The sequence below is a fragment of the Amyelois transitella genome, chromosome W (genome assembly GCF_032362555.1).
Source record: "Amyelois transitella isolate CPQ chromosome W, ilAmyTran1.1, whole genome shotgun sequence".
Classification (NCBI taxonomy): domain Eukaryota; kingdom Metazoa; phylum Arthropoda; class Insecta; order Lepidoptera; family Pyralidae; genus Amyelois; species Amyelois transitella.
The window spans coordinates 2,007,478-2,079,566 of NC_083536.1; the positions used below are offsets into that span (position 1 = coordinate 2,007,478).

At 38.6% G+C, this 72,089-nt stretch overlaps 4 protein-coding genes across 4 annotated transcripts; 3 read left to right on the forward strand and 1 right to left on the reverse strand.

Moving 5' to 3' along the window:
• The first annotated feature begins 17,418 nt into the window (after positions 1–17,418).
• LOC132904030 (protein GVQW3-like) lies at positions 17,419–18,682 on the forward strand. Its single transcript, XM_060953957.1, has 2 exons — positions 17,419–18,222; positions 18,607–18,682. The coding sequence occupies exons 1-2, from the start codon at positions 17,577–17,579 to the stop codon at positions 18,648–18,650; spliced, it is 690 nt and encodes a 229-aa protein (XP_060809940.1). The 5' UTR covers positions 17,419–17,576; the 3' UTR covers positions 18,651–18,682.
• Positions 18,683–37,684: 19,002 nt separating this feature from the next.
• Positions 37,685–39,661, forward strand: LOC132904257 (uncharacterized). Its single transcript, XM_060954184.1, has 2 exons — positions 37,685–38,038; positions 38,921–39,661. Exons 1-2 carry the CDS (start codon positions 37,685–37,687, stop codon positions 39,509–39,511), a joined length of 945 nt encoding a protein of 314 aa, XP_060810167.1. The 3' UTR covers positions 39,512–39,661.
• On the reverse strand, positions 37,990–40,100 carry LOC132904256 (uncharacterized). The gene is made up of 2 exons (XM_060954183.1): positions 39,657–40,100; positions 37,990–38,828 (listed from the first exon to the last, which is right to left on the reverse strand). The coding sequence occupies exons 1-2, from the start codon at positions 40,098–40,100 to the stop codon at positions 38,097–38,099; spliced, it is 1,176 nt and encodes a 391-aa protein (XP_060810166.1). The 3' UTR covers positions 37,990–38,096.
• A 9,468-nt stretch (positions 40,101–49,568) lies between these two features.
• Positions 49,569–50,474, forward strand: LOC132904045 (uncharacterized). The gene has a single exon (XM_060953973.1). The coding sequence runs from the start codon at positions 49,569–49,571 to the stop codon at positions 50,472–50,474; it is 906 nt and encodes a 301-aa protein (XP_060809956.1).
• The last annotated feature ends 21,615 nt before the right edge of the window (positions 50,475–72,089 follow it).

Consider the following 72,089-nt stretch of genomic DNA (forward strand, 5'->3'; position numbering starts at 1 on the left):
ATCTATAACCTCTTGCATTCTTAAGTTAGCTTTTGCTGCTAACAAATCCAGCCATGCTTTCTTCTTTAATCGCACAAGTTCTTGCACATCTTTACTCATCCACGCATTTTTGTGATTTTTTCCTTTCCTTCTTCTACTTACACCACACACTTCAACAGCTACTTTCACAATTCTTTCTTTAAATTCCTTCCATCCATCTTCAATATCGCTCATTTCATCTAAATCTTCAAATTCATCCTTCAGTCTATTAATATACTTCTTACCTACATCCATATCTTGCAAATTTTCTACTTTTACTCTTTCCAAAGCGCTGGTTTGCTCCCTTACCCTGTGCCGCCAGCGATTGAAGATACCCCTTATCCGGGATATCACCAGTAAATGGTCCGAGTCAATGCCAGCACCGCGATATGCACGGGTATCCAGCACTTTGTTCTTCAATCTTTCATCTACAATCACAAAGTCTATCATACTTTTTAAAATACCTTCCACTCTTGTGTAGGTGTGGATCTCTTTATGTTGAAACATTGAGTTCGACACAAAAAGATCCCACTCTAGACAAATTTCTAATACACTTCTTCCATTATCATTCACCTTTTCGTCACCAAACGCACCAAGCACCTTTTCATATCCATCACGCTTTACACCCACCCATCCATTAAAATCACCTAACATAATAATCTTCTCATTTGGCTTGGTAACTTTCAATACTTCTCTTACACTATTCCAGAACTCCTCGTTTTCGCTTTTTGCTGATGTTGTACCCCTCGAACCCACATCCCAAGGTGCATTATTTACCCGCAAATTCTTGTTAGTGGAAGTAATGCAGCTATATACGAATTTCATCTTAAAAGTTCGATCCAAACAATTTACTCGATAAAATCGACAATGTCTTTGTTGCTTCTTCTTTTACTTGTCGGGCACATGAAGTACATAAATATCTTTCTATTCATGGAAAATCTTTACATATACTATAGCAAAATATACGCAGCTTGTCGGCTAACTTCTCTTAGAAGTTCTTTTAACCAATTTTATCTGAACTGAATGTCACTTATCCAACAACCCATTCATTCATTTCAAGTCATTCTCACTCTTAATGATATTTCGTTTGCTGCCTCCAGTAACCCAGTAAACAAAAATGATGTAGTTGTATTTTATTACAAGACCAGTTTATATGGTGTGACGATAGAAGAACCAAATTTTTTGGATGCTAGTGCACTATTAATCAAGCCTAATCGAGACACAGACACAGAAACTGTGATTCCGATGCCGAAGATTATCTCGATATAATAACTAGTAATGGTCTCTTTACTACTCATAATTTTCCTATGCGATTCCCCACCGCAACTTGTCTTGACCGCATTATGCTTAAATCACCTATTCGGCACTAGCTCTTGTTATCAAATCTTCTTTAACAGATCATAGCTCAATTTTCCTGTCTCTTGACACAACAAAAAATTTCCAGTCTCCCCTTTTAGTCCCCGACTAAAAAGTTGAATCATCATAAATTCAAATTCAAAATTTTTATGCATTATTATAGGATACTTCATATTGCTTAATAATTGTCAAATTTTGAAATTTTGATTTCACAACATTGGTCGACGTCAAATAAATTACTAAAAACTAAGTTTACTGCCGCGTCCAAGGCGACAGTGCAGAAGAAGCGGTAACAAACTGCACTGCAGCATTTTCTTCAACAACGTCAACTTCACAAATATCCAAACTAAGAATAGAATGTGGACGAGAGAATACATTGTTCAGATTAATTTATTTATGAGATTTTTATGGATTGCCAATTTTAAATAGATTTATGTACAGAGTGTACTGAATTTTGATTTAGGTTCAAATGAAACTTCAATTCATTACGAGGTTCCTGTGCCAAGCTCAAGCCAGATAGATGTTTTTATCTATAATAAGCCTTCTCATAAAGTACCTTCTTTACTCGTACAAACTTTTTGAATTTTTGATTAGGCATATCTAGAACAGACTCCGGACACCTATTATAAAATTGTATACGGTTACCCATAAATAATTTACTGACTTAGCTAAGCCTATGGATACGGCATGACTAATTTATGTTTATTACGTAAATTTCTATCAGTTGTGGCACTAACTTTGTGAAAAAAAAAAGAGGTATTTTTCCTAACATACATTATAAGATCAAATATGTACTGGGACGCTACTGTAAGTATATTTATTTCCTTAAAGAGTTGTCTTTACGAGTCTCTTGGTCCTAAACCGTAAATTGCGCGAACGGCCCTTTTCTGAATTTTAAAAAAGTTTGTATATCAGCCGCGCTACCCATAAAAGTAAACCATAAGATAACAAGCTATGAAAATAGCTGAAATAAACAAGCCTAGTTGTAAATACATCTGTTAGTTGTCGGATACTCCTAACAGCAAAAGCGGCAGAGCTAAGTCTATTGAAAAGTTTAGAAATATGAGCACCCCACTGTAGTTTTGCATTTATTATTATTCCTAATAACTTTCAAAAAAATCTAATTTCTGGTATTCCAATATTATGTCAGTATTGGCCTGCCTTACGTTTGGAAGGGTAAATTTAATGCATTGGGTCTTATTAGCATTTAAAAGAAGATTGTTGGTTGAGAACCAGATAGATATGGCCGGCAGTATATTATTAACCGAACTTACATTTTCGCTATGGTGATCTTATTTAAATATTAAAGAAGTGTCATCGGCAAACAGCACTATACCAGCCTGTGTTTCCACCAAAACAGGCAGGTCATTGACATATACCAAGAAGAGGAATGGTCCTAAAATTTAGCTCTGAGGAACACCCATTGTGACGCTTGATCCGCTCGACTTTACTCCATTAATATCTACAGTTTGAAGTCTATCAGTCAAATAGGATGCTATTAGTTCAGTTGATTTGTGGTCAAACCCATTTTGACGAAGTTTGCGCAAAAGTGTCTGATGATCTACGCAATCAAATGCTTTAGAGAGATCGCAAAAGACTCCAATAGAATCCTGTGAACTCTCTCACGCGTCATAGATTTGAGTAACAAGTGCTACTCCCGCATCAGTGGTGGACTTTCCCGCAGTAAACCCATATTGTTGGGAATGGAACATGTTATTGATTTTACTATTGCATTTGATATATTATTAAGTAGGGCTTCAGCGCGCAATGGACAAGAATCAACGTCAGAAGTTAGCTCCACAGGGATTTTTGCAAATAAATTATCAAAAGCATTTACTATGTCCTGAGTTTCAGAAATATTTTTGTTACCGGATGCTATTTGTTTAATACTGTCTCTATTTTTGATTTTGCCAGATTCTTTATTAATAACGTTCCATGTTTCTTGAATTTAATTTGTTTGTTTTGCTGGCGAAACTAAATCAATGAATAAAAGAAGTTTTAATTATATAATTAATTAAAAATTTTGACTTGAATTAACACACTCTCCATGTATATCTGCTTAGTCAACCTGTTTTCATTCATCCTCTCCACATGACCGAACCATCTCAACATACCCTTTTCTATTACTGTAACTACATCTTCTTTCACATCACAACATTCCCTTATCACGCTGTTCCTTATCCGGTTACTCAATTTCACACCCAACATACTCCTTAACGATCTCATTTCCACTGCATTTATTTTGCTTTCGTGCTTCTTTTGCCATACCCAACTTTCACTTACATACATTAATGTCGGGACCAACACACCCCTATGCACAGCCAGTCGAGCCTCTTTGGATAGTTTCTGACTGCTCATAAAGGCATGCAAAGCTCCATTCACCATGTTCCCCGCGTTCACTCTCCTTTCAATATCACTATCACACTTACCATCTGATGTAAACTTTGATCCTAGATATACAAACTCTTTCACTTGCCCAACTTTTTCTCCTCCAATCAAAATATTACATGCTGTCATTTCTTTCTCCATTTCAAAAACCAGTGTTTTAGTTTTACTTACGTTCACTTTCATTCCTTTCTCTTTTAAAGCTTCATGCATACAGTTTACCATCTACTGTAACTCCTCCGCTGATGACGCCAGTATAACCTGATCGTCGGTATAGAGCAGACATTTGACGAGTAACTCATTCATCCTTAATCCACTTTCAGACTCTTTCAAATCTGTCAAACAACTATCCATAAATAGGTTGAACAGCCACGGTGACGCAACACATCCTTGCCTAACGCCTTTCTCAATCTTAAACCATTCAGTGTACGCTCCGTTTATCCTGACACAAGCACTCGAATCCTCATATAAGGATTTCAGTGCTCGTATTAAGAGACTGCTCACCCCATGTATAGAAAGTGCTGACCACAATTCATTCCTCTCAACTCTGTCATAGGCCTTTTCCAAATCTTCGAATGTGCAATAGACTTTTTGACTCTTGGCCAAAAACTTTTCGGCTATGCACCGCAAAGAAAAGACCTGATCAGTACATCCCATTCCCTTTCGAAATCCCGCTTGAGCATCCCATATTTTGTCATCAGTTTCATTCCTGACTCTTCAATACCTTAGCATACAATTTGCCGACGATGCTAAGCAGGCTTATACCACGATAATTTTTGCAGTCCAGTTGTGACCCTTTTCCTTTGTAAAGTGGCACGATAACAGCCTTACACCAATCTTTTGGTACTCGGCCGCTTCTCCAACACAAATTGAAAAGGCAGTACAACTGTCTAGCTACGACGCCTTTTCCTGGTTTTAGCATCTCGACCGACACTCTTTCATACCCAGCTGCCTTACTCGCTTTCATACTCTTAAGTGCTTCCACAATTTCGAACATTTCAATTTCGCCTTCCATCTCATTCTCTTTTTCTTCGCTATAGCAGAACTCTTTCTTATTTTCTTCCTTTTTTTCAAATTAAACTCTCAAAATAGTCCTTCCATATCTTTAGCACACATTCTTCTCCTTTCACAACGCTACCATCCTGGCATCTAATCCTAGTCAGCTCTCTGGTTATAGTTTTTCCTCGGGCTGACCTTACGGATTTCCAGAATACTTTCAGATTTGACTGAAAGTCTTCTGATAACCTTTTATCAAATTCCTCTTTATACTCTTCTTTCTTTCTAATCACAGCTTTCTTAACCAAATCTTTCATTTTTTTATATTCCTTACGTGCTTCATTCACATCTTCATCTATAACCTCTTGCATTCTTAAGTTAGCTTTTGCTGCTAACAAATCCAGCCATGCTTTCTTCTTTAATCGCACAAGTTCTTGCACATCTTTACTCATCCACGCATTTTTGTGATTTTTCCCTTTCCTTCTTCTACTTACACCACACACTTCAACAGCTACTTTCACAATTCTTTCTTTAAATTCCTTCCATCCATCTTCAATATCGCTCCTCTCATCTAAATCTTTAAATTCATCCTTCAGTTTATTAAAATACTTCTTACCTACATCCATATCTTGCAAATTTTCTACTTTCACTCTTTCCAAAGCGCTGGTTTGCTTCCTAACTCTGTGCCGCCAGCGATTGAAGATACCCCTTATCCGGGATATCACCAGTAAATGGTCCAAGTCAATGCCAGCACCTACAAACATAAAACGTCCACATTTAATTCTTTTAACACAAGTTCTACTTCTAATTCTTTGCCGGAAAGACCTTGTTTATTTTGATGGATAATTCTTAACCCTTGAGGGTTTTCCGTTGTCTGAGTGTGCAGTTTAACCCTTAATTGCATGATTTTTCCTATTGTTTTAAAATAAATCAGGTTGATGTAATTAATGCTCTAGATTAAAGGAAAAATATTTAAAAAATCCTAGTATAAATAAGAATTTGAATTATTTAAAAAACAGTGATGAAAATTTACATCATTATGCATTGTTACATATATAGCTCAGTACTAAATAAGTCAAAAGATATTGTTTACTTATTCTCCTATATTCTAAATGATAATTTAAAAAACAATTATTATTTTATTCAAGCACAAATTAACTCCACATTGATTACACGAAATTGTGGAATAGCCTTTACATTTGGGAAATATACACCGAAGTGACCTTTCTTTTTTTTTATTGTGATTCTTCTTCCAGTAGACTGGTACTAGGGTTTTGTTGTACGCAATAGTCATTTATAAAGTTGCCAGGAACAACAAATTTAAAGTTTACAGTTTTTGAGTACCTTTTTTTCTTCACTAAATGTTATGATTGAAATTTCCATCATCATGCAAAGAAGGGTTAAATCAACTGTCGAGTATACAGAGTAACCATTACATAGAGTTGGCAGTTCTGTAGACAACTTATAACTAATATTTTGTTTACAATGTAAACTCGTCCAATAATTTAAATTTCTAGGTACCAATGTAGCAATTGTGTTCTTATAGTATCTGGATAGAAATATTCCATCTATCTCAGTCTTAAAACAATCACCTATGAAATTATTTGTGTCAAAAAATACAAATTTGTCACTGTGACGACATGTCAACGAATGCATCAAATTATTGAGTTGGTGAATGTTTTTGTTATGTTTTGGAGACTGGCAACTCATATATGGAATGGCATACAAAATTATTTGGATTACTTTTAATTTTGATGAGATTGACTTTAGATCTTTCATGTAAAGATTTCACCCCAGTGCTCAACTCGAAGGACCCGGAAGTAGCAACAAATATTTTCATAGAAATCCTTCAGTCTAGTATATCTTCTAACTCTAATGCAGTTATTCCTTCTCATCGTCGAAGAACAACTAAACCCTGGATTTCACCCGGACTTTTGCGATTTATGAATAATAGGGGCAACATGCATAATAAGTTAACCCGGCGTTCGTCGCTAGACAAATATGAACACAAACGGTCGTAACTGGGTAAAAATTACCACATTATTTATAGGTATATAATTCATCAAATATCATTATCATTATATATAAAAAACTATGAAATTTAAGTGAAGTAGTGGCGCCATCTGTTGTGGAGTAGTTGAACTCCATTCAGAACAACGATTATTTGAGTTGCGTTTCGAAAGGCGCTGCGAGCAATTACAGCATATGTAGCAATGGCGCAAAATTTAAAATTCCAATTTCAACAAAGTCTTAAATTACAATTGTTTCTTTAATAAAGTTATTAAATTTTGTGTATTTATACAGCACTAGCTTTTGCCCGCCGCTTCGCCCGCGCAAATGTATTTTAGATTATAAGGATATGCCATAAAATTTCACCCATTTTTTAAATCCCGTATCGTGCGGGACTGTTTTAAGTTAATATTTGATTAAAATTCATAATGGCTTCTCCCGTCTTGTCCCGTCTCTTCTCGTTCTGTTCCGTCCCGTCCCAACCTGTTGTGTCTCGTCCTGCCCCGTCTAGTCCTATCCTGTCCCATCCCATCCTATTTAGTGCCATCCTGCTTTCCGCAACTGATACGTATTTTTTACTCACCAATATTTAAGACTTCTCGCACTTCGACACCCATCAAAAAACGAAGTTTCATACAAACTTCCAACCCTCATTTTACGCCCTTGAGATGCAGTTTTCAAAATTCAATGTTTTAATGATTATTTCATACTAACCAAAATTTAATTCTAAAATTTCATGTGCCCAACGTTAAAATTGTCGAAATTCCGCGATAGGAACGCAATTTTTTAAATCTTATTACTGTATTCGAATTTTTTAATAAACAAATTTTACATTTCATGTGTCCAACATTAAAAATGACAAAGTTTCATACAAACTTACTACCCCTATAGGAATGCAATTTTCAAAATCCAATAAATGAATCAATATTTTAATCTAACCGTGAATTTAAATCAAATTAATAATTCAAAAAAAAATCTACTAGACCAAATATTATAGAACTTAACCTACTTCTAAACCTATAATACTACAGAATTGCAGATCTAAACCCTAAACATGAATAGGTACCTCTAATCCTATAAATAAGTACTATATAAATACAGGCTCAAACAAATAAAAATAAACAAATTCAAATTAATATTTAATTAAACCAACCAAAACAACAACTCAAAATCAACCATTGAACATATTTCAATTTTCAATACAAATGAACAAAACACAACGAAACGTCTTCAAGCATGAATACGAAACGACTAACAACTTATTAACTAAGGTTGAAAATGCAATCTTTTTTTTTTTTTTTTTTTTTTTTTTTTTTATGTAATAACTCGTTGTTGCCTGAAGGGCTTAACAACTTAACCGGACTTTTTGTGGCGGGGCCTGAAGGGCCTCCTGCCGACGCAGTGGCTGCTCAAAGGGTTCCCAGAGTGGGACGGACCTCGGCTTTGGCGCCACCCGTGTAGGTTGAACCTAGTGTTCAACTGCCATAAGGGCTGACTAAGTGGCGGATCCACCGGGTGCCGCCGCGGGGCGGTACCTAGTGAACCGGCCACTAGTCCTACTTCTCCGCGTTCGCCGGCGAACGCGGTGTATATACGCGACTATGTCGGCACGGTGCCTCTGTTGGGAAGGTAGGGGGTCTGAGGGGGGGACGGCGGCCGTAATTGGGTCGTCCGGATCGGAGAGGATATCCCTAGGTCTTCTGTACCTTGCGTTGGGTGCGGGGGCATAATTGGCAGCTTGCACTACCAGTGGGTTCGGGTGGGAGGACGCTCGCTCAAAGAAACGTTGGGACGTTTCTTTGAAGTAACGAATTATCGATGGGATTTCCAGTTCCCTGTGGAGATCACTCATTCTGGTGTACCGGGGGGCCCCGGTAGCCTTCCGGAGGAATCTATTTTGTATGCGTTGAAGCAATACAATGTTGGATTTTGCCGCATGCGCAAAACACACGCTGGCAAAAGAGAGGACGGGGCGGATGCACAACTTGTATAATGTCAGTTTATTTCTAAACGACATTTTTGGGTTGACGATCATGGGGCTGAGCTTGTAGAGGTACAAGGCAGCTCTGTTCTTGACGCGTTTGATATGAGGACCAAACGTCATGCGACTGTCTAGGGTGACTCCTAAATATTTGGCTTGTTTGGCCCAGGGAATGGGCCTGCCATAAATCTGTAGGGTGCCAACGATCGGCGTTGAGCCTCCCCGGCGGGGTCTCGTGGTGATGTTGGGGTCCCTTGAAAAGTACACTGCTGTACTCTTCGTGGGGTTTACCTCGATCCTCCATAGACGGAACCACTCCTCCAGAGCCCTGATGGCCTGTTGGAGTCGTTTCACTATGGTGGTCGATTGTTTGTGGGAGGAGTAGAGTGCCGTATCGTCAGCGTAGAGCGCTACTTCCACATTCGGGGTTCGCGGAAAGTCGCTAGTGTATAGCGAGTATAGGGTCGGGGATAGCACGGATCCTTGCGGGACTCCGGCTCGGATGGGGCGGGGCGACGAGAGACAGCCCTCCAGACGGTAGCGGAACGAGCGGTTTGACAAAAAGTCTCGTAAGATGCGCACGAGAGAGGATGGCAGCCCCATGCGAACAAGTTTGAAAATCAAACCTTGGTGCCATACTTTGTCAAACGCCGTGGCCACGTCGAAGAAGACCGATCCCGTTTTCCAGCCCTTGTTTTTGTTAAAGAGAATGTGCTCCGTGAGGCGGTGCACTTGTTGGACGCACGAGTGTTTGGCCCTAAAGCCAAATTGCTCGTCGGGGATGAGGCTTTTAGACTCTATATAGTCTTTCAGCCGAGCGAGTATAATTCGCTCGAAGATCTTGCCCATGGTGTTGAGCAAGCTGATGGGTCGGTAGGAGGAGGGGTTAGCCGGGTCCTTACCCGGCTTGGGGATACCAATGACTGTTGCACTTTTCCATGCGTTAGGAAAAGTGCAGTTTTCCAAAGCAGCATTGAAGATGCATACTAGGAGAATCAAGAGAGATTGGGGAAGGCGTTTGAGAACGTTATTAGAGATGCCGTCGGCTCCGGGGGCCTTTCGGGGTCTGTATGATTTGATGATTTCCTCGACTTCGTCTTCGTCGACGACGTCGACGTCGACTTCGAGGGTGGTGGGGCGGAGGGGTGTGTCCGGGAGGGACTCGTCAGAGTTAGCGGGAGTGAGAGTTTCCGCAACGTTGTTGACCTCTGCGAGATGGCCCGGGTCTACCGGCTCGAGACTCGGGGAGCATTGCTGCTCCAGGTTGACTGCTAGGCATTCAGCCTTTTCCTCGTCTTCGAAGGCGATCGACCCGTCGGGTCTGTTGAGTGGGGGAGCTGGCTCGATTCTGTTTGAACGCAGAGCTCGGGTCAGATTCCAGAATGTGGTGTGGGATGGTTGGAACTGTGATAAGGTGTTATCCCATCGTTCGTTTCTCAGTTCTCGGATTTTCTCCCTCACTTGACGTTGAAGGGAGCGTAATTCGAGTCTGGCGTCCTCGGTGGGGTATGCGTCATAATGTCTCGTTGCCGCATTCTTACGTCTCATCAAATCGCGTACGTCATCGGGCAACTCCCATCGATGGGTGGGATCCATCGATGCGACTCGCCTGGTGCAGCCTATTACAGCTGATTGTAGGTGATTTGTGAGGCGGAGAATAGCGTGGTCTGTCTCGTCAGGGGTGGTGATCCTATCGGGGATGTCATCTAGATCGGGAGACGGCCGGTCGAGAGCTGCAGAGAGCTTCTTCCAGTCGGTCACCGTTCTATGATGAACAGGTTGCCCGTTGTCAACTGGACCGAGTTGCAAGAGCACCGGGCGATGGTCGGATTCGAGTTCGGCGTGTACCTCCAGAGCCACCACCTCGAGGGCGATGTTCTTGATGAGGGCCATGTCGATCACACTCGGGGTGTGGGAGACTATGCGGGGATAGTGAGTAGGGGCTACGGGAGCGACAACTTCAAAGTCCAACTCGTCCATGAGACGTTGAAGGGCTAATCCATTGGAGCTATCCGTGGCAGAATTGAATAGGATGCTCTTGCTGTTGAAATCGCCGGCTAGAATAGTGGCGTTTCCTAGATCGAATAGTGATTTAAGGTCACTTTCGAGAAGTCTCTTTGCGGGAGGGAGATAGCAGGAGGCGATGTTGACCGACTGATGGCCGGTCATGCTCAACCTGAGTATGGAACATTCGATGTTCTCGAGAGTCGGGGGAGGGAGAGGAATGCAATGTAAGCATCTTTTGTAATAGATGAGAGTGCCGCCTTTAGGGCCGACTCTATCATTACGAATTACGTTGTAATTAGCAATTCGCGGGGAGCGATTTGCGGGTTTGAGGAAAGTTTCTTCCACCAAGAGAATGTCGACTTGATGGTCGACGAGGTACTTACTGACTTCCTCTCTTTGTTCAGAGAGGCCATCAGCGTTGAAGAACGCCAAGGTCAGGGAGACTAAAATGCAATCAAAATCATAGAAGTCTTATTGATTGTCGAACGACAAACGATAGCGACTTTTACATTACATGGTGGCGCCATCTATTGCTACATTATCAAACAAATTGTTCATTGAAGGAATAAATTTTCTAATCTTTTGCATATCAAAAATTAACACTTATTAGGATTCCGTCGTACCTTAAGGGTAAAAATGAGACCCTATTACTCGACTTCGGTGTTCGGCTGTCTAACAGTTCGTCTGTCCGCTCACCCATCCTCCTGTCACCAGGCGTGTCTCATGATCCGTATTAGCTAGACAGGTGACATTTTCACAGATTATAAATTTCTGTTTATTTATTTATTTATTTATTTATTTAAACTTTATTGCACAAAAACAAAAAAATGTACAAAAGGCGGACTTAATGCCGCTTGGCATTCTCTACCAGTCAACCAGTTGACCAAACAGAAAAAACTTTAAGTTGGTGGTGCGATAAAGTGCACATGCATACTGACAAAATACATACATTACAAAAAGAAAATGCGTAAATACATACAATATATATATACATAATATACACTATAAATACATATTATTATACATACATAAAATATATAATTAGGATATATAATTAGGATGACCCATCATTAATCTGCCGAAGAAAGAACCCCTTCACAGCATGTTTGAACGCAGAGCGACTAGGAGCTCTCCTAATCATTTCAGGAAGAGCATTCCAGAGCCTTACAGCCTGAACCTGGAAAGATTTCTCCAAAAAAGTAGACCGGAACAGAGGAGTACGCAGAGTCAGGTTGTCTGAAGAGCGAAGAGAACGGGAATGGGTGGAACTCAGAAGCGGGAATTTAGATTTTAAGTAAAGAGGAGAGTGAGCATCATTGAGTAGAGAGTACAAAAAACAAAGAATTCTGGCTTTACGACGTTCAGGAATAGGAAGCCATGATAACTGCGAACGAAAAGAAGAAATATGATCGTATTTACGGATATTAAAAATAAAGCGAATACAGTTGTTGGCTAATCTGTCGAGTTTAATGAGAAGGACTTGAGTAAGATCGCAGTAACACACGTCGGCATAATCAATAGTAGGAATGACTAAAGATTGGACGAGGGAGATTTTGGTTCTCAGAGGAAGGAAGTTCTTTAGTCTATAAAGAGAACGAAGCATACCAGTTACTTTACGGCAGACCTCAGTGACGTGAGGAACCCAGCTAAAAGTTGAATCGATCTGCAGTCCAAGGTCTTTTACGCTGGGGCAGTAAGGGATCGTAACATTATTAAATTTAACGGGATTGATAGCCTCGAAATTAATATTACAAATTTGCCGGGAGCTTCCTATAATTATAGCCTGGCATTTACCCGGGTTTACAACTACTCCGTACTTAGTCGACCAGTCTGCAATAATGCTAAGATCCCTGTTAATGAGCGCAACCGAGGAGTCAATACCCTCACAATCGCATGAGTGGTAGAGTTGCAGGTCGTCTGCATAAAGATGAAAAGAGGAAGAAAGGAGTAAAGTAAGAGAGTGGATGAAGATAGAGAACAGGAGAGGGGACAATATGCCACCTTGGGGAACGCCAGAAACAAGGTCACGCCAACTTGAGATATTTTGCTCAACACGGACTGCTTGCTGTCGGCCACGAAGATAAGAGGCGAACCAATCGAGGACCACTGGAGAGAGATTAAGGCGAGCAAGTAAAGCAAGGAGAACATCGTAATCTACCGTATTAAAAGCATTGGAGAAATCAATAAGTACAAGGATGGTCACCCTGCCGTGCTCCATGCCATTTCTGATGTCCTCAGTCACCTTCAACAACGCAGTACCCGTGCTGTGTCCCGGGCGGAATCCCGATTGAAATTCACTGAGCAGTCCATTAGAAAGAACAAGAGAGGATAGTTGGGAATACACTGCTGCTTCAAGAATTTTAGAGAAAAATGGAAGAATAGATATAGGACGATAATGATTTAAGCTGCCAGGATTGTTAGTTTTAGGTAGAGGAATCACAAATGCCTTCCGCCATAAGGAAGGGAATACACCTGAACTAAGGGAATAGTTAATGATGTGAGTGAGAGCCGGAAGAATGAAGTCCAAAAGAAGAAGAATCATGCGGAGATTAATTCCATCGATCCCCATGGCTTTTGTTTTTATGGAAAGGACAATTTTTTTAACGTCTTCAATGGTCACTGTAGAAAAGGAAAACGTGTCAGGTAGCAAACAAGGTAAGGAGTTTAAATATGAAATAGTTTGCAACCTAGATGAAGGATCCAGAGAAGTAGTGGAAGTAAAATGATCATTTATCTCATCTAGAGAAAAGGAGGAATTGAATACCTTGGAATTACCCTTACCTACACCTTGGCTTTTGAGGAACTTCCACACATCAGCAGGAGAAGAATTCGATATGCTTTCATGGAAATACCGACGTTTCGCGGACCTCACCATACGATTACAAAGATTTCGTGCCCTCTTAAATATATCCCAATTGTCATCAGAACGATCACGTTTAAATTTTAAGAATGCTCGATTACGTTTTGCCATGGCCATGCGCACTCCCCTGGTCATCCACGGACAAGGAGGTCGTTTAATTTTTACACGACGGAATGGAGCATGACGATCAAAAAGAGAAACAATTGAGCTATTAAGAAGGCCAACCTTGGATTCCACGGTATCAGCAGCTAATATGGCATCCCAGTCAGTGCCAGCAGCATCAGTACGCAGCGCTTCAATATCCAGCCCAGCAAAGTTGCGCATTAAAACTGACTTTGCCTTAATCTTAGTGGTGTGAATCCTGTAAGAAGCGTAGATAAGGTCATGTCGAGAAAATGCTGGAGCAGGATGCTGACCATGAAGCATGATATTATCGAGTGATGAGGTAAATATGTGGTCAAGCCAGGTGTCAGGGGAGTCCTTATTGACGTGAGTGGCATTAAAAGGAAGAACCGAAAGATTGAAGGAGTCAACAATATCACGAAGTTTACAAGAAGAAGAGGTTCTGTTGACGTTCAAATAAAAATACTAAAACTGTATACATACCAAATTTCATCAAAATCGGTCTAGATAGGCCGTAAAAGCGGAACGATGATTCACCCCCCCCCTTCAGGCGTGAAAGCCGAACGATGATTTCCATACAAACTTTCACCCCCCCCCCATTTGACTATTTTGGAGGTCGATTTTCGAAAAAAAAAGTAGCCTATGTTTGAACGCGATTCTTAAACTATATACATATCAAATTTCATTAAAATCGGTTCAGCGGTTCAGGCGTGAAAGCGGAACGATGATTTTCATACAAACTTTCACTCCCCCACCATTTGACTACTTTGGGGGTTGATTTTTGAAAAAAAAATAGCTTATGTTTGAATGCGGGTCTTAAAATATTAGTACATACCTTTCATCAAAATCGGTTCAGCGGGTCAGGCGTGAAAGCGGAACGATGATTTTCATACAAACTTTCACCCCATTTGAGTATTTTGGGGGTCGATTTTTGAAAAAAAAAACGTAGCCTATGTTTGAACGCGGCTTTTAAACTATATACATACCAAATTTCATCAAAATCGGTTCAGCGGTTCAGGCGTGAATATACATCTATACTATCCACTCAAGTCATCGTCCTCATCATCAGTTAGATTGTCGTTGCTGGCAGCATTTTCTGTAAAAATAAAATCATAAACAATTAAAAAATAGAATGACAAATATAATAAATTACAAGCCAAAAGTCAAAGTACGGTACCTGGTTCATGAAGTGATTCGCTAACGAATCCGGGTAATTGGTCACCATCAAACCAATGAAAACGGTACTGGTTATCTTCTAACGTCCATCCATTATTTTCCGGAGTAAAATAGATTTAATAAATGATGAAAATTCAAATGATTATTTTGATGATGAAGATGATTAAGAGACAATAAAATAATAATTCAATTGATTAATCATAATTAATTATTTTCTTATTGAAATTATTATAATAGATATATTTTTGAAAGGCTATTGCTACAAAAAAATTCATTTTCCCCTATTTATATGCAATATATTATATTATTTTAAAAATGATTACTTATTATTTTAATTATAAATTTCATCGTATTTGAATAGATATGCAAAAATATGAAATTGAAAACAGTAAGTACTTTTCAAATATTAGATATTTTACTCTGACGCGCATGCGCATTGTGCTATCGCGCTCATACTCGAGGCTGAGTAATTCTTGTGTTTAAGGGGTGTTTGGTCATTACAAACTGTCTGACTGATTTAATACAACTTTGTAATAGTTATCTGAATAACATATATAAAAGTCAGACATTTAAAAATAAATTAAGTTATTTTTTTTTTTTGATAGAGCTTCAAAGCGTCTGACAAAAGTTCTGGCGCATGGAAAGCGTCTGACTTCTCTGATATGACTTCAGAGTAATATTCTATAAAATATATATAAAAATCAGTCATAAAAATTTAAGTTAAGTAACTGTGATTTTTAGTTACCTTTCTCGCCTGGTACCTGCGCAGGTGTCACCGGGCAAGTCTCACAAACATGCAGGTATTAAAAGTACATGAAAGACTATATTATTAGATCGCAAAATTAGAAACAATATTTTCCGGGTATCAAAACCTCGTGCGAGAAAGAACTTTATCCCCTTTGTGGATCTTGAATAGCGTTCAGATCGTTACAAAACACCTATTTACTTCCCTTTTAGCGCTTGAAAATATAATTAACGCCTTTGTATCTCTACTGTACCGCTTAAGGAGTCAGTTGACGTCTACCTGTTGCCCGCTTAGCACCCATAGAGGTAGTATAAAACCATTTTACCGCTAACAGAGTTAATTTTCGCTTATTTACCACTCTTGTATCGCTAACAGATCCTGTTACCGCTATTTTAACTTTCTTATAGCATTGATTGTACCTCTTAGCCAATTACCATAACTCTTGTATACCATCATTATACAACCTTAAGTAATATAAAAATTGTGCCTAATTCGGGGGTAAAGTAGGGTTAGAGCGCGCTCTAACACTAATTTGAAACACCCATAAACCACTTTAGAATCTAGTTAGCGCTTTTATAGACTTATTATAAATCTTACTTTAGCGCCTAATTGTTACTTGGGTACTGAGAATCGAAAGATCCATTCTTTAGAAAATAAGTTGTGTCTTACGGCTCTGGGATCTTGGACTATATTAGACTTAAAAAAATGTAACATGAAACATTATATTTTCATTATTATATGGCACATAAGTTAATTAGATGGTCAGTCATTTTTAACTTGATTGGCACTTAAGATAAATGGCTGGGTACTATTAATTTTGGGCTATATCACTTCATGCTTTTTGGTTCACTCTGAAAATTAACTGCATAATCACTTAAATCTTTCTTCCATACTCTGAAAAATAAGAGCTTAGTGCCATTTGTATTAAGCGACATATATCTTTAAATATATAAATATATACAGGTCAAATTACACAGATTGAGTTAGCCTCGAAGTATGTTCGAGACTTGTGTTACGAGATACCTACTAACTCAACGATACTTTATTTTATTAATAAATACTTATATAGATAAACATCCAAGACCCAGGCCAATCAGACAAAGTTCTTTTCTCATCTTTGCGATTAAAGCTCCGTTTTATTTGGTAGTAGCATCACTAATTCAATTGATTTAATTAAATTTCAATTAAGTTTACCCCATTAAAATAGTTCAAGAAGATTTTTTGTTATGAATTTTTTTCCCAAAATTGGAACTTTAAATAGGTCTCCTGTACTGTTGCAAAAATGTCGCTTAAACCAAATAGCCTTTCACCCCTCGATATAATGTTAAGAAAACGGAGTATATGATCTTTGGGGCTGACAGTAAATGTTTAGAAGCAACTCCCAAAATCGTGTTAAATGAGGTGAACCTAAATAGAGTGAACACGTTTAAATATCTGGGACATTTTCTCACTGATGGCCTCAGAGATGATATGGATATTGAGAGGGAGCGCAGGGCTTTGGCGGTACGAGGAAATATGTTGGCCAGGAGATTTACCCGTTGTACTAAAATTGTTAAAATCACGCTCTTCAAAGCGTACTGTCAGAGCATGTACACGAGTCCTCTTTCGTCGTCCCCGTACAGGATGTAGAATTAATGGTGTTAGTATTAATAAGATCAGTTATGCTCCACAAATGAAATGTTGCGTTTTTGTGAGGCGTACGCTAAGGAGCATGGTCTTATATACATTCAGTCAGAAAAGTATCGGGAATGGATTATTTATTTATGGTTCCAAATTCAAATTTTTGTTTTTTTTGTTGTTGTTAGATTGGCACAACTGTTTTCCATTTTGGCGTGGAGTTTGAGTTGCATCTGTTGTTTACATTAAATACAGTGCTATTTTTAGTTATATCATATCTAGTGTGTATTGCTAATTTCATAATGGATAAAAACATCGAACAAAGAGTTTGTCTTAAATTTTGCATTGCCAATGGAATATCGTGTTCGGAGTCACTGAAAATGTTACAGAAGGCTTACGGTGAATCGACTTTATCAAAAACTCGTGCTTATGAGTGGTACAAAGCGTTCAAAAGCGGTCGAGATGTGATGGAAGATTTGCCTCGCTCTGGTAGGCCATCAACGTCCGCAACTGAAGTTAACATCGCAAAAGTGAAGGAAATAGTGACTGAAAATCCTCATTCAACTTTGAGAGAGATAGCCACCGAACTTTCTGTATCTCACGAGTCGATCCGTACCATTTTAACTAATAATTTGGGTATGAAACATGTTGCCGCTCGGCTAGTCCCAAAAGACCTGAATTTTTTTCAAAAACTCAATCGCATGAGAGTCGCTGAGGACATGCTAGAACGAGTCAATTCCGACCCAACATTCATGAAACGCATTGTTACTGGTGACGAGACGTGGGTTTACGAGTTTGACATGCAAACTAGTCAACAAGCTTCGGAGTGGCGCCTTCCAACTGAACCGAAACCAAAAAAACCACGCCAAAGTCGTTCAAAAGTCAAAGTCATGTTGACTGTTTTCTTTGACTATCGCGGTGTTGTGCACTCGGAATTCTTGCCGGAAGGTCAAACGGTAAATAAGGAATATTATTTGAGTGTTATGCGGCGTTTAAGAGAGCAAATCCGACGAAAAAGGCCAGATTTGTGGAAAGAAAATTCTTGGATTTTGCACCATGATAATGCACCTTCGCACAAGGCCATCATTGTGAACGAATTTTTAACCAAACACTCAACAAATACCATCGAGCAACCACCATATTCACCAGATATGGCTCCAGCCGACTTTTTTCTTTTTCCTAAACTCAAATTACCACTTCGTGGCACCCGTTTTCAATCGGTAGAAGACATAAAAGAGAATTCGCGGCGAGAACTGACCTCAATTCCGGAAACAGCGTTTAAAAAATGTTTTGATGATTGAATTATTCGTTGGCGTAAGTGTATCGTTTCTAAAGGAGCATATTTTGAAGGTGATAAAATAAATTTGGATGAATAACAAACAGTTTGTGTATTATTGATCTTTTCCTGCTACTTTCTTGACAGAGTAGTATAATGTTAAGAAAACGGAGTATATGATCTTTGGGGCTGACAGTAAATGTTTAGAAGCAACTCCCAAAATCGTGTTAAATGAGGTGAACCTAAATATGTAGAGTGAACAGGATTAAATATCTGGGCCATTTTCTCACTGATGGCCTCAGAGATGATATGGATATTGAGAGGGAGCGCAGGGCTTTGGCGGTACGAGGAAATATGTTGGCCAGGAGATTTACCCGTTGTACTAAAATTGTTAAAATCACGCTCTTCAAAGCGTACTGTCAGAGCATGTACACGAGTCCTCTTTGGCTACACTACAACAAGTCATCGCTAAACACCCTGCGAGTCCAATACAAGTATATTTTCAGAATGCTGTTGAATCTTCCTAAGCATTGTAGTGCCTCCGGTATGTTTGCCGAAAACCGGACTGATGGCTTCAATGCTATTATTCGGAAGAAAGCGACATCACTACTGAGAAGAGTGCGGGAAAGTGAAAACAAAGGGAAATCACGAGGATGATGAATGCAACGGAATGCTACCATTCATCGGTTTTGTCGTCCTCCTGATTTCTCTGGCAGCTATCAAATAATTTAAGTTAGATATTAAGTTAGTGTAAGTACTAACATAATTATTTTAAGTCTCTTGTACTAACATTTTTATGGATCATAGTTATCTGAAAATAAAGAAATAAAAATAATTTTAACCCGCGAGCACTCGCGCTATGAGCATTTTGTTCACAGAAACTTGAAACACGCGCCATTTGTCAAAATTATTCGTACGAGCATCGTTCTTTCGGTAGCTGAGTTTTAACCCTACTCCCGCCCCCGGATACAGTTCGCTTTTCGCCAGTGTGTGCAAGTCGCTCAGACGAGGAGGTTTATTGCGCCGTCACATCATGCGGCGTTTTGCTCATCGCGCGAGTGTCGACGTAAGTACTTTTCTTCTCATGACTTATTTTGTTTTCATCATATTGATAGATTTACTGCTACTTTTATGTAATATTATAGTTTTAAATTACCGTCATAGAACACTATATCTATACACTATATATATATATATATATATATATATACTATATTGTCTCCAAAAGCAGAAGCTTACCAGACTTAAGGGGTTACGGTATACAAAGATTACAGGACATGGAGAACTCTAATAAAGACCTTGAAAAAAAGCTAGCATCAGCGCATCAGGAAATAGATACTATAAATACTGAAAATACAAAACTCAAGAAAATTATGTCAAGTAAGGATCAGAAACTTTCACAACTACTGAATATCTGCGGATCAACAAAGAAACCAGCAAAGCAAAAATCTTGTAAACCAATATTATTGAACCATAGTTGTACTCATCTCGGTAAGTCGCCCAGAGATGGAGCTAGTAGCACCGACGACGGCAGGGAAAGTAATGAAGACTCCAAGGATGACAGTGGTAGACAGCAAAAAGAGCAAGTAGTGTTGAATGTTGATAAACAAAATTTTATTTATTTATTTATTTATTAACAATAACCAACCCTATCATTACAGTGTTACCCAATGCGATAGAGTAGCTAATTAAATTACAATTATATTAAGCAAAATATTTGTGTACTTATGAGGATAATTCATATAACATAGATCTTGTGAACTCAGTCAAAGTACAGTTGAACAAGTCTATGCTATTAGCGACCCCGTTCATAGCTTTTATTGCCCTTGTGATCGGCGCTTGTTTTAACAATTCCGTTTGTGCTTGCGGAGTTGCGAACAGAGGAGGTTGCCGTCGCCGCCACACGTACCGGTCTGGCACGTTCAAGGCCAGCCACTGTAGCACCACCTGGTTGCTGATCCGACCCCGAAGCAGTTCGAACAGATACGTCGCTAGGCTCATTTGTCGTCTAACCTCAAGTGAGTTGTACCCCACCATCCCGAGTACAAACAGCGTTGGGTACCTCAGTGGATAAAACGGATATACTCCATACATTTTCAGATACAGATATCTTATAAATTTATTTTGTATTCTTTCCAACATTAACACGTATTTTGTTTCATAAGGTGACCAAACACATGCATTGCTCTCGAGATGGCTTCGCACTATTGCATCGTATAAAGCGCGCACTGCTCCGAGGTTCGTGAATCCTTTGGATTGGCGTAATACGAACCCCAAGTTTCGGAACGCCTTTTTGCACGCTTGTACGATGTGTTCCCGGAAATTTAGATTATGCGTGAAGTGAACCCCCAAGTCTTTTGTTTCCTTCACTCTTTGCATCGGGACCTTATCGACACAGTATTGCCACATTATGGGTTGTCGTACTCGCGTGAATGACATAACTAAGCACTTTGAGACATTAAACTGTAGCCTATTTCTATGGCACCATTCTACTACCCTCTCTATGTCTTTCTGCAGTTTCTCACAGTCTGCTTGATTTCTTATTTCTAACACCAATTTCAGATCGTCTGCGAATAGAAGACATGTTGCTTCTTTTACGACGTCGGGTAGATCATTGATCATCAGATTGAACTCGAGGGGTCCTAGATTGCTTCCTTGATTTACCCCCGACCTTGTGAAATATGGTTCTGACTGCTGCCCTGCCCAGTCTACATATTGTCGTCTGTCTTTCAGATAGCTAGCAAAGAAACGTAAGGTCATTGGCGTAAATCCAGCGTCTGCTAGTTTCTCAATAAGGACGTCATTGTCCACCGTATCAAATGCCTTTTGAAAATCAAAGTACGCCACATCCACCTGTATCCCCGCATCCACCGCTGGAACCACCCGTGTCATCAGTTGCAGCAGATTACTTGTTGTGCTTCTTTTGGGACGAAATCCATGCTGTGCCTCTGAAAGCTGACTGCTAACTTGTATGCGGATGGAATGATCCACGGTGGACTCAAAGATCTTAGCTGGTGTACTCAGAATAGCCGCCGGCCTGTAATTACTAGCTTCCGTACCCCCTCGGCCCTTTGGAACTGGTACCACCCTTGTCAGTTTCCACCTGTCTGGAAAAGTTCCATATTTCAGGCACAGGTTATATATATGCCATAAGGGCGTCACAAGAACCTCCCTACAGTCTCTAAATATGAACGGGGGTATACCATCTGGTCCCACGGAGTGCTTAGGTTTAAGCTTTATCATGGCTCGTCTGACTTCCTCCTTTTGTAACTCATGCACCTGCACTCGTGCCGCCGTGGCCGATGAGAGTGCACTGGCCGCTTCCACATCCAACTTGGCCTGCTCTTGGCTATAGACAGAGCAGAAGTAATCAGCAAATTCTTTCACGCTTTCTCCTTCCGTAAGAACAATCTCGTCTTTTATTAACAATTGTTTATTATTATTTTTTCTTTTTGTTTTGACAAAATTCCAAAATGATTTCGGATCTTTAGTTAAATTTTGTTGCAAGCATTTCATGTGACTATTATGTGCCAATTCCACCTCTTCCTTTACCTTTTTTCTACATTGTGAGAATGCCGCATAGTCTCTCGGCGCCTTCGTCTTTTTGTACTGCTTATGCAGGCGATATTTTTTCTGGATCAGCAAAATAATGTCTTTCGTAAACCACTCCGGATATGTAAATTTAGATTTTGCTTTTCCCGTTATTTTAGCTGGCACGCACTCATTTATTGCGTTATATATATTGTTATAAAAATACTCTACTGTTTCCTCAGCGTTCTTTATAGTGTACAATTCGTTCCAATCTATATTAGAAATATACCCGTACAGGAGATGCATGTTTGCTTTTCGGAAATTCCATCTGTTCCTATTGATGTCAGGTTTTATTTGTTCCTCCTGTCTTGTTTCCACGTCTTTTTCGCCTGAAGATATGGCATCTTTCCATGTTATGGTGATCGCAAGTGGCGGATGATGTGGATCTTCTGGCTGCAACCCCTCCGTTTTAACAACGTTTATTACTCCACGGACCCCATTTCCATTTAGTACTAAATCTAATTGTCTATTATTACAATTTAGCTCAAAATTATTTTGACTGAATTCACAAAAAGATAACAAATACTCATAATAATTACGAGTTTCTACACTCGCAGAATGCAAGTTGAAGTCTCCCATAACAAGAACATTACTGTGGTACTTACTACAAATTTTCTCAATTACATTAAACATTATTATATATTCATTATTTTTAGTACTAGGCGGTATATATACAACAACACACACAAATAGTAGTCTGTTTCTCAAATGAACTGATGCTAATACCATTTCAAAAGAATGCATATCTATATTAATATTGTCTGGTGGTCGAATTTGCCGTAGTTCATACTTGGACGTTGCCACTATACACGCTCCCCCTTGTTTGCGACCATCTGTCCTGTCGCATCGCAGTATCTGGTACCCTGCTGGAACAAGCTCTGCGTCATGTATGGATCCATCACATCCTGACTCAGTTATGGCCATTAAATCCGCTCCTACCGAATATATGAAGGACTGGAACCTTGTAATTTTGGTTCGTAACCCTTTGACGTTCTGGTAGAATATTTCTATGCTCCATTTGGATGTGTTTCTTCGTTTCCTACATGTATCTCTCCCTTCATATTCACTCGCAGTTATTGAATCGTAACGATTATTTGGGCTTATCCGACTCTCCTCCACTCCTCCGAAAGCTCTGCCTCCATGGTTTTATACATATATCTGCCGCCCAGTTACTTGGGTCCATAATTGCAGAAGCCAATCTCGATGGGGTTCCTATTTTGAAAGAAGCGTACTTACCTCGCGATTTGAGTCCCTCAACCGTGCATATCTCTTCCTGCGTGATGGTTCTCAGATGTTCGAGCACTTGTTCGGGCTTTGTTCCCTGTTTAACATAAAACAAATGGAGGTATTTCCATCTCTCTGAAGCTTCCAGTACCGTCGCTCCTGGCTTTGCTGTACCACGTAACATTGTTGCCATTGATGTTCTTTGGCGTTTTCTCTTCACTTCCGTCCACTCACTCTCTTCTTTGGAATTTTCAACCCCTTCTGGTTTTGACTGTATCATGCCTGATAATGGTAGTTGTTTGATATTTTGTTGCATCTGTATTACGCTCGGTAGTGGTGTGGATTTTTTAGGGCCTATTTGAGATTCTTGTTTTGATAAACGTTTCGGTACATTTGTTTCAGGATGCGATGTATTTATTAACTTTGTTTGGGTATCTTGTTTCTTAGTGACGTTTTCGTCCCGAGATTCGCTGTCCTTAGCCCCCTCACTTCTGCTCATCAAAGTGTCAATTTTCTTTTCAACAACTTCCAGTTTTTTAGCTAACTGGTTATTGCATCTGCAGCCATTGCTGGCAATTTCAGATTTCTCTTAGGTGAATGCTAAATACTTCATATAATTTTTCGGTTATTCGAATTTCGTTCTCTTCTTGTAATTTTTTAATTTCCTGAATCATGGTGTTACGCATCTTATTCAGAGCTTTCTCCAGTACATCGCTTTGCAGAGTCGCCGGCGCTACCCGTGGCCCGCGTACTGTTACGTTATCCATTCCACAAATTGACACCTCTGGACAGTCGCTCGCGATACTCATATCCATGTCGTGCTCCGTATACTCTTGTCGCCGAACTGGTGTATTTGTATTGTCCCTTTTGGGCTTTTTACTGCAACATTCTACGCATATCCAAATTTTCTTATCCTCCATCGACAGGTTGGAGCAGGTGTTTTGATTGAAATTAGCACACAAGATGTCAAATGTTTGCTTACACCTATTACATTTCATATAATCACTGCCGTATTCTATTACTCCCCTACATCCCGCGCAGTTCGCCTTCGATGTCGACATACTGACACTCTTCTAGCAATGTGTCTTGGTATCGGGAACGATATTCGTGCGACACAGCTATCGCTCTTCGTTGTTGTATCGTGGTACGTGGTTGTGAGTCGCCTGTTGTCGCTTGCCCGCCGGCCGCTTTGATGACTCACCGTCAGTGGAGCTGTCGCGGGTTGTCGTAGGTCAGTAACACTCAACGGTTTTATAGATTTTTTGAAATGTTTGATTTTTTGCTTATTTCTTCACTATTTAAACACTCTTTGAGACACTTGTTTCACTATTTAGATGCTCAAGGTCTTATTTTTCAAAATGTTGTATTTTGGTATTTAAACAGCCGGTTTTATAGCACTTTACGAATAAAAATTTGCGCAGCAATTCACAATAGATGTTTCACCATTCGATCGTTCGGCCGATAATTAAAATACATGATCTCCGTTTTATAACAGCAGCAGAACTATCTCTTGATATCCTGGCTGTAAAAACAAATAATTTAAGTAATTCATTATTTATAGAAAATATAAGTGGAAGGAAATCACAGCCACACCGAGTAATGATTTTGTCGGATGAGAGAGGAAAAGGTATGCGAAATATATTACAAAGTCTTCTAGGGCCTAAGTAATTATTTTGTTACGTGTATCATGAAACCATATGCTGCAACTGATCAGATTATAGCGGGCAACATTGTAGGCTCTTCCGGGGAGACATCGCGTCACTCTCCGCGCCCCCCTCGTCCATACCACGCCGTTCCCAGCGCCCACGTCGAGGACTCGCTCGCCCCGCTATAAGATTTTATATTCTTGTTAAATGTTCTCTAATAACTACACCAAGAATGATTACATAATCAAATTAACAGGCGCTCATGATAAAAACTCTCTGAAATTACAATCTTATTTATACTGCAATTTACACCAACTTTTAAACACAAATATTTTGGTGGGTGAGGTTTCTCAAAATAATTATTTAAATGTGTTTTCTTTTAATAACATGATAAAAACAACGTGTAATAGCTTTGATAATGTATACTTATTTGACACATTTTGTAACTATGAGGGAAAGTTGTACTTTGATAAAGTAGGGGCATGTAGAATAATTTTGAGACAAATATTACAAATATATTATAGGAAAAAATCTTTTGATTATAAAAATAGTAGTAAGTATGTACCGGTACTTAAAGTCATTCAAAAGAAATCAGCAAAGTATAAACACGGATGTAAGATTCTCAACTACATCTCAGGATGTTTCCACACAAACTGATAAAATTTGAGCCAGTAATGATGATTTTTTTCGTGAATAATTTGGACAATGAAAGTGAATCTTGTATACGTTTAAATATCTTTCACCATTTATGTGGAATAAATAGCAAAAAGTATGAGTTAGAACTATACCTGGACTCACTTGATATGGAGATACATTACACTTGTGTCACCGAACATTTTCTTAAAATCAATACTGTCTCAGTATTTGCTATGGACGGCTACAATATGGCAACATATACTGTTATACCCAAGAAATCTAGAGGGGGTTCGCTCATATTAAAATTAGGAAATAAAAATTGCAAATAAATACCTATCTGTAAAAAATTATATAAATGTGAATATTTTGAATTATGTGGTGTGAGAGATATTGAAACCAATCTTAATATACTTTGTTAGTATAGAAATCCAATTGACAAAAACTTTAAAGATTTTATAAGTTGTTTGGAAAAATTATTGGACTACAGTTTTAATAGAAAATGCATAATTTGCGTAGACTTTAACGTCGATATTCTCATTAATGACCAACAGAAGCATTTTTAAACTTATTAAATAGTTATGGTATTAGAGTCCTTATAGACAAAGAATACACTTTTAAGCGCGGTTTATCATGTCTTGACAACTTTATAACAAACTTACCAGAGCAACATATTATTGGCATAGAAGTTGATCACAATAATTTAGCAGATGACCATGCTGCATTAATTTGTAAATTATCAATTGATAAAAATTCTGATTTTATAAGTAAAGGGCAGCATGTCATTATAGAGAGGAGATTATTTAATGACAGGAATAATAAATTATTTCGTGAGAAGCTTAAACAGTATCATTGGACACAAATGGGGATTAACGGGTTTTTAAAGAAAATTAAGGAGATTTACTGTACATGCTTCAAAAGAAAGAAACGACGCATACATACATACATATGGTCACGTCTATATCCCTTGCGGGGTAGACAGAGCCAACAGTCTTGCAAAGACTGAATGGCCACGTTCAGCCATTTGGCTTAATGATAGAATTGCGATTCAAATAGTGACAGGTTGCTAACCCATCGCCTAAAAAAAGAATCCCAAGTTTGTAAGCCTATCCCTTAGTCGCCTTTTACGACATCTATGGGAAAGAGATGGAGTGGTCCTATTCTTTTTTTTTTTATGGTGCCGGAAACCACACGGCACTCGAATGGTTCCGGAAACCACACGGCACAAGAAACGACGCATTTATTATAATAAAAGAAAAACAACATGGGTTACAAAAGGCATTAAGGTAGCTAGTAAAATGTTGCGTTTTCTGTGTAATTAAGTTAAATCAGAAACCAATGAAATAGTTAAATTATATAGGTCGTCTTACATTAGAATTTATAAAAGGGTATTAAAATGTGCCAAAAAGAATGCAGTAGATTTAGAAATAAGGGAGTCAAAAAACCTGTTAAAGTAGTTAATAAATATAGATTGAAATCGAGTAAAATAAATAAAAATGATTCAATTGTCTTAGAAGGGAACAATAAAATCATGATAAGAGACCAACAAGAGGTGGCAGATTTATTTTGTAACCAAATTCCCGGAACAACTGAAAATCGCACGGGTAATTCCGATCCATAAGAAGGGTTCTAAAAGAGATCCAAAAAACTTCAGACCAGTATCCGTGCTATCAGTATTTCCCAAAATGTTCGGTAGGCTTATAAAGGCGCGGTTATTGGAACACCTAAATACTAATAATATACTGGGTGATGAACAATATGGGTACAGAAGTACAAAAGATGCTATTGACGCACTGGTTAATAAAATAGGCGCAAAAATAAATGACAAACAGAGGGTTGCCAGCATTTTTCTAGATCTCAGTTCCACATTTGATTCAGTTGACCATGACATCTTAATACAGAAGCTGGAACACTATGAAATACGCGGAGACTTACTTTTATTATTATCTTACTTAGAAAACCGAAAACAATTTGTGGAGCTTAAAGAGGTGCGGGATGATAATTAAATACAATAAAATCTAAACTCCTAGCGGTTAGGAGAGGGGTTCTACAAGGATCTAAATTAGGGCCTATTCTCTTTTTTATATTTGTAAATGACGTAATCAAATTCATTTTAAGTAGACATTCTGATATAAAAATTGTTTTATTTGCTGATGATACTAACGTTGTCATATCAGATAACAATATCGCTGATTTGAACGATAAGGTTAATTTAATTTTAAGTGCTTTTAACATATGGTTTAGAAATAATAATTTAAAACTGAATGACGCTAAGACTAAGGTAATATTATTTAAATCTTGACATTAATCTTAATGGAAATATAGTAGCAGCTGTAAGCAGTACAACATTTTTGGGTGTACATATAGACGAATTTCTTAATTGGAAAAAAGAACTTGGAGCCCTAGAGGCTGCGATATCATCGGCATGTTATATAATTAGACGAGCAACGAGATAAAATTAGTCCACCTAAAGAAAGTTTTTTTTTTTTGTTTTTAACGGGACAAATTACACTGATTGAGTTAGCCTCGAAGTTAGTTCTTTGAAACTTGTGTTATGAGATATTAACTCAAAGATACTGTATTTTATAATAAATACTTATATAGATAAACATCCAAGACCCAGGCCAATCAGAAAAAGTTATTTTCTCATCATGCCCTGGCCGGGATTCGAACCTGGGACCTCCGATGTCATAGACAAGCGTATTACCGCTGCGCCACAGAGGCCGTAAAATTTTGCATTAGTAGAGTCTAAATTAAGATATAGTATTAAGTTATGGGGCAATAGCTACCAGTACAATCAAGATAGAGCTATTGTATTGCAAAAGCGGGCCATCCGAGCAATGGTAGGTATACCGCCATGCGAGTCCTGCGAGAAACATTTTAAAAGTTTAGGTATATTGACAGTTCCTAGTTTGTACCTTTTAGTCCTATTGGTAGAGTTAAAAAAGCGATTGCCTACTTTGGAGTCTGATGAGAAAACGGCTGCCCCATTTCAAAACCTAGTAAGTATTTTCGACAAAATTTTATAGGAGAGCAAAAAAACATGTTTTGTGTTAGCCGTTGTGAACTACTAAGTATCTTACCAGAAATTAATATGCAGGACAAAGAGAGGTATCATACCATTCTTCTTACTTCTTACCCTTCTCTTCATATAAATTACTTTTCCTCTTTTGAGCTTCTTTTGTCGGATTATCGTAGTCGTTTCGAACACATTATTATAATGGGGGATTTTAATACTTGTCTTATTAAAAATGATTCAAGATCAAGATCTCTTCTTTCTCTTCTTCATTCTTTAAATTTACACTGCCTTCCTCTTAGCGCTACACATTTTCCACATAATGGTCCGCCTTCTTTTCTTGATCTTATTATCACTTCTTCCCCGGATCTTGTGTCAGTTCATGGCCAATTTAATGCAGTGTGTTTTTCTGCTCATGACCTTCTTTATGCGTCTTTTAAGTTGCGTTCTCCTAAGCGTAGACACAAAGTTATTTTCCGTCGTGATTTCACGGCAATTAATGAACAGTTATTTTTAACTGATTTTAATAATGCGGACTGGAGCACTGTTTTAATGGCTCCAGACGTAGATTCAAAGGTCTCTAAATTCAACGAAATCTTATTATCACTTTTCGATAAACATGCTCCTCTTCATCCTGTTCGCATTAAACATAACCCTGCTCCTTGGCTCACACCCGAGATCAGGAAGTGCATGGCCAGAAGAGATAAAGCTAAACTAAAATTACGTCAGTGCCCATCTGCTGAGAACCATTCTGCTTATGTTTTTCTTCGTAATTTTTGCAATAAAAAATGTAGGGATGCTAAGCGCAAATATATTCATTCTAATGTGGAAAACTGTCCCCCTGGTAAATTGTGGAAGTTTTTGAAGGGTTTGGGTTTTGGAAAGCAAGGGCCTGAGGAGAGTTTTGATATGGACGTAAATGAATTAAATAGGCACTTTTGTTCTTCTTCTAAGAATTGTTCGTCATTTACGAAACAGGCAACGCTTGCTAGTCTGGCTGTTCAACCTTCTTGTGATTTCCCCTCTTTCTGTATAAATGTGATTACCATTGACGATGCAATAAAATTAATTAAGTCCATTAATTCAAGGGCAGTAGGTGATGACGCTATATCCCTTGATATGATTAAACCGATAGCGGAATTGATTGCCCCTTATATTGTAAACATCTTAAACTGTTCCATTTCGTCGGGCATCTTTCCCACTAATTGGAAACTCGCTCACATAATTCCTCTTCCTAAAAGAAATTCGCCTTCAAGTCCTTCTCATTTGCGTCCTATTTCAATTCTGTCTGTGCTGTCAAAAATCTTGGAATATCATGTCCATCAACAATTAAGTGCACACTTATCTCGCTATAATATTTTAAGTTCTTTTCAATCAGGTTTTAAATGTGGCCATAGTACTACGACAGCTCTTGTAAAAATTACGGATGACATCCGTTTTAATATTGATAATAAAAAGCTTACCGTACTTGTTCTTCTTGATTTCACAAGTGCTTTTAATACTGTCGATTTCGATATTTTGGTTGAAATTTTACGTACTTTAAATTTTTCCTCAAATGCCCTCTGTTGGTTTTCATCTTACCTTACTGGTCGTAAACAACGTATAAAATTGAATGATTGCTTCTCAGATTGGTGTGATCTAGTAGCTGGTGTTCCGCAGGGTGGCATTCTTTCTCCGGTTCTGTTCTCAATATTCGTTGATGGTATTACTGCATCTCTTTCCTCTAATTTTCATCTTTATGCCGATGACTTACAGATCTATGCGTCTGCTAGTTTGGATGATATTAATGATGCTTTTAGTACCATTAATTCGGATTTGGAGAGGATTGCAGATTGGTCAAGCCGTTTTGGTCTTTTAGTTAATGCTGCCAAGTCACAGGCCATTGTTATTGGTAGTCCGCATTATATTTCGAAATTGGAAAATGTGATGGTTCCTAGCCTAGTTCTGAATAACAATATTATTCCTTTATCTCCCAAAGTGACTAATCTGGGTATCATCATTGACCAGACTCTCTCGTGGATTCCCTATATTAATGAAATCAGCCGTAAGATGTATGTGTCGTTACACTCACTTCGCCGAATGCAAAAATTTTTACCCGTCGTCACTAAAGTTGTGCTTGTTCAGTCGCTTCTCTTTCCTCTTCTAGATTATTCCGATGTTGCTTGTTTGAACATTACTGAGGAATTGCTTGACAAGTTAGAGCGTTTACAAAACCAGGGCATTCGCTTTGTTTTCGGTCTTCGTAAGTTCGATCATGTTTCAGAGTTTCGTCGCCAATTGAATTGGCTCCCAATTCGCCTTAGACGTAATGTTCACACACTATCTCTCTTGTTTAATGTCCTTTTTAATCCTTCTTTCCCCCACTATCTTCATGATAATTTCTCATTCCGTGAGACGGATAGTCGTTTGCGGTCTCATAACGATCCCAAATTACTTATTCCTCCTTATTCCTCTCGAACTTATGGTTTATCTTTTAGTGTACGTTCTGCTCAGCTTTGGAATGATCTTCCCCAAGATACGAGATCTGCCCCTAACCTAAGTTCTTTTAAAACACTAATCAAAAGACTGTATTCTGATGCATCTAACATTTGAGTGTACTTATATTTATGTATGTTTATATATATTTTATTTATGTATGTTTATCATTAATTAGTTTGTAATTTATTGATTATTGTAACGCATCCTCAATGCTTTTAACTGCGCTGCCTCTTTGACTTTGATTTTCCTTTTTATTTTGGTTGACTGGAAGAAATCCCGATTGGGATAAGTCCGCCATTGTACATATTCTTTTATATTCAATGACTGTTCTGATTTTGTTATATTTATTTTTATGTGCAATAAAGAGTTTACAAACAAACAAACAAACAAACCATTCATTGTATAAGCGTTTTTCTTTTTAAAGTTTTATATTACATGTTTTATAAAAAAAAACATCTTGAGACAAAAACAAGAATTACATTCTAGACCATAAAAACTATATCAAAACCTAGTAACAGCCCAGGTTTTAGATGGTAAGGTTTTAGTGATAACCCGAATTTTGGGGTACATGTCTTTCGATTCGTGTCTTCCAGCATGAGACTCGATTTCGTGACAGATGGCATGAAGGTAGTTGTTGTGGTCTCGTCTACATGCTGCTTGGACTTCAGCAGACAGTTTGTTAATAGTCCTCATGTCTGCTCCCTGAGCTTTCTTCCGACGTCTCTCTTCAACAAGAGCAAGAGTACCTTCGGTCATCCAGTGTTGCCGCTTGTGGGCCTTTGATTGCGTTTTAGACTCTGTTGCTGCCTGCTGGATATGCTGTTTGGCGTTTTCCCACATGACGTTTGGGTTTGGCGTACCGTGTTTTGTTTCTAGCCATTCCGTCCACTTATTCTCGATGGTGAAAGTGAATTTCTCTATATCTGTGACTTCAATCCTTTTTTGTTTACAAGGAGTTCTGGCAGATTTGAGTTTTAATCGCATTTTCATGATCAAAAGTTCATGATCCGAGCCGCAGCAGGCACCGGGCATTGAGGACGGATGTGCGCCAACGCGATTGGATAAGGATGTAGTCTATCTGATTGCGATGTCCAGTAGGCGATGTCCAAGTATACAATCTACGAGGATGGTGCTGGAATAGATTGTTGGCCACTACCAGGTTATTTTCATCTGCGAACTGCTTAAATCTCTCATCTCTCTCATTTCTCATACCAAGTCCAAAATTCCCTACTGAGTCACTGTGTTGTCGGGCGTTAGCACCAATTTTTGCATTAAAATCACCCAAAATAATAAGTAGCTCTCTGTTGGGTATTTTTTCAATGGTAATCTGCAACTGAGTATAGAACCTCTCAATATCTTGCTCTGTAGATCGGCTAGTAGGGGCATATATTTGGACGATGTTCAAGTTGACAGGTAGAGCTTTGAGTTTCATAGAGATTATGCGATCGCTTACCGGTTCGTATCCAAGTACGCAAGCAAAACAAGGCTTTAGCTCCATTAGCTGCATATTTGGCTCCAACAGCTGCCCGACGCTTCGTAGGACCTGCAGGCAAGGCTCTTTTGGCCATCAACAAAGGTCTTCAAAGGTTTTCTCCATTAGCAGATCCCCTGATCCAAGGTAATGCGTTGGGTGGTTCCGGCTGGTGTATCTTTGTATACAACATTGGAGCTGATACCGAGGAGAGTGTGCTGTGGCAGCTTTTTGGCCCTTTTGGTGCCGTCCAAAGTGTTATTATAAGAGATTAAGAATTAAAAATAATATGGCGCCTGCCGGCAGCGGGGGAGAGAAGAGGTCGGGTCGAAAGTAGCGAACAGAGAATAGATATTTTAGAAACAAAAATATTGACGAAGTTCATTCTAAGTAAAAAGCCTCTTTATTATTCTAGTAACACAAGTCTTTTATGTCTTACTAATTAATTATTAATAATTCTTGTCCCTATTGGCCATTTCAGAACCTAGTATGTATATTTAACCATTTCAATAAACTAGTAAGTCTGTCCACTTACTAAGTTTTTGGAATGGTTTTGCGACTTACTATGTTTTGAAGTGGTTAATCGCATAAAGTTGATGCTCTTACTAGGTTTGAGACACCTTGAAACTTTTTATTGAAGCGTGCTATCGATACAGGTGTTTTTGCAATATATTGAGCCTTACTAGGTTATCGCATTAGGCTAAAAAACGAAATTTACCTTTTTTGAAGACTTACTAGGTTTTGAAATGGGGCAGCCGAAAAGACAAGCACGTGAGAGAACTCGCAGAAGAACTCTAGAGCAAAACATAGTGCCTCATTTATGTGTAGCAAAACACCGTGCCCAATATCAAGCTCGTAAAGCTTTTAACAATTTGCCTAATGAAATAAAGGATATAAGAAGTCTTGGACTATTTAAGATAAAAATGACATTATATTTACTACTAGCGACCCGCCCCGGCTTCGCACGGATGCACAGCCGATACTAAATATATCTATTAGAACTAACTAAAGGACCGCCCGCAAAGCGGCTAAGTCTTGCTCACTTCGCAACGGGCCGTGCAGCAGAAATCGTACTATTTTAATTTCACCACAACTTCAAAACCAAACGTCCAATCTTAATCATTCAAAGACCAAATATTATCTACATAAACTGTACTTATTGATGAAATTATTAATTTTGATAAGGATTAATAGTATGAGTAAAAAAAACGCGTTTAAATGTAGACCAAAAAACAATCAAGATATTTAAATAAAAATGTGGTTGTTGTGCCTCACTCGACATATGTAGATAGGTATAGTGTGTCGCGGACTTTGTTGTAGATATTAATAAGATCTACAATTAATTAAAACATTTTATGGTTCTATCTTTTGTAATTTAGGCAGCGTACGCAAAATAAGTAACTTTTTGGTTGATTTTTTTCAGATTGTGTCCGAAAAATCCAAATATATTACGGAACCCTATTTTTTTCCAAAATAAAATATAGTCTATGTTACTCGTGAATAATGTAGCTTTCGAATGGTGAAAGAATTTTTAAAATCGGTCCAGTAGTTTTTGAGCCTATTCATTACAACCAAACAAACAAAGTTTTCCTCTTTATAATATTAGTGTAGACAAAAAAAAATTTATTCAGTGCATGGCTATTTTAAATGAAATTCGCGGTTATGCATTTTATATTAAATTAATTGGTTTTATTTTTTTATTTTTATTTTTTCTTTTGACGTTCTTAAATTTAAATTGTAAGTATATTTTGTATCACCCGTGTTTAGTTATAAGTAAGTACTTCAATTCAAACACAATGTAAAAATTGTAAGTGAATAAATAAATACACTATTATGTATTTTTATTATAGATGGATCGAAGAGATCAAAGAATTTTGGCGTGGTTAATGGAAGAAGATTTAGAGGAAGACATTGAGGACCCGTCTTTTAGGGCCGATGATATTGAAAGCGATCGAGGCAGTGAACACAGTCATAATTTCACTGACACCGAACAATCTTCATCCGAATTAGAAGGTGAGGTTTCTTCAATTTTATTGGAGAATCAGCTGTGTTACGCAGGCAAAGATGGGTGTACAAAGTGGAGCTATAGTCCGACTCGTTCTAATGTAAGGACAAGAGCTCACAAAATTGTCGAAAAACAACCTGGGGTAAAACCAGTGGCTAAAATTATTAACACTATACTGGAATGTTTTAACCTATTTGTGAGTGAGGAAATGCTGAATGATATAGTTGGCTTTACAAATACACACATTAGGAAAATTAAGGATCAATTTTCATCAAACAAAGACCAAAACCTAGTAGTATTTTTGGTTTTCACGAGGGCAAGGTTTTGGTATCTTACGTTCCAAACAAAAAGAATAAAAAAATGTTCTTATGATAAGTAAACTTCACAACGATGACCGAATCGATTCAAGTACTGGCGTTACAGCAAAACCCGATATTATCACTTACTATAATCAAACAAAAGGAGGTGTTGATGTTGAAGATCGACTAAAAGAATAATATTCTGTTGCAAGAGTAGCATGTAGATGGCCACTGAGATTATTTTTCACGATCCTCAACATAGCCGGAATCAACAGTCAAATCGTTTACAAGGAAAACACGAATATAATCATAACTCAAAATTCAAATTCAAAATTTTTATTCATTACTATAGGATACTATATATCGCTTAATAATTGTCAAAACGTATGGTTTTACAACATTGGTTGACGTCAAATAAATTACTTAAAAACTAAGTTTACTGCCGCTTCCAAGGCGTCAGTGCAGAAGAAGCGGTAACAAACTGCACTGCAGCATTTTCTTCAACAACGTCAACTTCACAATATTAATTAAACTTAGAATAGAATGTGGACGAGAGAATACATTGTTCAGATTAATATATTTATGAGATTTAATGTTGAAAAAAGAAATATATATATATATACAACGTGTAACGGAAAGGGGGTTATCATATCGAGTACACCAAACGAGTCACCGGTAACAAACAGCCTGGTGCCACGCAAAACCCTAAAAGTAAATTTTTTATTTTGAAATTTTTATTTTTTGCAGCCGATTTTATTTTATGTTATTTTATTAAAACTTGCACAACACTACAGCAGTAAACAGCTGTGAGGTCAATAGCATCTTAACGATCACACGCATTGGCCCGCTGGCCTAATGTCGACGCCACCCGTCTTTACTCCTGGTACTTTTAAATAGTATTTTAGAGCCAGGGTTCCGGATATCTTTCTTTTTTGTTTTTCTTAACTAAGTGTTCCTGCTTTTTTCTTTACTTTTTACTATTTAGCTGACGAGTCCCACCTGCGAAACTTGATTTTTTACTTTATCTCATTAAAATTACAACTTTACACTGAAGGCTGAATATCAGTGTTTCATATGACTCTTCAATCTCATGGCAAAAAAGAAAACTGACTAACAGTTTCTCATCAATTATTTTAGCAGATTAATTGTAGCAACTAAAATACCGGACTGGCGTTTTTACAGTAATAAAGTAAAAGTAAAACAACGAACTAAGCGTACTGAATAATATCAATGTAGTATTTACCAGAACGTGTTTGTAACATTATGAAAAACTTAAATATGAAAGAAATAATTTTTAAAGAAATAATCAAACTATTATTGAATCACAAATTCCGAGCAAACTATTGTTGTTGGTTTTAAATAAAATTTTCCAAATGAACCCTGAAATCGGTGTGACTTTTCTTTGCAAGGAGCAAAGAGCAAGGTCGATTAATAATGTATTAAAATGGGTTCCCGATATTTTAAGAAATTTTCTATTACGAACGAAATTCTTTTTCATATTTTAAGAAGCCGATAAACGAATATCGTCATAAATTAATAAAACTATTACTAATGATCTAGTACTTAACCCTTCATTGCATGATTTTTCCAATTTTTTTGAAATAAATCAGGTTGATGTAATTAATGCTCTAGATTAAAGGAAAAATATTTAAAAAAATCCTAGTATAAATAAGAATTTGAATTATTTAAAAAACTGTGATGAAAATTTACATCATTATGCATTGTTACATATATAGCTGAGTACTAAATAAGTCAAAAGATGTTGTTTACTTATTCTCCTTTATTCTAAATGATAATTTAAAAAACAATTATTATTTTTATTCAAGCACAAATTAACTCCACATTGATTACTCGAAATTGTGGAATAGCCTTTACATTTAAGAAATTTACACCGAAGTGACCTTTCTTTTTTTTATTGTAATTCTTCTTCTAGTAGACTGGTACTAGGGTTTTGTTGTACGCAATAGTCATTTATAAAGTTGCCAGCAACAACAAATTTAAAGTTTACTGTTTTTGAGTACCTTTTTTTCTTCTCTAAATGTTATGATTGAAATTTCCATCATCATGCAAAGAAGGGTTAAATGACGTTTACATAGGTTGTTAAAAGTCCGGGAAGAAAGAAATGTTCGTGAAGGGAAACATGTTTTCTTTTAAGTCTCTGATCCTTGCGGACGTCAGACGGCAGTCTCTCTGCGTCATCTGCATCAACAACACTGCTCTTTTATCATGGGTAAAAACATCTCCGAATAAAATAAAGGAATTTATCAATTAGCTACCAGGATTTCATGGATACGCAAGAGGTTTAATTTATCTACTTAAAAATAAATCAAAACGGGCCCCTAATTTACCAAAACGAGAAGGCAAGACTAGAAAGAGTACTTGTCTCTCGTTCTTAAATTCGACTAATTCAAGGTCAATATTCAAATTTGAGGGTGTGTGTGTGCGCAGTCAATGAGTTCACTGTTCTAGTACACTAAGCGCCGCCCAATGGCGCTACGCCGCGAGACATGTGATGTACACGTATCCTTTCTTCCGCTTGATGGCGCATTTACATTAGTCGGTTAGACCGTATTCGGCTGCAGGCCGTATTCGGTCACCGACTAATATAAACAGGTATTCGTTTGGCCGTATTCGGTTTGGCCGTATTCGGTCGAGCCCGTTGTCGGTGTCGAGTGCGCCGTGCCCCGCCCGTCGCCCGCCGCCCGCCGCCCGCAGCTCAGTTCGAAGAGCGTGAGCCAGTCCGCCGCACGCGCACGATTGTGCATATTAAAATGGCCTCTCGAAAATTAAGTGACTCGGAAATGACGCACTTGGTAGAACTGTATCGGGAAAACGAAGTTCTATGGAAAGTTACACATAAGTCGTACAGAAGTCGAGATGCAAGAGATAACGCCTATGCAAGAATCAGAGACTCGTTGAATACGCCATCACTTTCATTGCAAGACATAAGCAAGAAAATAAAAAATTTACGGTCTACCTACATAAAAGAAAGAAAAAAAATTGACGCTAGCTTCCGATCCGGTGCCAGTACACAATCTGTTTATAAACCAAAGATGCCGTGGTTTGAAATAGCTGATGGATTTTTGAGGACATATACATGTAAAAGACATACAAATACAAATATGGTAAGCAAGTTTATTCACTTAAATTAACACAGTAATTACATATTATTTATTTATTTATTTATTGAAGACAATTTGTTTGCCAAGAAACAGCGCCAGTATCACTGTTAAAAAAATCACGTAAAGCATTTCGTTTTTGTCTTGCTTCACTACAGTCCATATTGTTTTCTTCAACAAATGATAGAAAATTAGATCTCCAGGTATTTGAATATGCAAAGTGTGCATGTGCAGGGGATGTTTTACGCAGCCAATTATGAAGACAGCAGCATGTTTTCACGACTTTCTCCGTATTTCCAATATGTAAATTGATATGTTTTCCAAATATTTGAAATCGCGAAGCCAATATGCCAAAGGCGTTTTCGACAATCCCCCGAGCCCTCGATAGTCGATAGTTGTATATTTTTTCAGCAACAGTAAGATCATGACCCGGGTAAGGTTTCATTAAGTAATTTTTGAGTGGGAATGCAGCATCAGCTACGAACACGTATCTTTCAGGAATATTAAGAGCATTGTTATCAATTGCCGTTTTCAAGGGAGAATGATCAAAAACACCGCCGTCTGAATCTCTGCCTTTTGCACCAATGTCAATATACGTAAAACAATAATCGTGATCTACACAAGCTAATAATATTATACTGTAATTTTTTTTATAATTAAAGAAATCTGACCCAGTGTTTGGTGGCGCCTTAATCACAATATGTTTACCATCAAGTGTTCCAATACAAATTGGGAAATTCCATTTCAATTCGAAACCTTTAGCGATTTTAAGCCAATCTTCTTCTGTTTTCGGGATCTGAAATGAAAAAAATATAAATTACCTATTTTGACTTACCTATTTAACAACCATGATGATCCAGTACCTAATTTAAATGTTTTATATTTCAGGATGAAAATTTTGATTGTGCTTCAACAATCAGCGATACAGGCAGTGATGTCACGCAAACTCCCACATTAACGGAAGATACCTTTTTAAGTACATCGCAACATACAACTGATTTTTCTGATGATTCTCGAAACTTACCTCAAAAACCTAAACGCAAAAGAAACCATGTGGTGGGAAATAAAGGTAACGAGAACTCTGAAGACGTGATTGCTGTGGCATTGGAGAAATTGGACAACTTAAGAAAAGAAGTTGGAACTATGAAGGAAGATGAATATGATATATTTGGCAAATACATTGCGTCTTTGTTGCGACAAATGCCGAAAAAACACTTTATTTCAGCAAAATCAATAATCCAACAAACTATTACAGAAATTGAGTTGAGGATTTTATCTGAGGAATGTACAACATCACATACTACAAGTAATTATCCAGTACATGAATATTTCACACCCAATTATACTACGAGTACTACTATGAGTACTAGTAGCCAAAGTAACATAGCAGTTGAAAACATAGAGCTAAATACAAGCAACGATTCTATCTCAAATGTGATTGGTGTTCTTTCGAACCTAGAAGAATCTCAAAATGCATGATCAATTAGCTTTAAGATCATTTCTGGAAACGATCCAACATTCATAATACCTATGTTTCGTAATTTTGAAATTATATTGATTGTAAAAATTTTATTGTTTTACTTACATTACCTACATTAAACTAATTACTACATAAACCACTTACCTCGATAAATGACTTTAACGTCTCAGAAATGGCATCGCATACTTCTGGAATAAATAAACTTATAGCACTGTCAGAAACTCTAAAAAAGAACTCAAGACTTTTGTAAGAATCGCCTGTTGCTAAAAAACGTAAAGTTATTTGTAGTTTTATTTTAGCGTTTAAACACTCTCTGAATGTACTGTTTTGTTTTTCTATAATCGGAGATATTTCATTCAGTAACCATTCGAATTGGTTTTTATCTATTCTAAAAAATAATAAAAAATCATCGTCAGTTTTGAATTCATTACACAACAACACTGACGCTCCTAACAAAGACCGTTGACTTAATAGAGGTGTTATCCACACTCTCTTTCTCTTTGTACTCCTATTTTTCAATTTTTTCCTCAAAACTTCTTGTATTACATCGCACACAGTTAAAAATCCTTCTAACACAAGACTGTTCATGACGATGCTTGCAACCCGACTGTTCAATATACAATCGCCGCATCAATCAAGTCGCCGAATTCGGTTAACCGACCAATGTAAACAACTCAATTTAGTTAAGCGTTTCAGTTAAACCGAATGCGGCCGCCGCCTTCGGTGACCGACCTGTGACCGACCTAATGTAAATGCGCCTTTAGGGTAAGTTAGGGTAAAATGATGATCCCACTTGATTATTTACGTTTGTGATTAGTAAACTTTTACTTTGTTTAATTTTATCGCTGCATTCATAAAAAAGTTGTCAACATTTAGTCAACCTAGGAAACACGTTTTGTACATGCCACTTTTTCCTATTGGTAAGAGTGGTAGTAAGTATGGTAAAATTTTGAAATCAAATAATACTGTTTTTAACCCGTTTATTATGGTAAAATTAATAAGATATTGAATGAAAGGGACTGAACATATTTGTATTAAAATAATTTTATTTCACCTTTGTTTACAAAAATATGCCGGTTAACGTGACCGTGGTCGACTTTGCCCATGTCTCCCCTGTACTAGGATGCCAGAATCGGGAAGCGGAAATGTACAATTATTTGAGAAGTCAATCAGTCGTTCGCTATCGGTTTGCGTGACAACCAGTGCTGCCATTTTAGCGCTTTGGGCGCTAGATCTAGCGCTTTTTTTATGTGTTTGGTGCGCTTTACAGAATTATGGCACCTAGCGGATAATCTGGTGTTTTTTTTAAATTTACATCATGACATATTAAAAAACTCTATGGCTCTATCAGCATCAGTTATTTTAAAACCCAAAAGAGTGTTTTTTTGTTTGTTTGCTTTATTTAATTCAAGAAAAATTGTTCTTTTAGCGTGATATCTAGCTTTTTTAAAGCACAATTTCCGAGAAATCGAGCGCTTTTTTACATCTTACAGCGCTCAATCGGATTTTTGGTCTGGCAGCACTGGTGACAACATTGTTTGTGTTTGTGTTTTGACTTTTTCGTACACGTGTTCTCTTTCGTGATTTCTTTAAGTAATTGAGAATATTACGACTATAATGAACATTATTGGTCGCATACCTACCTACCAATCCACATGTTTTTACGGAGTCATCTTTCCAGCACCAGTGGCGGATAAATGTGTGGGCTGGATGCTGGAATACTCGGAGATGTTGTCGTTGGACCATATTTTTTGCCTAACAGTCTAAATTTCCTAGAAAATTACTTAAATGAGGAATTGACAGTAATGCCAGTGAGAAGATACGTGGATCTCGTGATGGAAAACAACCTAATATTCCAACATGGTGGCGCTCCAGCTCACTTCGCTCGTGATGTGCGCAGCCACCTCAATGCCCGGTTCCCGGAATGGATTGGACGAGGAGGACGTATCGCATTGCCTCCGCGGTCCCCAGAACTCACACCACTTGACTTTTTGTGGGGATACATTAAAAATAAGGTGTATGCGTCGGATTCCCCTTCGAGCAAAGAAATGGTTGCCCGCATCAAACCGCATGTGATACTGTAACGCCAGGAATGCTTCGCAATGTCTGGGTTTCCATTTACCGGAGAGCTGACTTCTGCATCCAAGGAGGTCGACGTTTTGAACCCTTTCTTTGAAAGGTATGTAGGTTTTCAATCTTTCTTTGACTTAGTTACCAATTTATTTCATGGTCTGTGCCGTCGGCTTGACCATGTGAGATTACATCCTTCGATCTTCTCGCGAACACACGTGCCAATGGCCCCCCCGCGCCGTCCAGCCCCGCCCCGCACTCCCCGCGCCTACGGGGGGAGCGATGTGCGAGCGGCGCTCAGTGCGTGGTCTTGTCAGTACGCTTTCGATTACGTTACGCGTGATACGCGTGCCATTTGTACAAAAATTTAACGACGAGTGTTCGTTCGAATATAACACCCTTAATCGATATTGAGTGTTCGACGGTGTTATTGATTTTGTGTTGTTTAATACGGATTGTCACAATGGTAAGTGTTTTTTTTTTGAATGCTTGTTTTCTAGATATCTAGTTGGAGATAATTTTTTGTATGTAACAATAGACGATCCGTCATAGATCGTTGTATTCTAATGATACATACATACATACATACATAAAATCACGCCTCTTTCCCGGAGGGGTAGGCAGAGACTACCTCTTTCCACTTGCCACGATCTCTGCATACTTCTTTCGCTTCGTCCACATTCATAACTCTCTTCATACAAGCTCGGCGGTTTCGGGTACTTTTGACCTGACCCTTTACCAGGACGTCCTTAATTTGATCAAGATACGTTCGTCTAGGTCTTCCCACTCCGACCTTTCCCTCCACACTCTCCTTGTATATCTGCTTAGTCAACCTGCTTTCATTCATCCTCTCCACATGACCGAACCATCTTAACATACCCTTTTCTATTCCTGTAACTACATCTTCTTTCACATCACAACATTCCCTTATCACGCTGTTCCTTATCCTGTCACTCAATTTCACACCCAACATACTCCTTAACGCTCTCATTTCCACTGCATTTATTCTGCTTTCATGCTTCTTTTGCCATACCCAACTTTCACTCCCATACATTAATGTCGGGACCAACACGCCCCTGTGCACAGCCAGTCGATTCTAATGATACTTTATTTTATTCTTTACACCATGAATGAATGAACAAAGTAGGTATCCCACCATACTTTTGATTCATTCCTGTCCGCGTGCCATTCAGCCCGGATGTTATTGAACTGAGTAGCTCAATAGTCACACCCCTGCATGAGCCATAGTTCATCCATACGAGCCGTACGGGTCCTGCCTACGAGCCGTACGGATCATCCCTACGAGCCGTACGGATCATTCCTACGAGTCGTACGGGTCATCCCTACGAGCCGTACGGATCATTCCGACGAGCCGTACGGGTCATTCCTACGAGCCGCACGGGTCAATCCTACGAGCCGTACGGGTCATTCCTACGAGCCGCACGGGTCAATCCTACGAGCCGTACGGGTCATTCCTACGAGCCGCACGGGTCAATCCTACGAGCCGTACGGGTCATTCCTACGAGCCGCACGGGTCAATCCTATAAGCCGTACGTACCACCACCGCGAATTGTACGGGCTATCCCTGCAAACCGCACGGGTGACCCTTTCGATACGGGTACCTTGGGGTGGTTGACATACCAATCCTACACTGACGTGATACCACAAAGTGTTAGGATCTCACTAACAATATATTTTCTTTCTTGTTATAGGCATCCTCTTCGCCTGAAATGGCGACCCTTCGGTCATTACTCACTTGGGAGGCAGACGACCCTGACGACAACGTGATTCTGCACCGGATAATTCGGCTTGTTAAAGACCAACTGCCAAGTGGATGGTTGGAGTGGAAGATTAGAATCTTGACCAAAGAGGACCTATTAGGGGGCGAATTGGACCCCCAGGTTTTGAATAAGATCAGGTTTGCAATCCCCACTGTCGGGCTAGCCAGAGCCTTCTTACCTGACCGCACTTCCTTATCAGAAAGATCCTTTAGAGATATTAAGGTGAAACTTTTGGAGTGGCCTTTATGCGTTGGATTAATCATTCACCCGATGTGTCTCGCTGCACGAATAAGAGGCTCAGCTGTCCAGAATGAGCTTGTGACAGCTGCAATCACAAATATGAAGCCCCTTCTAATAAGCAGAGAGGCGGCTAATAGAGAACTCTCCGATCAGTCTGAAGACGAGGTTTCTTTGCCTTCTGCCAGATCTTCAGCGAAGAGCAGGAAGATAAGTCGCCTAGAAAAGGTTGAGAAGGACCAACAAGAGATGAAAGTCATGATGGAACAGTTCGTTCAAAGTTTCCAGCCTACTCATACGGAATCATATTCAGATGACGATAGCGTATCTCAATATCTATCAGAAGAGGAAGTAGATATTTCTCAACAGGCTGCTCCTTCCCCAAAACCATGAGTCCCTCCTACAGCCGACGAAGAGGAAGAGTTTGGTTGGTCAGCAACCACTAAGCAACAGGATCCGTCTATCCCAGCTCCTAAGCCAAACATTGCTGCACAGGGTTCCGAATGTCAGCGCTTGGGAGATATCACTTTCAATCAGATAAGATATGCTGAAGTTCAGAAGAAACTACATGCTTGCCCGGTTTTCGCTCCTTTGAAAATCAATCCTATCCTAACAACCTATGTGTCATCTGCTGGACATGAGAATTTGGTGCGTACAGATTACGCTTTAGGTACTATAACGCATGGGTTACTACTCCAAAGAGAGGCTCTGTCTAACACTTTAAAAGAGCTAGCAACTAAACACCCAGCCATGAAAGAAGACCTAAAGAAAGTCTTAGGGGCGGAGTCACCCTTAAAGTCAGTTTCAGATGATCTGTTACAATATGTTTGTGGCAGAAGATCGGAAGTCATTGAACAGAGACGGAATGCGCTTCTCCCAAAGGATGAGTATCAATCATCTCTACTTAATGCAATTCCACCTTCCACAACCCATTTATTCTGCGAAAAACAACTAGCGGAATTGCTGAAACAGCCATCACACCAAACCTTTTTTCGGACCCCTTACAAGCGGCCACTCTAGCCTAAACATAATGGTTTCCGATCGTCAGCGCGACAAGCCAGGCCAACAGAGAAGGGACCGAAAACGTCAAGCGCCAAGTTCAATCGTCCACGAAGGACATTTGACAAAGAAAATGAAAACTCCAAGAAGCGCGACAGAAGTCAACCGACCTCTCGAAGGAAGGCATCAAAAGAAAACCCCGCTAAGGGACATTCATCCAAAAAGCATAAGAGCTTCTGAAAGTTTCAGTGGGGGGCGGCTTCAAAATTTTTTTAGAAGTTTGGAAGAGGGGGGGGGGGCGCCATCAAGCATCCTAAATATAATCAAGGGTTACCTCATTCCCTTCGTGAAACGACCCCCACTCATACCTTTCCATTCAAGAATCCTGAAGAAATTCACTACAAGATCATTGGATTTGGAAATTCATTCGCTTCTCCATCAGAAAGTTCTAGAGGAGACCACGTTCGAGTCTGGCTACCTGTCAACCATGTTCCCAGTTCCAAAGCCCAACAACAAAATTCGTCCTATAATCAACCTCAGAGGCCTAAACGAATATTTGACACCCAAGAAGTTTCGTCTTATAAACCATTTCAAAGTACCTCTGTTTCTACAAAAAGAAGATTACCTGTCAAAAATAGATCTACATCAAGCTTACTTTCACGTTCCTGTAGCCGCCCGTCACCGAAGATTCCTCTCAATAGTCCATCAAGACAGAGTTCTACAGTTTACATGTCTCCCGTTTGGCCTATCGACAGCGCCTTTAACCTTCGCAAGAATATCGAACTGGCTAGCATCGTGCCTGCGGCGGATGGGTATCAGAGTCATTGTTTACCTCGACGACTTCTTGCTCGCCAACCAAGATCCAGTAAAACTGCAAAACGATGTGATCTCAGCAACACAATTCTTGATAAGGTTAGGGTGGTTAATCAATACAGACAAGTCTGTAACCAACCCGTCTCAGTCCATAGAATTCCTGGGGATAGAATGGGACACCAAGCACAACACGAAGTCACTTCCAGAGAAAAAGACAACTTCCCTAGAAAGGGATTTGAACGAAGTTCTGAAAACTCAGTCATGGAGTTGGCAATCAGCAAAAAGCTTGCTAGGCAAGCTAAATTTTGCTTCGTTCATAGTGCCACTCGGCAGGCTTCACTCCAGAGAAATTCAGAGAGCAGCCAATTTGTTACCCGACGATCTCCGCAAAAAGAAGTTCCCAATTCCGTCAAAAGCACTTCAACAATGCCATTGGTGGCTCCAGAACATCAGAGAAAAAAGCAGCATCTTCAAAGAAAACGAGACAATTTATATAACAACAGACGCTTCGGACAAGGAATGGGGAGCTCAGATAAACGGCAAACTGATCAGCGGACTCTGGGAGAGTCATCAATTCAGCTGGCACATCAACAGGAAAGAGCTGTTTGCTGTAATACAAGCCTTTTCTCACGCGAAGAGATTAATAAGGAACAAGAGAGTAATAATACAATCGGACAATCGTACTGTTGTAGCATATGTGAAAAACCAAGGCGGGACAAGATCAAAACAGCTGACGCTGCTTGTCAGTCAATTGTTGATTCTGGCTCAGAAGTTACATGTGGAATTAGTTCCCCAGTTCATACCCGGAGTTTACAACGATGTAGCGGACAGCCTGTCCCGCCAGAGACATCTTGCGGATTGGCATCTCTCAGACAAGGTGTGCAGCCTCATATTTCGGAAGTGGGGAGTCCCCGAGATCGACCTCTTTGCAACGAACAAATCCAAAGTAGTTCCAGTTTACGTGTCTCGAGATTTAAGGGACAAGCAAGCCCTGTTCATAGACGCATTCAGCAGGAGATGGGTGTTCAGGTTAGCATGGATTTTTCCACCCCCATCATTGATTCCACGAGTGTTAGCCCATCTGAATCGATCCGAGGGCACCTTCATTCTGATAGTTCCACGTTGGGACAAAGTGTTTTGGAGATCAGACCTGCGTTCTCGCGCCATAGACCGCCCGTTCCAAATTCGGAATCCGCACCACCATCTGCGAGACCTAACAATCCAGAAACATCTACCAAACGTTCGTTTGGAGGCCTGGAGGATACGGGGTGGTCAACCCTAACTAAAGACTGGTCAGAAGACGATTATAATCTGTTGTAAAAAGCTTGGCGACATTCATCACTTAAAACATACTCAGCTCCATGGAAAGCATGGGTATCAAGATGTCGTCTCCTGGGTCTTAACCCCAATAAACCGGATGCAGTAGCTGTAGCTCAATACTTATGCTTTTTGTTCAGAGAAAGAAAGCTATCGCCTAGCACTATAAAACTTCACAAATCTGTAATTGCAACTTTTGCTGACCCATGCCATAAAGATTCTATTACTAATAGTCCGGTAATCAAACAAGTTATTAAAGCCATTGAACTGTCATTGCCCCCTGTTTCTAAGAAACAGATCTGGGATGTTAAGACCATGATCACTTGGATGAGGGATACTACAATATGCTGCGACAGTGTATTCCAAGTTTCACGCCACTTAGCTCTAATATTACTGCTGGCTTCAGGGAGGCGCGTTCACGATCTCACACTCCTCAGGATCGATAGTGAAAATATGTCTATTGACGATTCATCAGTAGTCTTTTGGCCTGTGTTTGGGTCAAAGACTGATAACCGTACACATCGACAATCAGCGTGGAAAATTGTCAAAGATTCAAGATGAGAAACTTGATCCTGTTCGATGGACAAATATATACCTTACTGTTTCTAAGGCAAGACGAGAAACGGGTAATAATCAAATTAATTCCCTGTTTATAACATCCAGAGGCCGCGTAGCGCCAGCATCTAAAACAGTAATTGCAGGATGGCTCAGAACAGCTTTCTCAGAGGCTGATATAAGTTTTTCACCTGGCAGTATTCGTTCCGCTGTTGCCTCTTCTAGAAAGGAGAATTTGGTTCCGTTGGATTCAATCTTAAGAAACGGCAACTGGAAGAGTGACCGTAATGTGATTAGACACTACTTTAAGGAAATAATCAGTATTCCTACCAAAGATGATTCCATTGACTTAAGTTTAGTTAATTCTAGTTTCAGTACTACCTGAAGTTCCTACCTATGCTAATTGTGCTTAAAGACTGAAACTTGTGATTTTGTTTTGTTCCTGTGTGATTCTATGTGATCTATATAGTTCAAATATAGACACTTTATTAGAAAATGTTTTTGTTTTAATTGAATTCATTACACAAGCATTTATACTACATTTTATTTTAATCCGTAATAACAATACTAACCTATTTGCTTCACAGTACGCTTCCCCCCGCGTCGTCAGAACCCAAAAATGTCTCACATGGTCAAGCCGACGGCACAGACCATGAAATAACAAACGTTTTTCCCCCAAAGGGATAAAAACGATATATTTCATATCTTGCCTAGGCTTGACCAGATAATTACTTGACGACTAGATCTCAAGGTACTGACAAGACCACGCACTGAGCGCCGCTCGCACATCGCTCCCCCCGTAGGCGCGGGGAGTGCGGGGCGGGGCTGGACGGCGCGGGGGGGCCATTGGCACGTGTGTTCGCGAGAAGATCGAAGGATGTAATCTCACATGGTCAAGCCTAGGCAAGACATGAAATATATCGTTTTTATCCCTTTGGGGGAAAAACGTTTGTTATTTTGTAATGTAGGTAATTATTTATTAGCTTGCATGAAGGGTTATGAATGTGTATGAAGCGAAGGAAGTATGCAGAGATCGTGGAAAGATGTAGTCTCTGTCTATCCCTCCGGGAAAAAGTCGTGGTTGTATGTATGTATGTAGGTAATTATTATTTCTTTTACATTTCATGCGAATATTTTCAAATCGACTGAATGTCTTAAACGACGTACCTCTGTCCAAGCAAAATGATTCTTATTGATTAAGTAAACGAGTCTTATTTGTTTGTTTTAGAATCTTCGTCAAACGTTCGCCGCCTTGTGCCGCGATCTCTTTGACGGCGCCGACAAGCCGACAAAGGCTACCTACGACTTAGGTCGCCGACGGTACCAGGAGAAAATGACGAGTGAGGAGTTAGTGTTCGTGTACATCGATAGTGTCTTAGTGTGTGTGATGTTTTGAATTGGGGATGTTGACCCAATAGTGGTTTACCACGTTTGTTTACATTCAAATAAATAAATTTTATTGCGAAATTTGAAACGGCCCTTTTATGCATTATAAAAATAGTTTGTATATCAGCCGCGCTACCCCATAAAAGTAAACCATAAGATAACAAGCTATGAAAATAGCTGAAATAAACAAGCCTAGCTGTAGCTACATCTGTCAATTGTCGGATCCTCCTAACAGCATAAGTGGCAGAGCTAAGTCTATTGGAAAGTTTAAAAATATGAGCACCCCACTGTAGCTTTGCATCAATTATAATTCCTAAAAACTTTGTATTTTCAACAAATTCTAATTTCTGGCCTTCCAGTATTATGTCAGTATTGGCCTGCCTTACGTTTGGAATGGTAAATTTAATGCATCCTCTCCCCTCTTGGATGTCTAGCGGATCAGACGTGTCCACAGTATTCTGCATTTAATTCGTTTATTTATTGTTTTTAATATTAAAATATAAAATAATTACGCGAGTTAATAGTCACGAGTACCAGGCGCCCAGAAACTCAAAAGGATACACGAAACGAACGCACGCTACGCAATCGAGACTGCGCGCAAAACAGCGACGACGGTAACCAGTGAGTGAGATACATTATATTCATTCATTACTCGCACCCCTACTACGCACGTCACGCACGGAGCGGAAGGAGTATTGGCTAATTCTATGTTGACGCCCACCTGCGCATAAGCAAGTTTAGAGAGGCGTGACTAATTGAGGGTCCAATTGCGAATTTTTAATTTACGCTTGCATTTTATGAATTACACAGCGCTTGCTGAGGTCTACTACCCACATAACTTTGTGTTCCGACTATAAACAAACATTGTATTGAGTTCATTTATTACTGTATTGACAAGATGATGCGCAGTCCTACTAAGCTAGATTCCTACTTTGGCTCCGCTCCCAACCTCAATATGGAAAACGAGAATACTACCCCAAACGCTAGTAATATTACCCAAAGACTAAAAAGAAAAAGATGCGATTGCGGTGGCCAGTTTACTGAGGAGTCCAAGATTGATAAATTCATAAATACGATTTCTTTATGGCGGCAAGAAACTGACTCGAAGCTATCTGATATAAAAGCCTCTATGCATGATCTCTTACGTCAAAACTCGGAAATATTAGCATCGCAAAGCGAAACGGAAAAATCCATCGAGTTTTTGTCACAAAAGTACGACGATCTCCTCCAGCAGCTTAGCTCGCAACAATCACAAGCTCAGGCAAGCCTCGAGCGTGTAGTTAAACTGGAAGCGACTACGGAGGAGATAGATCGCCGCTCTCGATCGAGTACTCTGGAGCTGCGCAATATCCGACTGCCAAATAAAACTTTCTCAATGGATGATCTGCTAATCACGGTCACATGCATTTTTAAAGAGCTAGCTGTAAATGTGACCACGTCGGATATCTATGATATCTATCGGCTACCACCCAAGTCGGACAGCGCCACTATTGTTTGTAAGCTGAATTCGGTTCTTCTGAAAGCCAAAATCCTGCAAGCATTCAAGGACTACAATAAGCGCAACGCCAACAATAGACTGAACTCGACCGTCGTGGGTGGCTCGCAGCACCCAGTCTACATTGGCGAGCACCTGACGGCGCAAGCCCGTCGGCTCTTCTACTTAGCTCGCGAGTTCGCTAAAGCGGAAAGCTACAAATATTGTTGGACCTCGGGCGGCCGCGTGCTGCTGAGGAAAGCGGACAACGCCAAGCTGGTCATCGTGGCTTCTGAGAGCCAGCTTTCCGGGCTACATTCAAAAAACTAGGTCACCCAGACCCAAGTATGCCAATCTACTCGTATCATACTCTTTTAATGTTAAGTTTTTTATTTTGTTTATTTAAGTTAGATTTTATACAAGAATTTATTCTACCTAAATTTACTCCATGTATTTTTTGTTCAATTTTCTTACATAATTTGACAAGTGTTTCAATATTTTACAACTTTAAAAAAGTAAATTGCTGTAACTTTGCGATTTCTTTGGAGAACTTAAGCTTTCTACGAGATTTAGATTGTTTTGGCTACAGTAAAATTAGGTTTAATGTCAAGAATCTCAATGCAAAAACCTTGATTTTCATTATTTCGAATACCCTGATATCTCTTTTAAGTGTGTTTAATGTTTACTTCCGCTATAGCTACTTGGTGAAAGCAGTACTGTTATCCTCGTATCTGAAAATCAAAATTCGATTCAAACAATAGTCAATTAATTAATAACATTGACAATGTCTCTGTTGCATCAGCTTTTATTTGTGACTCTCATGAAGTTCAAAGTTACTTATCCAAACAAAACAAATCCTTAAATATTCTAACGCAAAACATACGAAGCCTATCCGCTAACTTTGATAATCTCGAAATTTTACTCACTAACTTTGACACTCCAGACATAATAATACTTACAGAATGTTTTCTAGATTCGAATCCCACTTTCCCTTCTCTTACTGGGTTTTCCGCAGTCCCTTCTACAAACCCTATAAATAAAAATGACGGTGTATTGGTCTTTCACAAAAACAGCCTTTTAGGCCTTTCTGTAGAAGAACCCCATCTAGCAGAAGCTAGTGCTTTATTAATAAAACTTAATCAGGATATTGTTATCATAGCCATATACAGACCATGTGCCTACAAAAATAAAACCAACTTCATAAATTCCCTCAATTCACTTTACTAGATTCATTACGACAGTATAAAAATATTTTAATTATGGGTGATATCAATCTAGACATTATACCCCAGAAAATGGAATCTGACGCTGAAGATTACCTAAATATGACAACACACCACGGACTTTTTCCTGCTCATTCATTTCCTACTAGATTCCCCACTAAAACTTGCCTTGATCATGCCATCCTTAAATCTTCAAACACTGCCCTCGCTCTTGTAATTCAATCATCCATAACGGATCACAGTGCCGTACTACTATCCTTACAATTGAAAAAAAGTATATGTCGTCCCAAAAAAGTCACCAACAGAATAGATTATGCTGGAATTACTGAGTTCCTTTCTAGCACAGACTTCTCTACTGTTCTCAATTGTTCAGATCCTGAGCGGGCGATAAACCACTTCATTGATATCCTTCAATCAGCCGTTACTGCACATACATTCGTAGTTACATCATCACATCGCTACAAAACTCTCAAGCCCTGGATGACACATGGTCTCCTTAGATGTATAGTCAACAGAGACAAAATGCACAAAAATATTAAAAACGATCCTGATAACGAGATTTTACGTACAACCTACTACCGATATCGAAATTACTGCAACACTTTACTCAGAAATATTAGGAAAAATTACGAAAAATCTTTACTGCTTGAAGCAGGAACGAACTCTAAGAAATTACATACATACATACATACATAAACTCACGCCTCTTTCCCGGAGGGGTAGGCAGAGACTACCTCTTTCCACTTGCCACGATCCCTGCATACTTCCTTTGCTTCATCCACATTCATAACTCTCTTCATGCAAGCTCGGCGGTTTCGGGCACTTTTGACCTGACCCTTCACCAGGACGTCCTTAATTTGATCAAGATATGTTCGTCTAGGTCTTCCCACCCCGACCTTTCCCTCCACACTCTCCTTGTATATCTGCTTAGTCAACCTGTTTTCATTCATCCTCTCCACATGACCGAACCATCTCAACATACCCTTTTCTATTCCTGTAACTACATCTTCTTTCACATCACAACATTCCCTTATCACGCTGTTCCTTATCCGGTCACTCAATTTCACACCCAACATACTCCTTAACGCTCTCATTTCCACTGCATTTATTCTGCTTTCGTGCTTCTTTTGCCATACCCAACTTTCACTCCCATACATTAATGTCGGGACCAACACGCCCCTGTGCACAGCCAGTCGAGCCTTTTTGGATAGTTTCTGACTGCTCATAAAGGCATGCAAAGCTCCATTCACCATGTTCCCCGCGTTCACTCTCCTTTCAATATCACTATCACACCTGCCATCTGATGTAAACTTTGATCCTAGATATACAAACTCTTTCACTTGCTCAACTTTTTCTCCTCCAATCAAAATATTACATGCTGTCATTTCTTTCTCCATTTCAAAAACCAGTGTTTTAGTTTTACTTACGTTCACTTTCATTCCTTTCTCTTTTAAAGCTTCATGCATACAGTTTACCATCTCCTGTAACTCCTCCGCTGATGACGCCAGTATAACCTGATCGTCGGCATAGAGCAGACATTTGACGAGTAATTCATTCATCCTTAATCCACTTTCAGACTCTTTCAAATCTGTCAAACAACTATCCATAAATAGGTTGAACAGCCACGGTGACGCAACACATCCCTGCCTAACACCTTTCTCAATCTTAAACCACTCAGTGTGCGCTCCGTTTATCCTGACACAAGCACTCGAATCCTCATATAAGGATTTCAGTGCTCGTATCAAGAGACTGCTCACCCCATGCATAGAAAGTGCTGACCACAATTCATTCCTCTCAACTCTGTCATAGGCCTTTTCCAAATCCACGAATGTGCAATAGACTTTTTGACTCTTGGCCAAAAACTTTTCGGCTATGCACCGCAAAGAAAAGACCTGATCAGTACATCCCATTCCCTTTCGAAATCCCGCTTGAGCATCCCATATTTTGTCATCAGTTTCATTCCTGACTCTATTAATCAATACCTTAGCATACAATTTGCCGACGACGCTAAGCAGGCTTATACCACGATAATTTTTGCAGTCCAGTTGTGACCCTTTTCCTTTGTAAAGTGGCACAATAACAGCCTTACACCAATCTTTTGGTACTCGGCCGCTTCTCCAACACAAATTGAAAAGGCAGTACAACTGTCTAGCTACGACGCCTTTTCCTGCTTTAAGCATCTCGACCGACACTCTATCATACCCGGCAGCCTTACCCGCTTTCATACTCTTAAGTGCTTCCACAATTTCAAACATTTCAATTTCGCCTTCCATCTCATTCTCTTTTTCTTCGCTATAGAAGAACTCTTTCTTATTTTCTTCCTTTTTTTCAAATAAACTCTCAAAATAGTCCTTCCATATCTTTAGCACACATTCTTCTCCTTTCACAACGCTACCATCCTGGCATCTGATCCTAGTCAGCTCTCTGGTTATAGTTTTTCCTCGGGCTGACCTTACGGATTTCCAGAATACTTTCTTAACCAAATCTTTCATTTTTTTATATTCCTTACGTGCTTCATTCACATCCTCATCTATAACCTCTTGCATTCTTAAGTTAGCTTTTGCTGCTAACAAATCCAGCCATGCTTTCTTCTTTAATCGCACAAGTTCTTGCACATCTTTACTCATCCACGCATTTTTGTGATTTTTCCCTTTCCTTCTTCTACTTACACCACACACTTCAACAGCTACTTTCACAATTCTTTCTTTAAATTCCTTCCATCCATCTTCAATATTGCTCCTCTCATCTAAATCTTCAATTTCATCCTTCAGTCTATTAATATACTTCTTACCTACATCCATATCTTGCAAATTTTCTACTTTCACTCTTTCCAAAGCGCTGGTTTGCTCCCTTACCCTGTGCCGCCAGCGATTGAAGATACCCCTTATCTGGGATATCACCAGTAAATGGTCCGAGTCAATGCCAGCACCGCGATATGCACGGGTATCCAGCACTTTGTTCTTCAATCTTTCATCTACAATCACAAAGTCTATCATACTTTTTAAAATACCTTCCACTCTTGTATAGGTGTGGATCTCTTTATGTTGAAACATTGAGTTCGACACAAAAAGATCCCACTCTAGACAAATTTCTAATATACTTCTTCCATTATCATTCACCTTTTCGTCACCAAACGCACCAAGCACCTTTTCATATCCATCACGCTTTACACCCACCCATCCATTAAAATCACCTAACATAATAATCTTCTCATTTGGCTTGGTAACTTTCAATACTTCTCTTACACTATTCCAGAACTCCTCGTTTTCGCTTTTTGCTGATGTTGTACCCCTCGAACCCACATCCCACGGTGCATAAACACCTAAAACGAAGATCCGAGTGATTCCAACTTTCAGCCTAATCCATAGAAGACGAGGGCTGACACACTCATACTCATTCACACACTCAGCCATTCGTGCAGAAAGGATTAGACCGACCCCTTGACAGCCTCGGCTGGTACTGGAAATTCCAGACCAATACGCCGTGTAAGGGCCGTGCTGCGTCGCGTCGCATCCTTTCCGCTTCGTTTCATTCACGCACAACACATCCAGACGTCTTTCATCCATCATCTGGCATACTTCCTCAATTTTATCCTTCATTCCTCCTCTTACATTCATCGTCGCAAAACGGCTTTCAGCAGACCGCATACCGCTCCCGCCGGGAACGAGACGTGATGGGGTGCGGACACCATCGCCGCCATTTAGGAAATTATGGAGTGCAATAAAAGACGTCACAAAACTAAACATAAACCAAACTAGATCTAGCGAACTTCTCCAATCCAAACCCACTCCCAAAGAAGCGACAGATTATGCTAACACTTTCTTTTCAGAAATGGGTAAGTCACTCGCCAAGGATATTCTATCTAAGAGCCATTCTCGTCCCTCCTGTCTCAGCTCATTAACTCCTCCCACACTTGATTCGTTCATGTTACTAGAAACAACTATTGACGAAGTGGAAAACACCATCCTGTCTCTGAAGGAGAGTTGTGCTCCTGGCTGGGATAACATATCCTCTGCCTTGTTGAAGCGTAATTATGGGACACTAGCTTCACCTATAACTCATATATGTAACCTCAGTATATCGAAAGGTATTTTTCCTTCTGCCCTAAAAAAGGCTATTGTCCATCCGATCTTTAAGGGTGGGGACCGGGGCCGTGTCAATGATTATCGTCCCATATCAATTCTTACTGCATTGTCCAAGATCCTGGAGCGTCTAATAAACAAGCGTCTCGTACATTACCTTGAAGACAAGAAACTACTTTCATCCAGTCAATTTGGCTTCAGACGTCAGAAATCAGCATCTGACGCCGTTCAAGAACTCACAGACCACATCGTCAGGAATTTGGACAATCATAATAAATGTTTAGGAGTTTTTTTGGACCTTGCAAAGACATTTGACACGATCTCGGCTCGCACCCTGCTTGATAGATTGGAGGCCTTGGGCATTCGGGGTAGTCAACTTGCTTTATTCCAAAGCTATCTCAGTGATCGTAGCCAGTGTGTGATCATTGATGGGCATTCCAGCTCATACTTACCAGTCAGCTATGGAGTCCCGCAGGGGAGCATTCTTGGACCCACCCTCTTCTTAATCTATATCAATAATCTCTGCTCCCTCAAAATACCTAACTGCAAGATCATTTCTTACGCAGACGACACTGTTCTCCTCTTCTCTGCCGGTTCCTGGGAACAGGTCTTTAGCTCTGCTCAAACTGGATTCGATAGGGTCTCTGACTGGCTACGTAACAATCTACTTACCCTGAATGTTCACAAGACTTGCTACCTGACCTTCTCCATATATACTACTCCTCCGCAGTCAATTCCTTTCAAGCTCACTGGCCACTCCCATCCCTTTGTATCTTCTGATCCTTGTTCTTGTCCCAATTTAATATGTGCAAAAACTGTTAAATACTTGGGCATAACATTAGACGACAGACTAACCTTCGATGCCCATATTAAAACTACGGCTGGCAGGGTCCGAAAACTCATGTACGTTTTTAAAAAACTGCGACATGTAGCAGAGGTGCACGTTGTCAAAATGGTATATACCGCACTCTGCCAGTCCATACTCACATACGGTATCGTGACTTGGGGCGGTGCCGGCAAAACCCACTTGCTTAGTCTCGAACGTGCTCAGAGGGCGCTTTTGAAGGTGTGTCTGTTCAAGCCTATTCTATTTCCTACTCGTGACCTCTATCAGCAATCCAAAGTTCTCACTGTACGTCAGCTGTTTATACTAAATTCCATCCTCAAACAACACCTAGATAAAAAAACCATCCCTTCCCGTTCTGGCCGCCGACCTCCGTTAATTTTGACAACTGCCTTTCAAACTGCTTTCTCACACAGGTTTTGCTGTTTTTTAGGTCCCTACCTCTATAATAAAATTAATCGTAACTTACAGCTTCACTTGCTTTCAAAGTTTGTATGTAAAATAGCCACTATAAATTATCTCTCAGGTCTTGACTATGATAGTACAGAAAACCTTTTACAAACACTTGTCTAAATTTAGAAATTAAGTTAATTAGTAATTACACATTTATTTTTGATTCAAGTAACATGAATAAACCCATGTAATTATTAGGTAGATTTTACTCATAAAATTCTCCCTATGAAGAGGTTTCCCTTTATATTTAAATAGTGAATACTTTGTTTTTGGTTTACAATTAACTGTCTGATTTATCCATGTATTTGTTTTTTTTTTTGTTTTTGTAAAGGGAAACCAATCTACATTATTATTGGCAAAACCATAGTAGCTACTTTTGTGCTGTATACACTTCGTGGGGAGACGCTGGTGTACTGAGATACAAGCTCTGCTTAGTTCAGATACCAGTCTCTCACAATCTTAAATAAGTTAAACCGTGTAATTTTTACTATAAGTCTGTGTCATGTTTAGATTGTGGAGAAAAATAAAGAAATTTGAATTTGAATTTGAATAACTAAAAATAACCTAAAACTATAGTTCCCATTACAATATTTTTTTTTTTCTCTCTCTCTTTCCTACTTCCGAAATCTCTTATTAGGTATATGCCTTGTTTTACATAACTTTTATACCTTACACACTCACTACACATTATAATCATTAACTTGTCTTCTCTTTTACTAACAATACCTACTTGTTGTGTTTGTCTTTTTGTGTTTGTACATTTGTTAACCTTCCTTTCAGATTGTATACCGTCCAATTGCGTAACTTCGTGTCTCTTTAAACCATGACATTGGCAGAATCACCGAAAGTCCGGTGGAAGCCATAATATAGAAAAGAAAGAAAGAAAAGTGCATCCTGAAACAGGCATAGAAACAAACAAAAAAGTCACTTCCAAGGAGTTCTATGCTTACCGCTTAATGATCAGAGATAATGAAATATACAATCACATACTCAACACTTGCCGTTTATTTCAACAATTTCTGGTAGATATGTACGCAAAAATAGAAGCAGAACGAATGCTTTACATAGGACTGAATCAGAAGAAACTACGCACAGAAGAATACATCCATCTTCGAGACGCAATCATGAATGACGGCAATATTGATGATATTGGAACAATGGTAATATTACCTTCATCATACACAGGAACTCCAAGACATATGCACGAATATACTCAAGATGCCACGACTTACGTAAGAAAATATGGACGACCTGATCTCTTCATAACATTTACATGCAACTCATCATGGCCAGACATCAAAGAACAACTAAAATACGGACAAACCTCCATGGATCGACACGACATAATAGCCCGAGTTTTTTGACAAAAACAAAAAAGATTTATTGAAGTCATCACAAAATACCACATCTTTGGAACCGTTCGATGCTGGATGTATACAATTGAGTGGCAAAAACGAGGATTACCTCACTCACACAATCTCATATGGCTACACGATAAAATTTATCCCACGGATATTGACAAAATAATCCAAACAGAATTTCTCGATCCATAAAAAGATCCGGAACTGTACAACATAGTAGTGAAAAACATGATTCACGGAGCATGTGGATCATTAAACTTCAATGCACCATGCATGAGTGATGGAAAATGTATAAAAAAATATCCAAAACCATACTTGGATGATACAAAAACTGAAGAAGACGGCTATCCCAAATATAGAAGACGATCACCGAAAAACGGCGGCTTCACAGCAAAAATACAAATACAAGGCAAAGACGAACTGGAAATAGATAACCAATGGGTAGTACCATATAACCCACTACTTTCGAAAATGTTCCAAGCTCACATAAACGTTGAATACTGCAATTCAGTAAAATCTATTAAATACATATGTAAGTACGTAAACAATGATGTGGTGATATGGCAGTATTTCAAATAGTCCAAAATAGCGAACAAAATAACAGAAATGATGAGATTTTCATGTACCAAATGGGAAGATACATCAACAGTAACGAAGCAGCATCGAGGATTTTTAGTTTTCCCATACATGAACGCGAACCAGCTGTGCAGCATCTAGCAGTACATTTGGAGAATGGACAAAGAATTTATAGTCCAAGATCCCAGAGCCGTAAGACACAACTTATTTTCTAAAGAATGGATCTTTCGATTCTCAGTAGTCTTTCATGTACTTTTAATACCTGCATGTTTGTGAGACTTGCCCGGTGACACCTGCGCAGGTACCAGGCGAGAAAGGTAACTAAAAATCACAGTTACTTAACTTAAATTTTTATGACTGATTTATATATATTTTATAGAATATTACTCTGAAGTCATATCAGAGAAGTCAGACGCTTTCCATGCGCCAGAACTTTTGTCAGACGCTTTGAAGCTCTATCAAAAAAAAATTAACTTAATTTATTTTTAAATGTCTGACTTTTATATATGTTATTCAGATAACTATTACAAAGTTGTATTAAATCAGTCAGACAGTTTGTAATGACCAAACATCGATGAAAATTCAAATGATTATTTTGATGATGAAGATGATTAAGAGACAATAAAATAATAATTCAATTGATTAATCATAATTAATTATTTTCTTATTGAAATTATTATAATAGATATATTTTTGAAAGGCTATTGCTACAAAAAAATTCATTTTCCCCTATTTATATGCAATATATTATATTATTTTAAAAATGATTACTTATTATTTTAATTATAAATTTCATCGTATTTGAATAGATATGCAAAAATATGAAATTGAAAACAGTAAGTACTTTTCAAATATTAGATATTTTACTCTGACGCGCATGCGCATTGTGCTATCGCGCTCATACTCGAGGCTGAGTAATTCTTGTGTTTAAGGGGTGTTTGGTCATTACAAACTGTCTGACTGATTTAATACAACTTTGTAATAGTTATCTGAATAACATATATAAAAGTCAGACATTTAAAAATAAATTAAGTTAATTTTTTTTTGATAGAGCTTCAAAGCGTCTGACAAAAGTTCTGGCGCATGGAAAGCGTCTGACTTCTCTGATATGACTTCAGAGTAATATTCTATAAAATATATATAAAAATCAGTCATAAAAATTTAAGTTAAGTAACTGTGATTTTTAGTTACCTTTCTCGCCTGGTACCTGCGCAGGTGTCACCGGGTAAGTCTCACAAACATGCAGGTATTAAAAGTACATGAAAGACTACTGAGAATCGAAAGATCCATTCTTTAGAAAATAAGTTGTGTCTTACGGCTCTGGGATCTTACTCTATTACTTCACAAGAGAGTCGGCTAGAAAAATTGCAAGCGAACCACCTGAGAATACAACATTAACAGCTTTTTTCCAACTGTGCCAAACGGATTCATTCGCAAAGACATTACTGTATGTTGACGTCCCTATTTATTATACGTGGGACAAAACAAGGAAAATTTTTCAACGACGAAAACAAGGAATACCAGAGGAGGGTCATCCAGAAATCATGAAAGCTGACACAATAGGTCGAGTATACACTGTACATCCAATGTTGTTACACGAAATACGGGGACCAACAAGTTTCACAGATCTAAGGACTATTAACGGCTACCTATGCCAGACGTACAGAGAAGCATGTCAACGCTTAGGATTATTGGAAAACGATAACCACTGGGAATTAACACTACAAGAAGCTACACTCACAGCTTCAGCTGAACAACTTCGGAAGTTATTCGCCATAATTCTAACAACATGTAACCCATCAAACCCAAAACGACTATGGGACGCTTTCAAGAGGAGTATGAGTGATGATATATTGTACCAAATCCGACAAACTAATCCAGAACTGACTATAGAATTCAATGATGACATCTTCAATGAAACATTCATTCGCTTAGAAGATAAATGTTTAGCAATAAATAACCAGGCTTTAGTAGAACTTGGAATGCCAGCACCACAAAGAAATGCTTTCAGTGTGTTAAACTACGAAATTACAAAGGAAAAAAGCTACAACATCAATGAACTGCTTGAATACATTGCTCACAACAAACCACTCCTCAATGACAATCAAAAAAAAGTTTACAACGTTATAATGGACCGGATAATTAACAACACTGGTGGAATTATTTATTTGGACGCACCAGGAGGCACCGGTAAAACGTTTCTACTAAATCTAATACTGGCAGAAATACGTGTTAAAAACACATCGCACTGGCACGGCACTAGCATCATCCGGCATTGCAGCCACACTTATGGAAGGTGGACGAACTGCCCATTCTGCTTTGCAACTACCGTTGAATATAGCAGAACAACAATTCCCGGTATGTAAAATCTCAGGAAAATCTGGACGGGGTCAATGTCTAAAACAAGCTAAAGTATTCTTATGGGATGAATGCACCATGGCCCATAAAAAATCACTTGAAGCAATGGACAGAACATTACAAGAATTGCGAAAAAACTATGAAATAATGGGAGGAGCTCTACTCATACTGTCGGGAGATTTTCGACAAACACTTCCAGTTATTCCCAAGTCAACACCAGCAGACCAAATCAATGCATGCTTAAAAAAGTCACATCTCTGGTCACAAGTACAAATACTGCAATTAACAAAAAACATGAGAGTTGAATTATCAAAAGATGAAACAACAGCACATTTTGCTAAAATACTTTTACAAATAGGTGAAGATACATATCCTACTAACCAAACGACCGGCCTCATTGAACTCAATAGTGATTTCTGTAACATAGCCACTACTTAAAACGATCTAATCGACAAAATTTATCCAAATATTGTTCAAAACTATACCAACGTAGAGTGGTTATTTCAAAGAGCAATTTTGGCCACTAAAAATAATGTTGTTGAAATAGTGATATCAATTTCAATATTCTAAAGAAAATACCTGGTGAAGAGAGAATATATAAATCGATGGACACGATGGTAGCCAGTGAGGAAAGTGTCAACTTCCCTACAGAATTTCTGAACTCTTTACAAGTACCAGGAATGCCATTACACTGCCTTCGTCTCAAAATTGGATCTCCAATCATACTACTTAGAAATCTCAGCTCTCCAAAACTATGTAATGGAACGAGAATGATCGTAAAACAGCTATCGAATAATATAATTGAAGCTGAACTTAATTCTGGAACGAACAAAGGACAAACAGTATTTTATTTATTTATTTAAACTTCATGCACGTAAAATGTACAACAGGTGGACTTAATGCCACAAGGCATTCTCTGCCAGTCGAACCTTTGGACCAAACTGAGATGGATGTACGGGTAGTGCGATAACTGTAAAATAAAAAATTATATAAATATAAATATTAATAGGTTACTTAATACACTTGCATATAATATATTACAAACAACAGTATGACTATATATATTTATTTATTTAAACTTCCTTGCACAAAATACAAATGTATAGCACAATTGGCGAACTTAATGCTAGAAGCATTATCTACCAGTCAACCATTGGGTCTTACAGAGAACTTAATGTGGGGTTAAACTGAATAAATATATTTATACCTACACAAAATATAAAATAAAATAATTATAATATACATACATAATAACTACAATAGATAAACAATATACATAAATACATAGGTGCAGCAATTACCGAAATTAGTGAAAAGGCGATATTAAATATCCTCGCGACTCAAGAAAAACCTGTATACCCGCGATTTAAAACTAGAATGACTTGGGGATGTCCTGATGGACTCAGGAAGTGAATTCCAGAGCCTGACAGCCATAACGGCGAAAGAATTGGAGGCAATACCTGTACGGTGAAAAGGGATAGCAAGAGTTAACTTATTTGAAGAACGTAGAACTTTTTCGTGAGTAGAACTTAATAGTTGGAAGTCTTTTTTAAGATAGTCTGGGGTAAGCTGATTATTGAGAATGGTATAGAGCTGACATAAAATGTGAAGATTTCTACGGTTACGGATAGGGAGCCATTTTAGCTGAGAACGGTATTCAGAAATATGATCGTACTTCCGAAGATAGAATACAACGTGACGTGATCGTTCTGATGACAATTGGGATATATTTAAGAGGGCACGAAATCTTTGTAATCGTATGGTGAGGTCCGCGAAACGTCGGTATTTCCATGAAAGCATATCGAATTCTTCTCCTGCTGATGTGTGGAAGTTCCTCAAAAGCCAAGGTGTAGGTAAGGGTAATTCCAAGGTATTCAATTCCTCCTTTTCTCTAGATGAGATAAATGATCATTTTACTTCCACTACTTCTCTGGATCCTTCATCTAGGTTGCAAACTATTTCCTATTTAAACTCCTTACCTTGTTTGCTACCTGACACGTTTTCCTTTTCTACAGTGACCATTGAAGACATAAAAAAAATTGTCTTTTCCATAAAAACAAAAGCCATGGGGATCGATGGAATTAATCTCCGCATGATTCTTCTTCTTTTGGACTTCATTCTTCCGGCTCTCACTCACATCATTAACTATTCCCTTAGTTCAGGTGTATTCCCTTCCTTATGGCGGAAGGCATTTGTGATTCCTCTACCTAAAACTAACAATCCTGGCAGCTTAAATCATTATCGTCCTATATCTATTCTTCCATTTTTCTCTAAAATTCTTGAAGCAGCAGTGTATTCTTAACTATTCTCTCTTGTTCTTTCTAATGGACTGCTCAGTGAATTTCAATCGGGATTCCGCCCGGGACACAGCACGGGTACTGCGTTGTTGAAGGTGACTGAGGACATCAGAAATGGCATGGAGCACGGCAAGGTGACCATCCTTGTACTTATTGATTTCTCCAATGCTTTTAATACGGTAGATTACGATGTTCTCCTTGCTTTACTTGCTCGCCTTAATCTCTCTCCAGTGGTCCTCGATTGGTTCGCCTCTTATCTTCGTGGCCGACAGCAAGCAGTCCGTGTTGAGCAAAATATCTCAAGTTGGCGTGACCTTGTTTCTGGCGTTCCCCAAGGTGGTATATTGTCCCCTCTCCTGTTCTCTATCTTTATCAACTCTCTTACTTTACTCCTTTCTTCCTCTTTTCATCTATATGCAGACGACCTGCAACTCTACCACTCATGCGATTGTGAGGGTATTGACTCCTCGGTTGCGCTCATTAACAGGGATCTTAGCATTATTGCAGACTGGTCGACTAAGTACGGAGTAGTTGTAAACCCGGGTAAATGCCAGGCTATAATTATAGGAAGCTCCCGGCAAATTTGTAATATTAATTTCGAGGCTATCAATCCCGTTAAATTTAATGATGTTACGATCCCTTACTGCCCCAGCGTAAAAGACCTTGGACTGCAGATCGATTCAACTTTTAGCTGGGTTCCTCACGTCACTGAGGTCTGCCGTAAAGTAACTGGTATGCTTCGTTCTCTTTATAGACTAAAGAACTTCCTTCCTCTGAGAACCAAAATCTCCCTCGTCCAATCTTTAGTCATTCCTACTATTGATTACGCCGACGTGTGTTACTGCGATCTTACTCAAGTCCTTCTCATTAAACTCGACAGATTAGCCAACAACTGTATTCGCTTTATTTTTAATATCCGTAAATACGATCATATTTCTTCTTTTCGTTCGCAGTTATCATGGCTTCCTATTCCTGAACGTCGTAAAGCCAGAATTCTTTGTTTTTTGTACTCTCTACTCAATGATGCTCACTCTCCTCTTTACTTAAAATCTAAATTCCCGCTTCTGAGTTCCACCCATTCCCGTTCTCTTCGCTCTTCAGACAACCTGAATCTGCGTACTCCTCTGTTCCGGTCTACTTTTTTGGAGAAATCTTTCCAGGTTCAGGCTGTAAGGCTCTGGAATGCTCTTCCTGAAATGATTAGGAGAGCTCCTAGTCGCTCTGCGTTCAGACATGCTGTGAAGGGGTTCTTTCTTCGGCAGATTAATGATGGGTCATCCTAATTGTATATCCTAATTATATATTTTATGTATGTATAATAATATGTATTTATAGTGTATATTATGTATGTATATCTTGTATGTATTTACGCATTTTTTTTGTAATGTATGTATTTTGTCAGTATGCATGTGCACTTTATCGCACCACCAACTAAAAGTTTTCTCTGTTTGGTCAACTGGTTGACTGGTAGAGAATGCCAAACGGCATTAAGTCCGCCTTTTGTACATTTTTTGTTTTTGTGCAATAAAGTTTAAATAAATAAAAACAAACCTGATACAATTGTTTAGAAGACGTTCTAATTTGTTGAGATGCTCTTCAGTTAAATCCAGATAACACACATCAGCATAATCTATTATAGGCAGAAGAAGTGCATGGGTAAGCAAAATCTTCGTCTTTGTTGGAAGGAAATGTTTTAAGCGTTGCAGATAATGAAGAACACTGTAAACTTTCCGACTGGTTGCAACAACGTGTGAATCCCAATGTAAGTTGGTATCAATATGTAAGCCAAGGTTTTTAACAGTCGTACTAAATTCAATTATAGTTCCGTCAAAGATCAGCGGTGGCAAAGTGTTAATGTCAATATTATTAATCTGATAGAAACTGCCAACTACTATGGCCTGACACTTTTTAACATTAACAGAAATGCCATATCGATTAGACCAGTCTAGAACTCCATTTAAGTTTTGATTCAGCAAATCAATGGCCTGTTCCATGTTATCAATATTCATCTGTACATAAAGCTGCAAGTCGTCAGCATAGAAGTGATAGAAACAGTTAATATACATTCAGTCAGAAAAGTATCGGGAATGGATTATTTATTTATGGTTCCAAATTCAAATTTTTGTTTTTTTTTGTTGTTGTTAGATTGGCACAACTGTTTTCCATTTTGGCGCGGAGTTTGAGTTGCATCTGTTGTTTACATTAAATACAGTGCTATTTTTAGTTATATCATATCTAGTGTGTATTGCTAATTTCATAATGGATAAAAACATCGAACAAAGAGTTTGTCTTAAATTTTGCATTGCCAATGGAATATCGTGTTCGGAGTCACTGAAAATGTTACAGAAGGCTTACGGTGAATCGACTTTATCAAAAACTCGTGCTTATGAGTGGTACAAAGCGTTCAAAAGCGGTCGAGATGTGATGGAAGATTTGCCTCGCTCTGGTAGGCCATCAACGTCTGCAACTGAAGTTAACATCGCAAAAGTGAAGGAAATAGTGACTGAAAATCCTCATTCAACTTTGAGAGAGATAGCCACCGAACTTTCTGTATCTCACGAGTCGATCCGTACCATTTTAACTAATAATTTGGGTATGAAACATGTTGCCGCTCGGCTAGTCCCAAAAGACCTGAATTTTTTTCAAAAACTCAATCGCTTGAGAGTCGCTGAGGACATGCTAGAACGAGTCAATTCCGACCCAACATTCATGAAACGCATTGTTACTGGTGACGAGACGTGAGTTTACGAGTTTGACATGCAAACTAGTCAACAAGCTTCGGAGTGGCGCCTTTCAACTGAACCGAAACCGAAAAAACCACGCCAAAGTCGTTCAAAAGTCAAAGTCATGTTGACTGTTTTCTTTGACTATCGCGGTGTTGTGCACTCGGAATTCTTGCCGGAAGGTCAAACGGTAAATAAGGAATATTATTTGAGTGTTATGCGGCGTTTAAGAGAGCAAATCCGACGAAAAAGGCCAGATTTGTGGAAAGAAAATTCTTGGATTTTGCACCATGATAATGCACCTTCGCACAAGGCCATCATTGTGAACGAATTTTTAACCAAACACTCAACAAATACCATCGAGCAACCACCATATTCACCAGATATGGCTCCAGCCGACTTTTTTCTTTTTCCTAAACTCAAATTACCACTTCGTGGCACCCGTTTTCAATCGGTAGAAGACATAAAAGAGAATTCGCGGCGAGAACTGACCTCAATTCCGGAAACAGCGTTTAAAAAATGTTTTGATGATTGGATTATTCGTTGGCGTAAGTGTATCGTTTCTAAAGGAGCATATTTTGAAGGTGATAAAATAAATTTGGATGAATAACAAACAGTTTGTGTATTATTGATCTTTTCCTGCTACTTTCTTGACAGAGTAGTATTTTGAAGGTGATAAAATAAATTTTGATGAATAACAAACAGTTTGTGTATTATTGATCTTTTCCTGCTACTTTCTTGACAGAGTAGTATACCCTTTTTCACCTTTGCTATCCCATTTCTTTCTTTTTTCTTTCGGAATATGGGCGTACACAGGGGTCCCAAATGGCTGTAATTGATGAAAGTCAAAGTCTTTTCCAAACCACACTTCATAGGGCGATTTTTCACTGTCTTTACTTCTTCCCGTTCTATTCAAAATAAATGCAGCTGTGTTTATAGCCTCACCCCATAATAATTTTGGCAAATCCTTGCATGCATTCAGCATTGTTCGAGCAGCTTCAACTAATGTTTGGTTCTCTCGTTCAGCTTTTCCGTTTTGTTCAGGGGTGTACGGTACAGTTGTTTGATGTAGTATGCCACGTTTGGAACATATTTCCTTAACCTCCCTGTTGATAAACTCAAGACCATTGTCAGTTCTGAACATCTATATTTTATTTCCAGTCACATTCTCTGCCTTGTTAACAAAATCTTCGATACACTTCTTTATCTCGAACTTATTCTTTACAAAATAGACCGACCTATAGTTTGAAAAGTCGTCTTTAAAGATTACATAGTATTTTGATCCACCAATTGATGTAACCTCCATAGGACCACAGGTATCAGCATGGATTAATTCACCTGTTTTCTTAGTAAGAGTTTCACTATTTCCAAATGGCAATCTATGTATTTTTCCTTCTAAACAACTCTCACATTTTGTAACTGGAGTTTGTTTTACATCAATGTTATTTTTCAACAGTATTTTCCTTACATATTCATAATTTTGGTGTGCTAATCTTTCATGCCACTCTTGCAGTGTATTTTTAAATTTCTTAGCCACATTAGCCACTTTATTTTTATAGCGTAACTCCAAGTAGTATGAGTTTCCAACTCTATTAGCAACCGCACAAATTTTATTGTTTTTATAGAATTTACATGAGTGTTCATCTGTTAACATGATATAACCTTTGTCCGATGCACAGTTAACAGAGAATAGATTTGTTTTTAATTCTGGAACGAATAACACTTTGTCTATAGTTGTATGAATCCACTCACACCCGTCATATACTTCTACCACTATCTGTCCATAACCTAGAACTCTAATCGCAGCACCATTACCAACAATAACAGAGTCTTGTTCAGTGCTGTTAAATGATGTAAACAGTTCACGGTCTCGGCACATGTGTTCACTGGCCCCAGTGTCTACTAACCACTGAGATTGACAATGTCCTTTTAATGAGTTTGACACTACAAACGCATTACTTTTCTTTTGCACTTTATTCTTCTTAAACCAGCACTGAGATTTGTTATGTCCAGTCTTTCCACAATAAAAACACTTGTTATTCTGTCCTTCACTTTTAAAGTTATTGTTATTTTTATTACTTTTACACTCACTAAGAAAGTGTCCCATTTTGTTACATTTATAACACTTTATATTCTTTTTATCCTTAACAAAGAAAGCTGATGAGCCTGAAGATGATGATTGTCCATTCTTTTCTTTCACCCGTTCTTCTTCTACGAGCAATCTTGCAACCAAATTATCCATCGTTTGTCTATCGTCGGGAGCTGACTCCCAAGCTGATACAAAATGTTTATACTCTTCAGGTAATGACATTAATATCTTTGTTATTACAAATTTGTCTGACACTGTTTCTCCCAACTGTTTGAGTTGATTTTGTAGTTCTTGGATCTTAGACAAGAATGTTGACATCTCAGTGCCTGTTTCAAATTTATATTGAAAGAAGCGCTGCTGAATCATATGGATGTTGGTTTCAGTTTTCTGCTCATAAACGCTCTGCAGCTTTCTCCACATTTCAGCTGAGGTAGAACACGATATAACGTGTAACATCACGTTTTCAGTCATTCTTGTAACTAATAGTGTTTGTGCCTTCGCGTCTTTATTCTCCCAAGCAACTCGTTCAGTGGGATCTTCGGGTTTCAAAGCTCGTCCTTCGACAACATCTAACCAACCCTGACCTCGTAGTAAAACTGTAGTTTGGAACTTCCAGATATTCCAGTTGTTAGTGCCTTCCAGCTTCATCAAGCTGTTATTACTTAGATGAACTTCCATTTCGCTGACCTTCCTTGTTATGCACTCAAACAAGTTTTCTTTCTCCTTGCCCACGTTGCCACGCCGCAAACTATAACCTCTCTTGATCAAGCCGCAAACGGATTGCGAGTAAGTATTTTTCTTCGAACAATAACTTCCTGCTTTATCTTATTTTTCTAGTTATGTGTCTGGGACCGTAACCTATTCTGATAAAATAAACAACGCAGTGTTTTTAACGAAATGTGGTTTTTATTTTACACTTAGTTTTCAACAACAGTTCAAAGACAAAAATTACCATAGACAAAACATGACAGTAAGTGTTGCAATATCAGGTCTTACAGGAGCAGTCGGTAAAGAAGATAAAGGTGAAATTACATTGCACTATTTCTAACACATGGGAAAGAGATGGAGTGGTCCTATTCTTTTTTGTACTGGTGCCGGGAACCACACGGTTCTTACTTAATATATTATTTCTTATGCCTTATAATGATGCTATTAAGAGGTAGTAACTATTTTAAAAGTGATTACGGATAATTTGCAGATTTATTATCAAAATGTGCGTGGATTGCGAACCAAAACCTCTATTTTTCGTCGCAATATAGAACTTAACTCATATCATGTCATAGGTATAACTGAATCTTGGTTATTAGACGGGATAAATGATTCTGAGTTATTCAACAGTAACTATGTGTTATGGCGACACGATCGCAACTATGCAATGCTGCAGCAGGAGAGGGGCGGGGGGTGTTTCTGGCTACGTGCAGGGATCTTAAGGTGACTCCGAGACCCGACTGGTCATCTTCAGCTGAGGACCTATGGATAACTTTAATACCAAATGACTTGCATTCTAGGCCTGTACATGTCTGTATACTTTATTTGTGTGCTCAAAATTTAGGATATAGTTTTTCTCAACAACTTAATACGTTTGTAGACAAGCTGCAGGAAATTATTATAAATAATAATCAAGATCATTTTATTGTTTTAGGAGATTTTAATATGAGTTCAATTAAATAGTACTTCTCAGAAGAAGAATTATTTTTTGAGCCTTATGATGTGGTGAGTAATGACGAACAGACTTTAATAGACACAATGGACCTTTTAAACTTGCACCAATATAACGGTATCTCTAATTTGTATGGAAGATTTTTAGACTTGGTTTTATCTAATATTAATGTGCACGTTTCTCAATGTTTAGATCCCCTTGTTCCCCTTGACCCGCACCATGAGGCTGTCATTTTAGTTCCCGACTTATCTGAGTATACTCATCTGCTACCCGCGCCTCGTACTAAGTTTTGTTATAATAAAGCTAAATTCGAAAGCATTAAATCTGAGCTTAGCTCAGTAGACTGGTGTTTGGAGCTTAGCAGTAGACCATTTTTAGAGTCCGTCGCATATTTTTATGATATTATCTACAAGTTGCGGGATAAGCATGTTCCAAAAGTTGCAGTTAAATTTTCTAAAAAATCATATCCCATTTGGTATTTGACCCCTCTTAAAAAAATTTTTAAAGAAAAATATAAAGTTCTAGGTTATCTGACAAACTTTCATTGATTGTATTGTCAGAAAGAGCTAAAAAACTGGAACGTGAGTGCTATGCTATTTATATTGATAAAGTTGAGGAATCAATTAAGCTAAATCCCAAAGCTTTTTGGTCTTTTCATAAGGAACGACAGAAATCGACCACTATGCCTTCAGTTATGAAATGTGATGGCCGGATTTTTAATACAGGTGACGGTATCTGCGAATCTTTCTCACAGTACTTTCAATCAAATTTCTTGCAACCATCAGATTTTGTCAATACCACATCAATTAGTTTCTCTGATGTAAATTGTTCAATTATGGATGCTGATTTGTCCACTATTGAAATAATCCGTTATTTTAATTACTTAGACTTAGTCTACGATAAATTAGACCTTATGAAGTCTGCTGGAACCTAGAAAGAAAAATGGCTGGTATATGGTCTGGCCATATACCAGCCATTTTTCTTTCTAGGTGTGCGTGGGAACTCTCTACTCCCTTAGCAAACATTTTTCAGAGATCAATTAGCGAGGGCCTAGTACTGGATGTCTGGAAAAGTGCTTTTATCACTCCAGTGCATAAAAAAGGCGCAAAGGACAATATTGAGAATTACCGACAAATCTCAAAATTATGTATTATTGTGAAAATTCTGGAAAGACTGGTCTATGATCAAGTTTACTTGTCCCTTAAAAACTCTTTTTCACCTAATCAACATGGTTTCCTCGCTGGTCGGTCAACTGTTTCCAATTTAGTTTTATTACAAGAAAATCTGACTTCTAATATGGAGAATGGTGTGCAGACAGACGTTATATATACAGATTATAGCAAAGCTTTTGATCGTATAAATCACAACATTCTTCTTAAAAAGCTCCTCGCGTCGGGCATTAGAGGTGACTTATTCAGGTGGTTTACTTCCTACTTGCAAAACAGGTCGCAGGTTGTAGTTCTGGGTAATTATAGTTCTTCGTGGTCGTGTATTCCAAGTGGTGTACCACAGGGTTCGTTGCTTGGTCCTTTATTATTTACAATCTTTGTAGCTGATATCGATTCATGTCTCACCATTGTTCAGTACTTTGCTTCGCTGATGATACGAAAATTTTTAAAGCTATATCTTCGGTAGATGATTCCAAAAAATTGCAGGAAGATTTGTATCGCCTCGAAGCGTATTGCAGGACTAATAGACTTTTTTTTTTTTTTTAGGAGATTTTATTATTGTATTGAAAAAAAATGAAAAAAAGATTTATTTTCCACAACATACCAATATATAAAATTAAATTTATATTGGGAGGTGGACTGGAGCCTAAACTAGGTTAGACCTGTATTTCAGGCCTCCAGGTCACCCACCCGTGGCAAGAGAGGTTTACATAATATATAATATATTGTGTTCGAGGTTTACAAAATGTGAATGTGAACGCAAGTATTATCTTAAATCTAATTACCTAACGTATTACTTAGGACTAGTACATAACTTGAAGAGTCAGGATTCTACTTAGTTAAACAATTCAATTTAAAACAATAATAAACGATTCCGTCTCAGAGTAGTCTAAGGTAAGTAAATATTTTTCGGATATGGATTTACAAACATAATTGGAATTTGGATAAATATTAAATTTTGAGTTAATTTTGTTATATAAGTAAGGGGCTAGGAAAATTGAGTGTCGTCTAAAGAAAGCAGTGTTATGAGTGGGAGTTGTACATATTCTTCTTCCATTCCTAATGGGTATATTGGAGTCGAAGTGTAAACATCTGTGTTTGTTTAAAGTG

What these genes read in the sequence shown, in the direction of transcription:
- LOC132904030 (XM_060953957.1), top strand. Translation starts at nt 17,577, where the DNA reads ATGGATAAAAACATCGAACAAAGAGTTTGTCTTAAATTTTGCATTGCC. An exon ending in CTCGGAATTCTTGCCGGAAG is followed by an intron (nt 18,223 to 18,606) that starts GTCAAACGGTAA and finishes GTATCGTTTCTA; the next exon opens with AAGGAGCATATTTTGAAGGT.
- LOC132904257 (XM_060954184.1), top strand. Translation starts at nt 37,685, where the DNA reads ATGGCCTCTCGAAAATTAAGTGACTCGGAAATGACGCACTTGGTAGAA. An exon ending in GACATACAAATACAAATATG is followed by an intron (nt 38,039 to 38,920) that starts GTAAGCAAGTTT and finishes TTTATATTTCAG; the next exon opens with GATGAAAATTTTGATTGTGC.
- LOC132904256 (XM_060954183.1), bottom strand. Translation starts at nt 40,100, where the DNA reads ATGAACAGTCTTGTGTTAGAAGGATTTTTAACTGTGTGCGATGTAATA. An exon ending in CGTTAAAGTCATTTATCGAG is followed by an intron (nt 38,829 to 39,656) that starts GTAAGTGGTTTA and finishes TTTTCATTTCAG; the next exon opens with ATCCCGAAAACAGAAGAAGA.
- LOC132904045 (XM_060953973.1), top strand. Translation starts at nt 49,569, where the DNA reads ATGATGCGCAGTCCTACTAAGCTAGATTCCTACTTTGGCTCCGCTCCC.